At 42.5% G+C, this 71,122-nt stretch overlaps 1 long non-coding RNA gene and 16 other non-coding genes across 17 annotated transcripts; 16 read left to right on the forward strand and 1 right to left on the reverse strand.

The window, feature by feature from the left end:
- Nucleotides 1-22,085: 22,085 nt before the first annotated feature.
- On the reverse strand, nucleotides 22,086-25,440 carry LOC115380670 (uncharacterized). The gene is made up of 3 exons (XR_003930358.1): nucleotides 25,379-25,440; nucleotides 22,464-22,548; nucleotides 22,086-22,179 (listed from the first exon to the last, which is right to left on the reverse strand). It is a non-coding gene; the product is annotated as an uncharacterized LOC115380670 (long non-coding RNA).
- A 5,864-nt stretch (nucleotides 25,441-31,304) lies between these two features.
- On the forward strand, nucleotides 31,305-31,377 carry trnak-cuu (transfer RNA lysine (anticodon CUU)). The gene has a single exon. It is a non-coding gene; the product is annotated as a tRNA-Lys (tRNA).
- A 1,362-nt stretch (nucleotides 31,378-32,739) lies between these two features.
- On the forward strand, nucleotides 32,740-32,880 carry LOC115354809 (U4 spliceosomal RNA). The gene has a single exon (XR_003927811.1). It is a non-coding gene; the product is annotated as a U4 spliceosomal RNA (small nuclear RNA).
- Nucleotides 32,881-33,186: 306 nt separating this feature from the next.
- On the forward strand, nucleotides 33,187-33,260 carry trnat-ugu (transfer RNA threonine (anticodon UGU)). The gene has a single exon. It is a non-coding gene; the product is annotated as a tRNA-Thr (tRNA).
- Nucleotides 33,261-33,884: 624 nt separating this feature from the next.
- Nucleotides 33,885-33,957, forward strand: trnak-cuu (transfer RNA lysine (anticodon CUU)). The gene has a single exon. It is a non-coding gene; the product is annotated as a tRNA-Lys (tRNA).
- Nucleotides 33,958-35,333: 1,376 nt separating this feature from the next.
- LOC115354812 (U4 spliceosomal RNA) lies at nucleotides 35,334-35,474 on the forward strand. Its single transcript, XR_003927814.1, has one exon. It is a non-coding gene; the product is annotated as a U4 spliceosomal RNA (small nuclear RNA).
- Nucleotides 35,475-35,778: 304 nt separating this feature from the next.
- On the forward strand, nucleotides 35,779-35,852 carry trnat-ugu (transfer RNA threonine (anticodon UGU)). The gene has a single exon. It is a non-coding gene; the product is annotated as a tRNA-Thr (tRNA).
- Nucleotides 35,853-36,476: 624 nt separating this feature from the next.
- Nucleotides 36,477-36,549, forward strand: trnak-cuu (transfer RNA lysine (anticodon CUU)). Its single transcript has one exon. It is a non-coding gene; the product is annotated as a tRNA-Lys (tRNA).
- Nucleotides 36,550-37,935: 1,386 nt separating this feature from the next.
- Nucleotides 37,936-38,076, forward strand: LOC115354813 (U4 spliceosomal RNA). Its single transcript, XR_003927815.1, has one exon. It is a non-coding gene; the product is annotated as a U4 spliceosomal RNA (small nuclear RNA).
- A 304-nt stretch (nucleotides 38,077-38,380) lies between these two features.
- Nucleotides 38,381-38,454, forward strand: trnat-ugu (transfer RNA threonine (anticodon UGU)). The gene has a single exon. It is a non-coding gene; the product is annotated as a tRNA-Thr (tRNA).
- Nucleotides 38,455-39,078: 624 nt separating this feature from the next.
- trnak-cuu (transfer RNA lysine (anticodon CUU)) lies at nucleotides 39,079-39,151 on the forward strand. Its single transcript has one exon. It is a non-coding gene; the product is annotated as a tRNA-Lys (tRNA).
- A 1,377-nt stretch (nucleotides 39,152-40,528) lies between these two features.
- On the forward strand, nucleotides 40,529-40,669 carry LOC115354814 (U4 spliceosomal RNA). The gene has a single exon (XR_003927816.1). It is a non-coding gene; the product is annotated as a U4 spliceosomal RNA (small nuclear RNA).
- Nucleotides 40,670-40,974: 305 nt separating this feature from the next.
- Nucleotides 40,975-41,048, forward strand: trnat-ugu (transfer RNA threonine (anticodon UGU)). The gene has a single exon. It is a non-coding gene; the product is annotated as a tRNA-Thr (tRNA).
- Nucleotides 41,049-41,672: 624 nt separating this feature from the next.
- trnak-cuu (transfer RNA lysine (anticodon CUU)) lies at nucleotides 41,673-41,745 on the forward strand. The gene has a single exon. It is a non-coding gene; the product is annotated as a tRNA-Lys (tRNA).
- Nucleotides 41,746-43,124: 1,379 nt separating this feature from the next.
- On the forward strand, nucleotides 43,125-43,265 carry LOC115354799 (U4 spliceosomal RNA). Its single transcript, XR_003927801.1, has one exon. It is a non-coding gene; the product is annotated as a U4 spliceosomal RNA (small nuclear RNA).
- Nucleotides 43,266-43,569: 304 nt separating this feature from the next.
- trnat-ugu (transfer RNA threonine (anticodon UGU)) lies at nucleotides 43,570-43,643 on the forward strand. The gene has a single exon. It is a non-coding gene; the product is annotated as a tRNA-Thr (tRNA).
- Nucleotides 43,644-44,267: 624 nt separating this feature from the next.
- On the forward strand, nucleotides 44,268-44,340 carry trnak-cuu (transfer RNA lysine (anticodon CUU)). Its single transcript has one exon. It is a non-coding gene; the product is annotated as a tRNA-Lys (tRNA).
- Nucleotides 44,341-71,122: the final 26,782 nt, after the last annotated feature.

A 71,122-nucleotide genomic window follows, 5' to 3' on the forward strand; every position in this document is an offset into this window, starting at 1 on the left:
TATATATATACACACATAATATAAAGCTTAATTTGTAATATTTATACTACTACTATATTTATTTTTTTATGAACTACCATGAGAAAGTGTCAGACTCTCAGTGCATGCAGCCAAAATAATATAAGAACAATAATGTACTTTGTGTGTTAAGCTAATGTATGTGTGTACAGGGACGGTTTTTGCTATGGACAATGTGGGTAACTGCCCAGGGCGCAATCTACTTGGGGGCGCACGAGCGCCCTCCAAAAAAAAAAAAAAAAAATCGCCAGTTTTCGAGACTAGCCTACCATATTGGCCCGCATAAAAGACGACCCTGATTTTAAGATGACCCCTCTTTTTCAAGACCCTTTTTTGGAAAAATGGGATACTTTTTATATGGACAAAATCTTGTTTTAATAAAAAAAGCCACCAGCCGGCATCAGGCGAGCCGGCCGCGGCACCGGCCGGCATCAGGCAGGCCGGTGTCCTGACAAATAGAGCTACCCCTCGGAATGACCTACCAACACGATGTGCGCACGTGCAGAGCGAAAAAAAAAAATTCAGAGGACACGCCCATAATTTTGAGCTACCCGTGATCTGGTTGTAAGTAGAGTAGCACATTCTGTCAGGTAGCAAATATCTATCAGAATGACCTACTGCCTCTATAAATGTGGTTATAAGTAGCCCATTCTGTCAGGGTACTATAATCATGTTCAAAGTAGGAAATCTGTTCCTGCATGAATGCAAAGAATAAATAAATAAAAAAAAAAAAGTTCTTGAGGAAAATTGGTGTGCTTGTGATATAGCAAATAATAATGAAATGAGTAAAGCTGATAAATGTGCTGGTTGCTCATTACAAACTAGTCTACTTTGAACATGATTATAGTACCCTGACAGAATGTGCTACTTTACTTATAACCACATTTATAGAGGTAGTAGTCCATTCTGATAGACATTTCCTACCTGACACAATGTGCAGTCGGCCAACATAGGCGAGGGGCAACGACAGACATGGCCGTCGTGGCCGTGGTATTATTCCCACCCTGATTGGCACCCTTTTAAAACTGGGTAAATCATTTTATTTCAAGCATGTGATGCTCGTTTAAACTCACCTGTGGCAAGTAACAGGTGCTGGCAATATAGAAATCACACCTGAAGCCAACACTAGCTGGGTTTCCATCCACCTATTTTTATTCGCATTTTCAGAAATTGCGGGAAAAAAAAAAAAAAAAAATGGATGGAAACGCCAGAAATTCGAAAAATGGCCAAAAATTCGCAAAAAAGTTTTTATGCTTGGAGGGGGTGGATTTCTCAGAGTGTCGATAAAAGAAAATGAGACTTTTTGCTGTGGAAACAGGTTTTGCGAATAAACGATGACTGGACCGGATACCACGTCACACTTCTATGCTACAGTCTTATTATTAGTTATTATTATTATTATCATTAGTCTCTTATTCCTTATTTAGGATGGTTCGGTACGAAGTTAGCGCTGCCAAAATAGTAAGCAGACTTCTCCCAAGAGCCGACAAGTTCAGCAGGAATCTATCCCTGATCAGCTGTTGAGTGTCAGCTGAGTGTTGGTTGTTGTTCAGTGGACACAGACACTATCTTATGGCGTCATCTCACGGTGCACTCTCCTCTTAATAATCGCAAAACAAAACTAATGGAAACAGGCATAAATTCGCATTTTCTTTTGCGCATTTTGACAAAATTCGCTCAAAAATTTCGATATATTTGGATGGAAACCCAGCTACTGATTACAAACCGAGGGAAGAGCGAGCTGGAAAAAACCTGACCGCTACTGAAGAGAGACGCGACGTGAGCTGTCACACCTGAGTGAGTGACAGAGAGAGCTTGACGCTAGGTTGGTTTCCATCCAAATATATCGACGTTTTTGAGCGAATTTTGTCAAAATGCGCAAAAGAAAATGTGAATTTATGCCTTTGGAATGTGATTTACAATTTTTTGGAACATAATGAAATACAAACTGATGTCTGGAATGATGAACTGATCTGATCATTAAAAGCTGTTTTTTTTCTGTTGTGTTTTGTTCTTGTCATTTATATGTTTTAATAATTTATTTATTCATTTATTCACCAATATTTTTTTATTGCTGTTTTGTATTTGTCACTAGTGTTTCCTCTTTTGTATTTCATTGTAAAAGACAATAAAGAGATGTTTAAAAAAAAAAGAAAAGAAAAGAAAGCAGTAACCAGAAGAGAGGTCAGGCAGCCAGTTGACAGAGGGAAAAGGGATACGACAGAAGAATTCCAGAATGAGATAGAACAGTTAAAAACCCCTCAGTGGGAATCCAACCTGTTCTACAAAAGGTTGGAATTCTCAGCCAAACAGGTAAGTCAGGAAGCTTGCATAGCATGTTACAACACCAAGAAACATCCCTAAATTTGGCCAATTCTGGGAGGCAAAATAGGAAGGAGTGTTTTGCACAGTGTGCTATGCAGATGGCAGGAGAATAGGAAGGCTGGACAGATAATGCACTAATATGTCCCAGAAGGTTGAATGCAATACAGATAAGAGGTAATTCTGCACTTTACAGTGCAGGCGTTAGATGCCATCAAAGACAGCATGCCACATCCACCATGGCTCTACAAAATAGGTTCGTTATAGAGACTTTATTGGCAGCAGACCAAGGAGTCTGTGAGGTAATAGGCGATGAATGTTGTACAGTGATCCCCATGCACACAGATAAAGAAGGGAACCTCACAAAAGCACTGAAAGGTTTAAAAAAAAAAAAGTTGAGGGAAACTGTATTTTTGTCTCCAGGCCTCTAGAGGGCGTAGTTGTTACATTTATCATTTTTCCATTTAATGGATTCAAGGATTCAAGGTTTATTCATCACATGCATGAATGTACAGGTACAGCAGCAGTGAAATGTAATTGCAACAACTCCGGCACTGTGCAAGTAAAAAAAAAAAAAAAAAAATACAAATACAAATAATAATAATAACGATAATAATAATAAAAAATAAAAGAAATTAAAAATAAAAATAAAGATAAGATAGAAAGAATAAATGACATTCCTATATACAATGAACGACTATATACAATATGCAACAATATACAAAAAGTACAAAAAGTACAAAAAGTACAAATAAGTAGAGGGTAAGTACAAATGAGTAGAGGAACTGAGTTGCAAAACCCTGAAGAACAACACGCTCCGCCGGAGGTTCAGGGTTACTGTGAAACCGTGAGACCAAGTGACAGAACCTGATGCCCGGGACTGGGATACAGGAGCTGTCAGACTTGATCCAGCCTTGTGGAGTCACCCCTTCCCCTCCAGTCTTTACGTGTTGCAATCTGCCAGTAATGTAGGGTGTAGTGTAGTGTAGTTGTTGGGGGGGGGGCAGTGAGTATCAGACAACAGGGGATAGTAAGGTGCTGAGCTGTCTGACACTGCATGCAGGTGGTGTTGTGGACTGATATACAGAGTTTGTGTTATGAGTTCAGAATCCGTGTGGCCTGGGGAAAGAAGCTCCTTCTCAGCCTCTCAGTCCGGGCTTTGATGGAGCGAAGCCGCTTGCCTGAGGGCAGCCACTCGAACAGTCTATGGTTGGGATGATGAGTGTCTTTTAAAATCCGACTTGCCCTGGACCTGCACCGCTGGGTGTAGATGTCCTGGAGGCAGGGCAGTGCTGTGCGGGTGATGCGCTCAGCACATCGGATCACTCTGTGCAGGGCCTTCCTGTCCTGGGAGCTGCAGCTGCCGTACCAGGCAGTGATGCTCACAGAAAGCACAGACCCCACTGTGGCGGCGTAGAAGGTTTTCAGCAGCGTGGTGGAGATCTTAAATTTCCTCAGCCGCCTGAGGTGGTACAACCGCTGCCGAGCCTTCTTCACCAGGGTGTTGGTGTGTGTAGTCCATGTCAGGTCCTCAGAGATGTGAACCCCAAGGTACCTGTAATTGCTTACTCTCTCCACCGGGGTCCCATAGATCCTTAGCGGTGCATAATGGATCCTCTGCTTCTCTCGCCTGAAGTCGACCACCACCTCCTTGGTCTTGTCAACATTCAGGTCAAGGTTGTTGTCCTTACACCAAGAAGACAGCAGCTCCACCTCCTCCAGATAGGCCGTCTCGTTGTTGTTGGAGATCAGGCCTACCACCACTGTGTCATCCGCGAATTTCACAATGATGTTGGATTGGTGTGTAGCTGTGCAGTCATAGGTGTACAGGGAGTATAGCAGAGGGCTCAGTACGCAGCCTTGGGGGGCACCAGTGTTGAGGGTACGGGAGCTGGAGGTGTGGGCTCCAACCTTCACCACCTGTGGTCTGCCAGTCAGGAAGCTCTGAACCCAGGAGCAGAGTGAGGGACTCAGCCCCAGGTCCCTGAGCTTGGTGACCAGTCTGTGGGGAACTATGGTGTTAAATGCTGAGCTGTAATCAATAAACAGCAGACGCACATAATTCCCCTTACCGGTGTCCAGGTGGGAGAGGGTGGAGTGGAGGACATGGGTGATGGCGTCGTCAGTACTCCTATTGGGGCGATAGGCGAACTGAAGGGGGTCCAGGGAGTCCGGCAGTGATGAGCAGATGAAGTCTTTGATGAGTCTCTCAAAGCACTTCATCACCACGGAGGTCAGAGCTACAGGGCGGAAGTCATTTAGACCGGCTGGGTTGGTCTTTTTAGGCACAGGGATAATGGTGGACTTTTTTAGACAGGTGGGGACGACAGAGTGGGCCAGGGACAGATTGAAGATGGTTGTGAACACCGGAGCTAGCTGGTTAGCGCAGGATTTTAGCAGCCGCCCGGGGATGCCGTCTGGGCCGGCTGCCTTCCTGCTGTTCACTCGCCTCAGAGCTCTCCTCACGTCGTGCTCCGAGAGCGAGAGTGGGCGGTCCTCCTCACCGGTCGGGCCACCTGCTTCGATTGCGTTAGCCACAGCGCTAGCGCCGTCAGCCTCAAAGCGAGCGAAGAAGGTATTAAGCTCTTCCGCCAGTGAGGAGTCCACCACAGCCGAGGTGTTCACTCGTCCTGTATAGTCCGTAATCGTCCGCAGTCCTTGCCACATGCGTCTGCTGTCGCGGTCGCACAGTTGTTCCTCCACCTTATCCCTGTATCGCCTCTTAGCCGCTTTCACCGCTTTCCTGAGCTTGTAGGCTGCCGCTTTGTACGGTGACATATCTCCGGTGATGAGTCCCTCGTTATAGGCAGCGGTACGTGCATTCAGAGCCCCGCGGATAGACTTATCCACCCACGGTTTCTGATTAGGAAAAACCTTCACAGTCACCATAGGTGAGGCAGGATTGCAGCCTCAGCCAATAGTAAGCTACAGGAAGTGATGTAACAGGAATTTTCTCTTAAGACCTCTTTTTGTATTCAACCCATCTCTGAACTAAAAACTAAGGCGATAATTAATTCTCTTAAAACTTCAACAGCCAAAGATATATACAGGATGGATTCAGCAATGCTCAAATCTCTAAAAGACAATATAGCCTGTCCTATTTCACAAATCATAAATCTATCAGTATTGCAGGGAGCATTTCCAAGTGCCTGGAAGACTGCAATTCTGTCTCCTATTTTCTGTTTAAGAAAATTTAATTTTCTGTTAAAGCAATACAAAACTGGAAGTCACCTCCCATCCATATTAAAGACATTCATACATACTGCACTTTTACAGCCAAATTAAAAACATGGTTTGCCAACAATTACACTTGCACACACTAACATATGGCTGTGTGTTATTTGCGTCATGATCATGCTGCCTGTCTATACGTGATGTCTGTCTGCATCCCTGAATGTGTTGTATGTGCTGATGTATTGTGTGATTACTGGTATGTTGTATGTGCTGCGTTTATATATTTTCATGTGCTGTCTCTGCATGTTTCACTGTTCTCTCTCATCTTTATTGATTTATCTTGTCTCTTAGCTGTCTTAATCCTCCCTTTTTAATCAATGTGTTGTAATATATTTTTGTTGTTTTTTAGGGTGCCTATTGTCATCTGGCCGGGGACTACAGCAGGATATTAGCCATGTTGGCTAAAGCTGCTCTTTTTACTGTCATTGATGCAGTTAATTAATTGGGATTGTCCGCGACATAATAAAGTAATAAACTAAACTAAACTCCTTGGGACTGCATGAGAATGTTGTGTCTTCAGCACAGAAATGTGAAATTGTCCACCATCTGTTTGTTTTAGCCCTTTGAGTGGCAATATAAGTAAGTGAATGTCATATATCATTGTTTGAGTGTATATTGTTAATTATTGTGATATATTTGCAATATTTTGAGTAACTTTGTTGGTATGCATGACTATACTTCATTGCTAACCTGATTAGTTCAGTCATATACAAAGTATTTACATAATTTGAACCCTACTTACCTGTGAATACTCACATGTAGATTGCAAATACTAGATATGTCATCTTAGTCATGATATGTTAGTTTGGATACGCGGCAAGCTATTTTGTATTGTTCATTAATCAATGCTTTTTTGTACCTTTATGTGCATTTCAGTTTAACACTTTCTTGTGTTAAATCCTGTTCAAATACAACACCTGCCTGTTCCTTGGAGGATGTGACGCAAGAGAGAGTTTATCTGGTATAGGACAGGAGTCACATTGGTTGCAACAATACAGGAACTCATGTAGAGCATTCAAATTGGAACACATGTCTGGAGTCAGTATGGGAATGGCTTAGCTCAATGTCATGGAAAAAGGTGCTTCAAGAAATTGGAATAATACTTGGAATGATACTGCTAATGGCAACAGTTATTCTGTGTTGTGCATTTCTTCAGCTTAATGATAAAAAAAAAAAAACACAATAGGATTAGTGGCTGGACAGTATCCTGTCCACACACAGGAGTTTAAACAGCCGTAGGGTGATCAAAAGGCTTTTGAGGTGTCTTCCACAGATGATAAATCAATGACACCCACAGATGATAAATCAGTGGAACATGTGTATATGAGTCCAATTGATACCCACTCTCATGAACAACTGGTTGATATTCCACTGACAGACAGTTCAATGAAGGATAACTATGAAGAGATGCATGGGGCTACGTGTGAATATATGGCTAAAGGACACCTGGCATAATTGCAAGACCTGGCTAACAGCAGTGTTTTGCCTTTGATGTGGATCTCCTAAGCATGAGACGCATAATGTAAACTGTCCAGCTAGAAAGAAGAGATGTAGAGAGTGTGTGGTCATTTTATGTGGATGTGTTTAACAGTACGGAAATGACAAGAGCCAGGTAAGGAAGAACCATGGAAAATGGCTGAGGCCTGTCAGTCATGACCACGGAAGTGATTCTACCGAATACCAATACCGAATCCCTACACCTTTCCCCACACAGCAAATTCCGGCCTTTGGAATAAACTCTCTGGGAGTTTATATCAGCCACATTTTAGTGTACATGTGAGACTGTCGAATGTACTCCTGAGAAAAGTTAAAGTAACTCTTTTCTGGGAGTTGATTTTTTTTTTTTTTTTTTTTCATTTTAATTATGTTTTTATTGAGCATTTGCCACAATATCATATACTCACAATGAAATACCTCACATTTATGATGCAATATACCCATTTTTTTTCCCCATCACCCCCCACCCCCCACCCCTTCCCTTTGGTGCGGCAAAACCCAAGATAAACAAAAATTACATATCATCTGAGTAATCATACTTTACACTTCCAAAGTATAAACAAATAAAGAAAAACATGCAAAACAATTTGAGAAGGGAAAAAAAAAAAAAAAAAAAACAGCAGCAGCATAATATAGTCGACAATCTTGAGTGGTATCTTGTCACTCTGTAGTTATTGCACATTACACATTACATTACAGTGCCATATAAACGCCCACTCCACCATCCCACCCCAACAGTGACAGGTCTGGGTCATATAGCTCCGTCCCAGGCACAGCCCTGTGGAGTGAACTTCGGAAGCCATGCATGAGTAGCCAGGCGCCTATGCAACCCCTATCTGGATGCTCTCCCCCTGCCCACAACAATCCAACAATCAGGTCTTGCAGATCTTTGAGATCTGTTCCAAAAATCAAGTACCCTACAAATGCGTTACATTAATGTTGTTGTTATATTATTAAGTTGTCCTTTTTGACATATAATCTAAGTGGGGTTGCCAAACTTCTAAAAAATCCTGACTCTGGCATCTTAAATTATAGTATATTTTATCTAATGGAATATAACTAGAGATTTCATTCAGCCAGTGAGTTAATGTAGGGGGGTAGTCAGATTTCCAATTAATTGTAATACACTTCTTCGCAGCAATCAATGCAAGGTCGATATATTTTTTTTGAAATTCGTTCCAAGGGTCCATATAACCTGTGCCAAGGAGACACAGGCGAGGTGATAAGATAATTTGAATATTTAAACATGTTGATAGAATATCTATTACAGATTTCCAAAATGTTGTGAGCAGACTGCAGGATCAAAACATATGAAAAAAATTGCCTCTTTGTTTTTTACAACGCCAGCAAAGGAAGGACATTTCATTATTAATTCTATGCAATTTATCTGGTGTATAATAAATTCTATGTAGGATTTTAAATAGAGAAAGTTTATGCCTCATGTTATAGGAACATCTGTGAACTTTTGAACAGAAGAAAGACCAGTCTTCTTTGGATATGTTGGTCTCCAAATCCTTTTCCCATTTAACTCTAGTGATGTCTGTGCTTATAGTCAGGCTTTCCAATAGGGATTTGTACATTTTAGACATACATTTTGGGGATTTCCCATCCCTAATAATAATCCCTTCTATTTTCGAAGGCTCTGGTTCTCTGAGAGCGCCTAGACATGTCTCAATCACATGACGAATCTGAAGAAATCTAAATAAATGATTTGCTGGTAAGTTGTATTTTAATTGTAACTGAGTAAAGGAAACAAGTGAACCAGCATCAAAAAGATGTGTAATTTCCCTTATCCCTTTATCATACCATGGTCTAAAAGTATCATCCCTGCAGGGCTCAAAATTGGGGTTTCTCCATATGGGGGTATGGGGTGAGAGACGTTCCTTATAGTTAATGAATTTATGGGCGGTCTTCCATATCTGTAGGCTATTAATGATTATCGGATTTTTGGTAATTTTTTTAAATTTTTTGTAAACCTATGTAAGGCAAATATTTTAGTTCATAACGATGGCTATCATAAGACTCCACTCTTGTCCATGCACTTACTGAATTACTAAACCATTGCTTAATCTGGGTGAGCTGAGCTGAAAGAAAATAGAGTTTGAGATTTGGTAAATTAAGACCACCAGCATTATGTGGGAGCTGTAAAACCCATGAATTAATCCTTGGTTGTTTATTTTCCCAAATAAAGGAGGAAATAATACTCTGCATATTCTTAAAGAAAACTGGTGGGGGAGAATATGGAAGATTTTGGAACAAGAAGAGAAGTTTTGGTAAAATGGACATCTTAATGATGTTAGTTCTGCCCATAAGGGAAATAGGAAGTAGATTCATTCTCTTCAAGTCACTTGTAATTTTATCAATAAGTGGGGGGTAATTAACTCTGTAAGCATCCTCCATATTGCTAGGAATATATATGCCCAAATATTTAATATGTTCTGGAGACCATTTCAAATCAAACGCACCTTTTAAGGAGTCCGAATCAAATTTAGAGATTGGCATAACCTCTGTTTTAGACGGATTGATCTTGTAACCCGACAGGCTTCCGAACTGGTCTAATAGAGTAAAAAGTATTGGGATTGACTCTAATGGGTCCTGTAAATAAAGTAAAATATCATCAGCATAAAGAGAGATCACATGATTCTCGCTTCCAATTTTAATACCACGTATTTGGTTGTGTGATCTTATTGTTGCCGCCAGGGGCTCAATAGCCAAAGCAAATAATAATGGGGACAGTAGGCAACCTTGTCTTGTTCCTCGAGATAATTTAAAGGGGGTGGAGTATTGAGCGTTTGTCTTAATGATAGCCATAGGGGAACTGTAAATAATACGAATCCAAGAGATAAAAATTGGGCCAAAATTAAATCTTAATAAAACAGCTAGTAAATATTCCCATTCTAATCTATCAAACGCTTTTTCAGCATCAATAGAAATGGCCACCATAGGGGTGGTGCAATCTTTGGTGTGAAAGAGGATATCAAAATACATACGTATATTATCTGACAGTAAACGACCCTGGACAAAACCTGTTTGGTCTGGGTGTATAAGGCTAGGGACCACTGATTCAAGGCGTAAAGTCAGGATTTTAGTAATGATCTTGTAATCAACATTTAGAAGTGAGACTGGTCTATAAGAGGCACACAGCAAAGGATCTTTATCTTTCTTTCGAAGTAAGGTGATAACTGCTGTATAGAGGGACTGAGGAAGTGACTGTTTCTCTAGACAGGTTGAGATCATAGAAAGAAGAAAAGGCATTAACTGTTGTGAAAACTGTGTATAGAATTCTACTGGAATACCATCCAGGCCCAGTGCTTTACCACTTTGGAGAGAATGCATAGCCTTCAAGAGCTCCTCTGAGGTTGGAACTCTGTCTAAATATAACCTATTTTCTGTTGTCAGAGTGGGTAAAAAAGTATCTTTCAGAAAGGAGTTAAGAATTACCCCACTATAATGACAGTTAGATTTGTATAGTTCACTATAAAACCCTTTGAATGTCTCATTAATTTGAGCTGGATCCGTTGTTATACAGCCATCGGTTCCTTCAATCTGCAAAATGGCCCGATCTTCCTTTTCTTTCTTTATTTGCCATGCTAATAACTTTCCTGCCATTTCGCCTTGCTCTACAAATTTTTGCTTTGTTTTCAAAATAGTCAATTCGATAGAGTGGGTGTTTATATTATTATATTTCATTTTTAGGTTGTCCAGCTGACAAAGTATGGCCGGGTATTTGGATAGATAATGCATTTTCTCCAAGTTTTTAATTTCCTGTTCGATATGCTTTAGTTCATCTTTGGCTTTTCTATTGAGAGAGGATGAAAAAGATATAATATTCCCTCTGATGTAGGCTTTTAATGTATCCCACACTATTAAGGGACATAGGGCCCTATCTTGTGCCACCCGCTATCCGCTGCCACTACCCGCTACCCGCAAATTGCGGATTTAGGAGCTTCCGCTATCCCTAAACAGTATCTTGCGCCACCCGCTACCCGCTATCCTTATGCCGACTCCGTCATTTGCGCCTGGAGGTGTGTTCGTGGGCGTGTTTCATGCGCTTTCCCTAAAGTTGCTATCTTGTGCACACACTTTAGGGATAGCGGATAGCGGGTGGTCCTGACCACCCGCTATCTGCTATCTCTAAAGTTTGGGCTGTTACGAGAGCGCGCCCAGGCGGCTTCAATGCGCGCCCCGACGGAGCCTCGCCACGCACACGGTCGGACTGATACCGGGACGCCGCCGGAATGGACTGAGTATATTACTCATATAGACTGTTTAGAGGAAAGACTGTTTTAATTGGACACTTACGCCAGCACGTTTTATTGTTTTATCATAAGCCAGCAGCTGTGCTATATTTTTATTTTTAATATTTTATTTGCCCAATCTACCTTGTCAATAAATTAGTTTACACATAGTTCCACCTCTGCCTCTTGTGTGTGTGTGGTGTGGCCGGGGATTTTACTCAATCAGTACAACCTTGTGACACGTCCACCTGGACACATGTGGCCCCACCTCCCGAATTAGCTCGCCTATAATATAATATATCATATGTATATATATATATATATATAAAGCCAACTTGCTTTAGCCTCAGTAGAAGCCCTGAGAAAATCTACCTCCCTCTCTCCATCGTGGGTTTAGGATTTAGGATTTAGGATAGCGCAGCCTGCCCTTAAAGGCAATGGCACCTGGCACACTGATTGGTTTAACTGGCGTAATGCCCAAAACACGCCTATTCATAATATAGCGGGTAGCGGAGGTGTTTTGCGGATAGCGGGAGGTGCACAAGATAGCAACTTTTACGGGGGAACGCCTCTTCCTAAATCCTAAATCCGCAAATAGCGGGTTTAGGGAGTCTGGCGCAAGATAGGGCCCATACTGTCGAATTCTGATGCACAATAGCAAAAGTATCTAATTGAGCATTCATAAATTCAATGAACTGACGGTTGGCCAACAGCATTGTATTGAGCCTCCAGCTTTTAAATAATGTTGGAGGTCCCTCAAAGTCAATTGAAAATATTAACACAGAATGGTCTGATAATATCCTTGCTAAATATGCACACTTCGATATCTTGGGAATAAAAAATGATGAAATGAAGAAAAAATCAATCCTCGTATAAGTTTTGTGCACAGGGGAGTAGAATGAGAAGTCCTTCTCATTGGGATGAGAAGTTCTCCAAATCTCATGAAGGCCCAAATCTTGAGTGTTGTGAAACAATGCAACCGACATATTAGGTAAAGAATAATTAGTAGTTGAGGATCTGTCCAAAGTAGCATCCAAAATACAATTGAAATTGGGGAGGATCCTAAATTCAGTGAGCATCAATGTTAAATCATTGATAAATTTGGGATCATCGTGGTTGGGGCAGTAACAATTTAGTAAAATGATTTCAACTTGGTCAAGAAGGCCTCTAACAAAAATAAATCTACCATTTTTATCAGATCTAACTTCTATAGGTAAAAATGGTACCTTCTGCCTAATAACAATCGCGACCCCTCTCGAGTTAGATGTGAAGGAGGAGTGAAAGACATTGCCGGCCCATCCGGATTTGAGCTGTTCATGAGATGAGGATAGAAGATGTGTTTCTTGCAAAAATGCTACATCCACTCGTTGTTTATTCAAGTAAGACAGAATTTTTTTCCTTTTCACCAAACCCCCCATGCCTTTAACATTGTAAGTTATAAAGTTATATCTAGGCATTTATTAGTTTGGGAAATAAACTGATACAAGATTGTGATAATGTGTAATAAAGAAAAAAGGTAAAAAAAAAAAATAAAAAAATAAAAAATAAATAAAAAATAAAAAATTTATAATAATAATAAAAAAAAGAAGGAAAAGCCCCGCACCCCCCTTTGATGCTTCCTGAGTACATCCTGCCCTGTACATTACAGGGGTGTAGCATATCTCAAGCAACAACCTTCTCCCCAATTAAATAGCTTTAGAGAGGCAAAATGCTCTTGCTGACCTCACATTTAAGAAGACTATATGGCCCTAGTTAAGTATAGGCCTAAAATTATTTATCTAACCAATCATAGTCTCTATAACTAAAAAGAAACAATAAAGAAGATTTAAAAAAAAAAAAGGAATCATGTACAAAATAAAAATAGAGGCTTATATATAGAAAAAATATTCGTTAACTAACCGGGCCAGTTTTCGTTTCCCATACAGCATTGAATCAGGTTGGCAAGTATATAATTAAACACTTTAATTCACCCATGAAATTAAAATAAAATTTTAAATACATCAATCAAAACAGATATTCCAGTTGGAAGCAAACTGTAGCCTAACCATTTTCTTAAATCACATAATATCTCAGACAATTGAAAACAGCGGGAATAATAGCCCATACCTCACGTCTGCCTCACGCAGTCGCACCCGCAGGTCGTTGAACTGTGCTCTTCTTTTAACCAAATCCGCTGTGAGGTCCGGGTAGATATGTATCCTCTTGCCATGAAACATCAGGTTACCCGAGGCTCCTGCCAAGCGTATGATGAGCCGTTTCGTCTCCAAGCTGAAGAGTCTCACAATCATACACCGCGACTTGCCTCCCTCCGGTCGGGGACCCGTGCAGTGGGCGATGTTGATAAGGGGTTGTGGTCCGAGCTTGTCCGTACCAAACACCTCATGTAACAAGGAGTTCATAAAGGCAGTGGGGTTACCTTTCTCGCTGTCCTCAGGTAGCCCCAGCACTCGGATGTTAAATTTGCGGCTGTGCGCTTCAATCTGCTCAATTTTCGGTTTCAGTGACTCATTGTCCGACTCTAATTGATCCATTTTCTTGATTTTGGTCTCAATTTCAGTAAGTCGGCACTCGGTCTCGTTAGCTGCTGTCTCCAGGGCATTTACTTTTATTGTGTTGGAGGCCATGTCACTGCAGAGTGAATCCAAGGAGTCTTGAATTGGCTTCAATCTCAAGTCTAATGCGGAGCCGATTCCATCACGTATGACCTCTCTGACAATGTCTGCAATTTCTTGGCGGTCAAGTGTGGTTGTCATTTTTAAATTACTTCTTAAATTTCGTAATTCTCTGGAAGTCTTCTGATCGCCCATCAGACGATAATAGGCTATCAATCACGTCTGTAGACCGCAAGCGCGTGGGCAGGTGCGGAAAAGAGAGACAACGAGAAAAAAAAATCCCAAGTAGGTTTGAGTTCAATATTCCTGCAAGTTCGCACAGGTTCTGGAAAAAGTGAGTCTTTCTTAAATTCAGCTGTTTGAGGTGTTCGGAGTCCTCCTTATTATAAAAAAAAAGTGTAATTATTTGGGGCGGACGTCTTGCCAACACGTTCAATCCATGCTACCGGAACCGGAAAAGGCATGGAGTTGATTTTTAACTCTTTTCTGGAGTTAAAACTGAAAACTTGTGGGAGTTAAAAAACTACTCCCATGTGGGGTTAAATACAACTCTCACCTGGAGTTAATTTTAATGTGAACTCTTTTATGGTGTTAACAGTCAAAATTTAAATATGTTAAAAAAAAAAATACTACAAAACCGACAACAAAAACCATTGATTGTTACACATTTTTATTTTAAATGCATTAAATGCATGCTGACAATTTGAATAATAAACTGTGTAAACATGTTACACCAAACTACATAAAAGAAAATGCAAACACTGTATAAAATGCACAAATGTCTGACAAGAGGTAGACTTTAACCCTGCAATTTAAGTCTGGCAAAACAACAAATACCATATAGCTTATATTAAGCCAACGATTTTGACACCTTAAATAATACAACCCTCTGACACAATATACATCTCTGAGTCACAGCCATAGGACATTTGAGCATCAAAAGATTTTAAATGTCTAAATCTATCCATTTCCAGAACCAATATCTTTCTTGGGATGTTTTCACTTATTTGAAAAGCATGGAAATGATCATGGAAACAAGTTTCATGCTCAACCGAAACAAAAACAACTTTACCATCATGCAAAATGATAGAGATTATTTTGCTGAACACTGGCATGTTTTCATCAGTGCCTGTGCAAACGAAGAGGCCAACACGATATTCAACTCCACACCTTACCCAGTTTGTGTGTGTGACAGTGGCTTGTGAATCAATGTCAAGATATGCAGCTATATCTTCTGCATAATCCAGTGTTTCAAGTAAACACTGTTTGACTGGACCAGACTCAACTGCTTTTGAAGAGAAGCATTCCCAATGATAAGCGACAGCAAACTGGTGCTTCTTTGCAAGTGATACTGTCAAATTCTTGAAATTTTTTACACAGTCTTTGAAAAATTTATGTTTTCCTTCAAACCTCATGGTCCAGATATGAATGAGTGGTCCAATTTTTTGAATGCACCTCGGATAGTGCACCATAAAATGATGCTTTGGAATCAAGTTTTTTGATGGGTACAGATCTTTGAAGAGTTGGTGATGTTCAATAATCAGGTGCTTCAAATACACAGTCATACCTTCTGTGATGGAGTATGAGAACACAATATTTATAATGTTTAGCAACAAAAGCAACAAGTGCCAGTGCAAGTCATCATCTGGTACCAGGTCACCAAATATCAAAGGTAGGTTTGTGACCAAACACAGTGTTTGTGATGCATTTAACCCTAATCCATTTCCTCCACAGTCAAGGTTTATATTTGTCGGTTTGTTTTTCTTTTCCAGATAGCCATAATCAAAAGCATACAGTCTGTTTAACAAGCTCTCTTTGGAGATGAAATGATTAATCAAATACAGAAATAGTAGTTTCACCTCATATTGACCAACCCCTTCCAAAATATCGTGCATGATATCTACAGCATAATTTTCAGCAATATTGAAATATTGCAATGTATTAAGTATGCTCTTTCTCTTGATGCCAAATGAAGAGGCTAATGTAGGATCATCTACCAAATTTGTATAATGCTGATCATTCAGAACTGGTGATCTTAAAGTCACACGTGGGTCATCTTCTGAGAAAACTGACTGAGCTGAAGATTTATCAGTTAAGCAAAATCTACAGAAATAATTTGCACTAAATGACTCCAAGAACCCAAGAATGCCATGTATACCCAAGTTATCACCAGTAATTTGTGCAAGTGTACCATATACAGGAACATCAGCAAATGGAACAGCAACCCCAGAAGTCTCTAATATTTTCAAGTCTTTTACTAAGGGTTGCAGTATTTCATCAATCCCGTATTTCTTAACCTCTTGTGCATGAAACAGTGACACCAGATGAATGTTCATTAAGGCCGAATTTACCCTGGGCGTAAGATTTAGAAGGATGAAGTAAAGGCAACCCACTTTATGTATACCTTTTTTTGAGCCAAGCGGATTTGCACACTCAAATTCATCACAATACAACTCAATTTGGAGGGCAAACTTACTACTTGAAAACAAAGGATGATTTTTGAAGTAGCTTCCATCACAGAAGTCCTCATATTTGTCACTCTGTGCACATGTTTGCATCATCTCACAAATATTTTTATTCTTGAATATGAACTGGAGTGTTTTCAATATTGGAACATATATGAACTTGTCATTAACCGGAACTTGCTCATAGTTTCCAGTTTTGTTATTCCTTCTGGAATCATACCTTACTCCTAGGCGCAGTTCAACTGGCTGTACTATATCCCATTTTTCCCTGAAATATTTCTTCCATTTGCTATCAGAATTCAGTTGGCTAAAAGGGTTGTCCATACTTTTAAATAAGTCTTCTATGGCTGATCTGGAGGGGTTGTCAGCTGGGATTAAGTTCAACACTTGTTCCTGAATGTTACACTGCAAATCTCCAACAAATTCCTCTAAATTCTCAATGGTAGAAAGAACTACAGCATTTGATACTCCACTTCCCAAAAGTTTGGCTAAAATGGAGGCACACATATCTTTGTTGTGAGTTGACACTGAAGGGCCTGTTTCAATAATTTGGGATGAAGTAGAGGGTGCTTCATCATTTAGGCACTGATAATTATTGTGCTCTTGGCTGTCAAAGCTAGAGGGGGTCTCAGGAGGCACACAGGTGTTATCACACGAAGCATGTATATTTATCAAGTGTCTTCTAAATCCAGAATAACTTGAAAATTGCAAGCAACATCCTACTTGACCACATTTTAGTCTCAAATTTTTCCTAGGGTACATCCCATGAATTAGTTTGAGGTGCCTGAACAAAAGTAAAGCTGTACCAAAGGATGAAGCACAAAGGTAACATCTGAGCATTTTTGCTGGATAAGCTAATTACTGCTTGTTCATCAGCTTTGCTCTCAGCTCTTTGACTCTTGGGGTTTCTTCAGTTGTACCAGTGTCAATGTTGTAGAGGGTCGTTTGTAAAAACGTGTAAAGACTGGCCAGAGCATCATCATACTTCACTCTGAAAACAAAGTGGGACTGGAACAATTCGTCAAATGCACCCAAGGATGTACAAGACTGGCACGGTATAAGCTTCCCATCCAAGACTACGTAGAAGCTAGAAACCTGTGCCTTTGAAGTCCCTGCGGCCAGAAGATAGGGCTGACGGTTTCCTTCTGTGCTCATTAGGAAATCCTCCAGGCTCTGGCAGGACTGAAATTCATAGACAAACATCTACATATAAGCTATCACTTTAAAAAAAAAATGTTGCATGAGCAATATTTGGAATTATATTGTACTGTCTTCACAAATCTTTTGAAATTTCACCAGATGATCTGCTGCCTCACCAACACTGATCTTTTTCGGCCTCTTCCTTCCAGCTGGTTGTGGTGTTAAAAGATGCAAGAGGACGAGGAGGGAGGCCATATCACTGTCCCACTCTGCAGACAGTGTAAATAACACAGTTAACTTAAGAATGTAGATTATACTGTCAGACAGGATTGTAAGTTGTATGTTGAGGTCCAGCTGAAGTTACATTTAGTTATCCCTTTTTGAAATAAAATGTCAATGTGTAGTTTAAATGTAATGTTAATAGATGTTTACTATTAAAAATGCAGAACAAAGGTGCAAGCTGTTTTTTTTTTTACTGTTGCAATACTACCTGGCTCATCTGCAGTGTCAGGTTTTTCATTCAGGGCAGATGTTAGCAGTTTTTTCAGCAGAGCCGTCTCTCTGAGCTTCTTGGCCTCTTGGATGACTTTATCTTTAAAACCGGTTTCCCATTTTTCAAGGAACCTGGTCGCAGTCTCTGCTCCAAACATCAACAAGAAGTCTTGCAAAATCTAATACAAAAAAGGAAGGACTACTGTTACAATCACAGAAAGTAAAATCACGTATTTTCACAAATGTTTGTTTAAATTCATATTTTTTGCCTACCAGTCCCTTCATGTCCAAGAAACGAGGAAACATTTGAAGAATATCTGCTGATTGCTGTGGATCATGGAGCATCTGTTGACAATATTGGAATGTCTCCTTCATCTTTTGGAAGACTAAGTCACAATCAGTGGTGTGGTGAAGAAGTGACATGGCCTCCCTCACTTCATCTCCCATTTGCTGGTCATCTATTGAGCCAAATGTTCTTGGTGATGTGGGACCCCCTTTTAGCTCCACTCTGTTATGGGATGTAGATGTGGTTCTGGACTGACGTTGCACAGTCTTGACACGCCACTCAAGGAAGCCTTTGTTGCTCTGAATGTCATAGAAATGTTCCTGAAAGTAAAAGAGTACTTCTGGTTAGAGTTACAGTTTTGACAGCCTTAGTGCATGTATGCTGCTTCGACACCAAAGATCAACAAACCAAAACAGCCTTCATCATTTCACACCATGGTTACATTTCAAACTCACATATCCCTTTTTTGAGTATGGGTCCTTCAAAGATGGGAAGAGTGACACAATCCCAAGAGCATGAAACTCCTTTGTCGTCTTGTTTACAAATCTCCTGCAAAAGTATTGTTTATGATAATATTCTTGCCCAATTTACAAATGTGAATTTGACATCACTGACATCTAGTGTCTTACCCTTCCTTTTCACGCATGTGAGCCACAATGATGTTCACCATTAAACGCCTGGTGGAATCTTTCAAACTCCCGGTTTCTTCATACTCTTTGATCACAGTCATGCCTGCAGGCTTAGAAATGAGAATTTGCTCCACTGCCTAAAATACAAAACAATTAACAACAAAATGAATACATTAATTAAGCTGGACTTTGAAGAAAAGCCAACTTAAAAACAAAGTATGCAAGTTATAAGCGCAGGTGCTGTCCTTGTCAGGCTGAATCATTTGAGACCCAGCATCATTTGCTGGACTGCTCAGACTGCTTGAGAGGGACAACGAATCTGTTAGACTTAGGGAGGAAGACCCTTCACCACCTTGCTGCAGTAGTGTCAAATCTGAGGACAACAAATACAATAACAACATTAGATTACAGGGCACATACAATCAAAAATTAACAAATAAATAACTGCCATATATAGTAAGGTGCCATGGAGGATCAAGAACTAGCACATTTTCATTCCAAAAGATCACTGGTTTACTTTATTTAAATCACAACTTGCCCCATTAGATGAGAGGACCATTTTGTATTTCATAATAAACATTATAAGCCTGCCTACCACACCTACCGAGTGGCACAAATTCTGTCAGGTTGGAGCCATCTGCAAATTCTGTTGAGTCTGAGCAGTCAGCCATGTTCTTGGATGACTCTGCAAGTGGGATGACTGAAATGAACATGATAAAGGAGAGTCAAAATACATATTTTATTGCTCAGGAGGATATCAATCTGCAAGTTGCTGAGACTTTTTGAAAAAACATTACCACAACTCTGTAAAAGTTTTTTCTGCAAAAAACAAACAAGCCCAGAAATGTGCAATCCCCTTACCATCATCAATGGAGATGACAAAACACATTGATTCTGCTGCAAGTTCTGGAAAGACATCCTCATCCACCTCTATGCCCTGTTCATCTGTGACTTTTAGCACTTTATCTTCTGGTATGAGGAACTTCTGCTGCACTGAAGCACAATATTTAACACATTATTAAAAGATTATTTCCCCTTTAATGACATGAGATAACACATAGATACATCACCTACCTGCACTGATAAAATCCGAGAACCTGACCTCTTCCAGTTTCACGTATTTCTTTGTTCTCTGATGTTGTACCTTCAACAACATCTTGACCACTTGAGGGAAAAACAATAATTTTAATAAAACTACTTTAAAAAAAAAATGTCGCGGGGGCATACTGCCCAGCTGCTCTCGTTATTTTTGATTTGTTGTCTATACCGGTATATAAAGCCTTACCGTGATGTCATTTCTCGCACATCCCGTTCCTCGTGTCCGTTATGGCCCTTTCTGTGCCGAGTCAACGAAGCAAACAACAACATTGCGTGTTCAGTAACGTTACACGTTGATAGAACAAGAAAAAGAGTAGGCTAATGTTAACCCCAAACACACAAAGACATCCCTGCTGGTGACCAGCTTAATTCCAGCTGGTCTATGGTATAGCTGGTCTAAGGTGTGTTTTGGACACACTTTAGCTGGTCAAGCTGGAGAGGGCCAGCCTATGATGGTGGTTTTAGCTGGTCAAGCTGGAGAGGGCCAGCCTATGATGGTGGTTTTAGCTGGTCAAGCTGGAGAGGGCCAGCCTATGCTGGTTTTAGCTGGTCAAGCTGGAGAGGGCCAGCCTATGCTGGTGGTTTTAGCTGGTCAAGCTGGAGAGGGCCATCTTATGCTGATGTTTTAGCTGTTTTATACTGGTTTAAGGTGGTACACTACCTTGTTTCCTGAATAGAATATATGATGGTGAATTTCAGCCAGTTGCAAACAGCAGGAGATATATAAAAAAGGTATGTATTAACAAAATCCATTAAAATATGAGAAAGTTGAGTGTCAGTTTCATATTTACTGCAAACAACAACGTACCATCATTTATGAAGTAATTTTCATCATAACATTTAGAACATTGGAACAGTTAACAGAATCAGACGGTTGGTTGAGCTGGTCATGAAAATTTACCTAAATGGAGGCTATTTAAAGTCTATTTGTAAACATAAACAAAATAAAATAACACATTAAGTGAACTGAAGCAGAAAACTTTATTTAAATAAATTACCCTGTTAAAAAAAAACAGCATAGACCAGCAAGGCTGGTCACCAGCAAAACCAGCATGGGGTATGCTGGTTATACCAGCAAAACCAGCATATGTTGTGTTTTGATGCTGGTGACCAGCATCCTGTGCTGGTTATGCTGGTGACCAGCATTCCATGCTGGTTATGCTGGTCCAGCATCCCATGCTGGTTATGCTGGTCCAGCATCCCATGCTGGTGACCAGCATCCCATGCTGGTTATGCTGGTCCAGCATGGGATGAGCCCTCAATGAGCCCATTGAGCCCTCAGCCCTCATTAAGGAAGCCTGCACTGGCCCTGTATGGGCCCACTTAGGGCTGGCTAGAGGGTGCACAGCAGGCAGGCTTTACCTAGCCTTCAGGAAGCCCTCGCTAGGCCCACACTGATTTTGCAGTTAAATCCCCCTATTAATCTAAAACAATAAATCAGTTCCACACATAAATGTATTTCAGCTAGAAGTGTAGTTTCCTTTGGGAGTTCCATACATCTGAAATGGATGTGGTCATTGATGTATGCATTGTCAAAAATGTACAATAGTCAAAAGGATTCCAATCAATTCATTTATTAAATACAAACACATTACACTGAATGAAAAATGTTCTACTCTGCACATTACAGCCTTATTAATTTAAGACAGGGTTGTCAAACTGGTGCCATGGAGAGCCAAGAGGCTGCAGGTTTTCATTCCAACCGAAACCTCCACCAGGTGATTTCACTGATTGGTTCCTCCTTTCTGATACAAGGTGAGGTAATCAGTGAAATCACCTGGTGATCTATTGATATCTATTGTTCGTGACCCCCTAACTCTTCCTACTAAACATGGTCAACGGAACATGAGAGGAACTGCAGTCAAAATTCAAATATGAATGATTCAAATTCAGTTACTAGTGGCACATTTTTCAGCCCATACTTCAAACAAAGAAAAAGCAAAAACTCTGACCTCTCACCACCAATTGAGGTGATGTATTGATTGGCAAAGCTCACTCTTCCCCCAAAGTCTCTTGGGTAGTCAGCCGACGATGGTAGCGCTCCATTCGTCCACCCGCTGTCTCTTGAATTCCGTAGCCACACCTTAATCTCATCCTCAACTTCAGACTCCTGAGGACTTGGCTGGAGGGAGCATTTTCTTACAGCCTCTGAAACATAAAAGTAAAGGGGCCTATATAAAATACTGTGTGTAGTGAGCAGTATCTATATGCTATTTCTAATACCAGTGTTATCAAACAGTCATTTATTTTTGGCGGGCCGCCACAATATCAACACTGTCCTCCACATATTAATTTTCTATTTCCAGAGTTGCCACCATGTTCAATCACTTAGACAGCGTAGCAGTGAATAATATGTTAAATATGCCGACAGAGTGGATGTATTCCTTCTTTGTGTGTGTGTGTGTGTGTGCTTGAGTGAGACAGAGATATACCTTAATCTCTCTACTCTGTGTCACGAACCAGGAAGTCAAGATCAACTCCTCTTCTGTCTGTACTTCTTGGTTTTCTGTCTCTGTTCTGGAAGAGAGAGTAGGGTGGGAACAAAGATGGAGAGAAACAGAGGGATGGAGTGAGAGAGAAGGAGAGTAGAGAAAGAAGGCCAAGACGTGGGTAATTTTCCTTGTGAAAGACAAGAAAAGCACGTTACAGTATCTGTTTATTCTAGAATTCACACTGTTTGTTTGAAGATAACATTTGACATTATGAGCATATTTGGGTGTGTCATTTGTTGTCATTTGTTGTACAGGGCTCCAGACTGCGACCAAATGGTCACTTTTTGCAGGGACCCTTGAGACAGCGCAAGCATATTTGGCAACCACTTGCACGTGTGCAACTTGTAAATTTGCCGACATTTTTTTATGTCTAAAAATGTCCAGGAACTAGCGGTTATGAAGGGAAGGAGTTTTAGGGAGGTGTCGTTCAGACCTGATCACATCTGGATCAGCTGTCAGTCAGTTCAATAGCTGTTTGTGTCTGAGCACATCAGTGCTGTAATATTAGGCTCACAGCCATATGAGTTTCTCTCTCTGTACTGTTACCTGATCAACAAACATCTGCACTGAATAAAAACCTGCATGCAGTATTTAAACTGTGCACTGTGTCAGGCAGCGGCACACAAATAAGTTTTACTGAAAAGAAACGTTAATATTTTTGATTATTAGTATTGTCTGTTTTCACTGATGTCCTGATTTTAAAGTCACGGTTTAATAACCCAGAATTTTATAAAAGTGTCTTTTGTTCATCACACTTTATTGAGGCTAAGAGGCCACTCACACTGGCAAGTTTGATCCGCGCCCAAGCACGATTGCCCTTAAAATCCGGATTCTTTGACCAGTGTGATCGCTCCGTATCGTGCTTGAATACAGTACACTTCCCCCTCTCTGGCACGGTTGGAAGGGGTGTGCTTCTGCACGGTACGGGCGCGTACATGAGCACATGCACGGTCACGCACGCAGTGCGCGGACGTAAATCATGCAACTTTCCTCCTGCCTCTGCAAAACTGTTTAATGTGCGCAGCGCGATTACCGGCGAATGGCCGCGTTGCGCAATCAATAATCAACCATGTTGTCTGTGTCATTGTCCGTTGTGCTGCTGCAACCGCATATAAACAAAAGTCGGTTTATAATGAAAGTACAGCAGTCTGTGTGCGGCGATCCGGCAGACCTGGTGCTGGCCGGCGCAGCGTCGGCACCGGCCGGCACTGGCCGCGGCACCGCGCGGTGTGCGGTCACCCGGTCGCCCGGTCTGCCGGTTCTGCCAGGTGCCGCTCCGGCTGTCAGTTGGACCTTTCTGAAGAAGGAGGAAGTTACCTCCGAAACTGTCAAGGTAAATAAACATCCCATGTCTGATTAAAATGACCAAAAACGTTTTTTAGTTAAAAGGAAGACATGATGTATTTGAACTACATTTCTTTATAATGACATCGGGCCATGCCTGTTGTTGTCGTATTTCAACGTGATGACGTGCACACCGGGGGCAATCGTGCTTGGGCACGTTTGGGAAAAAGGTAATGTGAGTGCAGGCCAGCCGCTGACTGGGGAGGGGGGGATTTTGGCTTTAGGATGATACGGGCTCAAACTTGCCAATGTGAGTGGGTTATAAATGCTTGAGGAAAAAATTTCTTTTATCACTTTTAGCAGCGCTCAATGGTCAGCCTGAGAAGTGTTTTTTTTTCCCCTAGCAAACAGACTCATCTACTCTCTCTGACTTAAGTCCATAAAAATAATCCAAATCCATAACAGTTCACATGGGAAGTAGCTACTGATGAAAAGAAAACTATTTCTGATTAATGCAGTCATTTAAAAACTGACTGGGAGTTCTGGAATAAAAACAGCTGCTTGGTAATATTATCTCTGCTAATACTGACCACCATGCTGCCCATTACAAGTCACTTACACGCATCAGACACCGGCCTCCAAGTACCACTTCATTTTTAGCCAGAAAAAAAGCTGTGTACGTTAAGCCCTGACTGCTAATAGTCTATTTTAACGTACAGTAGCCTTTAAAACTTGGTACACAATACATTTCTCTCGCTGTGTTTCTCCACTGTGCTTGCCTCCTCACTCTTACACGTACTGAACTCCGTTTTACACTGTGGATCCTCCACGACTAGCATGAGTAAACCGTGAAGTGCCGTGAGGATGCGCAAACCGGCGCAAACAAAGTGGACTTGAGTAAGTAGAGGGTGTAAGGCCATGTTTAACAAATGCCCCCTCTGTCTCCTGTCCGCAAAAACATAGTACATACGGAGAGACTGTGACGTTAGCTGAAAAAGGCACAGACCCACACCGAGGAGTGTAGGTGGTGTGACCCACGCAGCTGGACCCTCAGCCTTCCTCACGCACACACTCAGACAGGTGAACTCACCCCCCCCCCCCCCTCAACATGGATTATTAAAATTATAGTAAAAGAAAAACGTCGGCAAATTCGACGCACAACGACGTGCGTGCTTTGCGAGAGTAGCTGTGAAAATATTGGCGCTGTCTCAAAAACGGCAAAATGCCACGATCTGATCTCAGTTTGGAGCCCCGACTGTTGTCAGAAAATTAAATACTCTCGCAGGCCACTGTGGTAATCGGACATGAGGAATATGAGAAACAGCATGATAGGGACCACTAGCCCAACCTTATATTTATTTTTCGCTGAGTGAAGTTTAAGCTAAGCCAACCGTCAACGTCAAGGTTTGCTAGCTGACAAAGATAGCTAACATTCGTCAACGTTCGAAAAAATGGCTAATGGTCTGAATTAACTAAAACCATACTCAAATACAATCCCAGCAGAACACACACTATTACAATATTTGCTGTAACATTAAACTTTAAGATGAAACATTACAATTAAAACTCACCTCGGGAAAATACCACCTTCAGCCAGAAGAAGTAACGGTCGCGCTCTGTTCCGGTGGGGATGTGAAGAGGTGAAGAGAAGTGTGTAGTGATATATGGCACCTCTTCAGCAGAAAATAGTTCCAAGCACGGACGTAATTTGGGAGGGCAGGGAGGACATATCCCCTCCACTTTTTCAAAAGGCAATTTTGGTCCCCTGCAGTTTTTACTGTCCAAAAACAATGTTACGCTATATTAAATGGAGACAGGTCAAGCACTGGGACCCAGCGGAAAACGGCCGCTCAAGGTGAAGCCTATTTCCTTTGAGACCGCCCACAAGCTCTTCGATTGGCTCTGCCGTTTCTTGCTAATGTGTGATTGGCCGTGCCCGCTGCCACTCACTGGTTGTAAACAGCGCCTGGACTTGCTCTCCGGTGGAAAAAGGGGAAAAAAGCGACGCGCATCACCGGTGTTTAGCTCGTTAGCCAGGAGTCCGTCTTCATCTGCCACTGTAGGTCCAATGATCGACGACACCATGTGTTTGGAAGCTTTGGCTAAGTTGATTATGTTAAATGTTAATAGTTAACTATTCTGTGGTCTTTGAGTCAAACTGACCCGTGTTCACTTTTCTTTTATATTTAAAATTATATTTTCTTCCATATAACTGCCTGAAAATGGCAGATGGTTCTCTGTTACACTCACTTCAAATAAAATTGATGATCACTACTTGCATTGAAATATATATATATATATATATATATATATATATATATATATATATATTTTTTTTTTTTTTTTTTTTTTTTTTTTTTTTTTTTCAGTTTCTCCCCTCCTGTGATATTCCCTGGTCAATTTGATCCGCTCACCGCTCACGCTGGGTGGTGGTCCAAACACTTGAAATGATTTCATTTCATTTTCACATATACCAGTCTGCGATAATCCATCCATTTATATGCCTGAGTTTAACTATTGTCAAAATAATTCAGAATTTCTCCTTATTTTTTTTTTAACTAAAAAAATGAGGTATAATTTTATGTAAATGAGGTCTATTGACCAAAAAAATGGTAAACTGTTAATTCTGAACCCTGCTAAACCTTTTAAAACGTCAATTATCTATTAAAAATTATAGGCTTTTCTTGTTAAAAACAAAAAGTAATATTTGTTCATGAGTTTTTAAGTGATCATGTGTAGACACAATCCAATTCAAATAATGGATTTTTTATGCATTCTGTGCAGAGGCTATAAATGCAGTCTCTCTCTGAATTTCAAATTACATTAAAAAAAAAAAAAAAAAACGCCAAAGTGTGGGAAATGACTTTGGGCTGCCTGCACAAAACCAGCATGGGCCCAAAGGTACAAAAGTTGCTCTGGACCCAAATGGGCTGGCCCACACTGGGCCAACATGGGCTTTCTGTGGGCAATCCACTATTATGGGCTGCTTACGGAGAGCCCGTGGTGAGCTCAGAGCTTTGGGCCTTGCCTGGGCAAGCCAGCACTGGGCCTGTGTAGGTTTGGTCTGGGCTGGCCCTAGCCCACAGTGCCCACAAAAAGCCTGCGTGGGCCCCACTGGGGCATGTTTGCTGGGGGATGCTGGTCCAACAACATCCCATGCTGGTCCAACAACATCCCATGCTGGTCCACCAGCATCCACCAGCATTCCCATGCTGGTCCACCAGCTACACCAGCATCAGACCAGCACTAACCAGCATTAACCAGCAAAGAATCCATGCTGGTCTATGCTGTTTTTTTCTTGCTGGCCATCCAGCTGGTCCAGCTCGACCACCAGCTTTGGTGACCAGCTAACCAAGCTGGCCACCTGTACTGATGGACCAGCAACACCAGCCTGACCAGCTTGTCCAGCCTGGTAAACCAGCTAAACTTGCCTAAAACCAGCTAAGACCAGCCTGGACCTGCTACCAGCTTTAGCTGGTTTAAGCTGTTTTTTTCAGCAGGGATGTCATGAGTATGGTGTTAATTCCACACGGAAAGTGCAAAAAAGTGGGGAAAAAAATGCAGAGCCAGAGTCAATATTAAGCATAGTCGGACATGTTCGGCGTTAGCTTCATCGGCTAACAGTTAGCTACGTTAGCTGTTGAATTTAACGTTTGCCACGAACGCTAGTTCGCTAGCTAACGTTAGCGAGTCTGGCCTGACAAAACATACAAATGTGTCGATATTATATTGGTCGAAGCCAACTATAATGTTAGTTTGAGGAATAAAGTGGCACTTTTACCTGCCTCATGTGTCCCGACACGTTTGGGGCAAACCTCAGCAGCTGACATTAGCTGCTAGAAAGTTCGGGCGTCAAAGTCTAAGACAAAATATACAAATTAACGTTTTTATACGGCTTCTTGTTGTCTTAAAGTCCTGCACAGCCTGATATATCGTACGTTTGATGAGTAAAAACTTTTACCTGGCTCGAGAGTCACGATGAAGTCCAAGTGAAGTCGACTGAGTGGAGCTCGGCGACGACGCTGCACGTTGACTCAGGTGTAATGTTGAAATAGGCTCCTCAACACTCAGTGAATGAACTCCGACATATCACTCTGCCAAAGAGTTACCCTGAACACAAGCCGTAGTTGAAGGTAGAGAATAAACTCCCAAAATCTAACACTTTAACACTTTTTTGTTTAACTCCAGATTTTTGAACTCGTAACTTGGGCCTGTGGTGTCATCATATGTACCTAATTCGACGCTTTTGTGAAATGGCTGCTGCCTCAAATAGCTGACAACATGTTTCATATGATAGCTAAAGCAAAGAAGCATATGAGTGCCAAGAGATTCTCTCAATGCTGTACATGGCTGCTCCGCAAGCTGCAATATGCTCAGCTGGCTAAGGAGAATACTGCCTTGATGCAGGAGACTGGAATGATTCTGGACGCCTGAAAGCAGTCGGCATCGAGTACTGGGGGAAAATGGAGGGGGGCCACCAGATGGAAGTGTTACAAGTCAGGCCAAGACTCTGACGCACCACCTGCTGTAGTATCAACGATTGATACTAGAGCTTACCTGATGCTACTTATGTGGATTGTGCCATTCAAACCCATGAGTAACACCCCTACACCTTCTAAGGTATGGACTAGTCATCATATAATGGACCCTTGTTTAATCCTGCAACACTACATGTTATGACACTTTACACGATGGATGTTACTGTTATGCACTGTTTTGTTCTGTGGGTTTGATGAGCATGAGTTTATAACACTGAGTGATACAATGGGAAATGATTATCTATGTTACGTTATATGATTGTGATTATAGCTCATGACTGGTTCCATGCTTATGTTTACTTTACTCCTGTGTGATGTGTGTGATGTATTATGACAGTCTCACTAACAATGACAAATATATACACTGGATCACTCTAATCAGATTAATTGGTTGTTTTTGGATTGTGTTTATTAACATGATTGCATCTCAGGTTGTGTGACTTGCAGTCACAAAGAGGGGAAATGTGGAAGCTATTTAAAGACAAAAAACACAGTAAACAGTAACAATGTATAATCTAAATAATTTATGGTTCACTAACTTAACAGTTAAGTTTTGTGTAAGTAAAACAAACTTTTTAAAAATTGAGCAGGAACCAGGCCTGAATAGAATTGTGTCAGGGAATCCCTGGACTTGCCTGGGCAAGATGCAGTGGTTTCAAAGGAAAGTACCTTTGACACAATTATTTTTAGGTCGGAAAAAGGCGTCAAATAAGGAAAGAAAAAGGGCTGTCCCTCAGATCCATTGTAAAAGCTGGGAGGCAACAACCAAGAATTTTTATTATTTGTCAAAAAATTAAAATAATAATAATAATAATAATAATTATTATTATTATTATTATTATTATTATTATTGTGAAAATAAATAACAATAATAATAACAACAACAACAACAATAATAATAATAATAATAATAATAATAATAATAATACACCAGAGGCCTGTATCACGAAGCAAGCTCAGTTTTCCCTGGATTTCTCAGAGGTATCCAGCTGCACTAATCGAGACCATGGTCATCAGGGATAACCGGTATCGCGACGCTTGTCATCAACTCGCTCACTCGATCCACGTTTGTCTTATCAAGAGCCGTGAACGCGCACGTATAAGAGTCCGGTTCCGAGGCAGCAAACCAATCACAAACATGAGCGACAAGGAAGAATGCACAGCGTATTTCACGGTGGAGGACCAGCGTATTATACTGGAAAAGTATGAGGAGGAAAAACAACATATTAAATCGAACACCGTGGCTCCCGCGAAGAGAAATCAGAATGCTTGGCAACGAGTTGCCGACTGCATAAATGCGAAAGTTACACATCAATGGCTCAAGTCCATATCTGACGCTGAAACCTATGAATTTACTGCACTGCACAGATGTGTTGTGTATATGACAAGCATTGTTGAATTCCTGCAGGTGTAACCCCTCAGGGATTAAAAGAATATGGGCGCAAGTAAAAATTAAACACACGAACATCACTGCATCTGGTAAGTTTGCCTTTTTATTATAGCCTGTTGTAGGAGCATGGATGTGTTTCTCACTTTCTCACCTTGGGTAATGTGTGTTAGAGGGTATGTCTTATGAAGGTGTGTCTTGTGAGTGTGTGGCTGGGTGTGTCACTGGAGCTGATTGATTGCCTGAGTAATATCGCCTGCACTTCCACCTGTCTGTGAATCAAGTTTGGTACAGAGAGAGGGTGAGGCAGGGTGCCAATATTTTCTGTTGACCGCTGAAGTGTTAAAGTAAAAAAAAAAAAACCTTTTACCATCCAGGTCGACAAGTCCATCTGCAAATGTATGTATGTTTCACTGAAAGGGTTAAAATACACCCTCAAACTGCAGGAATGGCTTCATTCTTCCTCTTTTGGCACGTCAGACAGATCCCAGCTTTCTCCTCTCACTGACTAATTTAAGTTTTTGATAGTCACCACACCTGTTATACAGGCTATAGTAAAGCTATAAGCTGACGCCACAATTCAATCACGTCAGTACATCAAGTTGATAGCCTGAATAAAATCATATACTAAGCTGCGTTAGAACTTAGCATGAACTAAAGGCAAATATAAAGGCCTACTCGCCCTCTTGAATGAAGGGTACAAATGATCCTTTTTCACATTTGCATCAGCAAGCTGTCAATTAGGCCCATTCTCTCACCCAGGAACAATTTGTCCCCCCCCCCCCAAAATATTTAGAGGTAATGAATTGTGCCATTTTAAATGTCCCTAAAATGTTGTGAAATGCCTCTGAAAATACTTTTAATTGTCAAATTTCCTTTAATGATCTCTCATTTCTGTTTTACTCTCCTACAGAATGTCAGCTCTGTATATCAGGCAGCTTTTAGCCAGACTGAAATGCTGCTTCAAATTATTATTACATCCTTTCTCTCATACGGATAGTCGGTAGCAAAATGTAACGGATTTGATTGGTCCAGGAAAATACTTTCACGCTGTAATATTCTCCTCACTATTTGAGCTCCTTCTTCAATGGGATTCTCAATGAATGGGCAGGCAATGTCTTTGCAAACAGATGATTGGCCAGGGGGTGGTACTTTATATAGGATTTGATCCTATTCTGAAAGCTAGCCTGCCTTGAAGCAGGCAGATATTTAGATATTTACTTCTGCTTCACTGACCTGCCTAATGAAATCCTTTGAAAATGGATTCGCTAATGAGAAGCAGCAATCGGTTTTCGTTGCCAGTTTGCTGTAAAAGGCTCCTTCCCTCCTCCGTAGCACTGTGAAATGCTGGGTGTTGGAACTTCTGTGGTGAAAGTGCCTGTCTTGTGAACAGGCTGCCATGGGTTCACATCCCAGCAGTATCTCAAGTTGTGTGTTTGATGTGAAATGCTTGTATCAAATGTTCCAATACAGGCTCGTTTCCAACATGGAAACCTTTACTTGAGTGCAAATCAACAGTATAAGTCATATTCGATTTTCGCCAGGCCTGAGAGAAGCGCCAGCGCTGGAGAAGCCTGGTTAGCTCAGTCGGTAGAGCATGAGACTCTTAATCTCAGGGTCGTGGGTTCGAGCCCCACATCGGGCGTGAGGCCACGCTGCTGATGCTTCACAAATGGTTTCTGGGGTTGTCGTTGCGACTTTACCTGCACGTGTAGAAGGCGCACAGCAACTTCTGTCACCATAAGGGAGATGGTGGAAGGATATGATGTCTGCCTGAATCTTTAGGATTGTAGCACAGACCAAAGATTACTGACCAAAAGTCCATGTTTCTAACCTCACCATACTGGTCCAGTTCATGTCTGTTTAGAAAATGACCAATTAGCATTGGGTTACCATGCACCTAAGGCGTTAAGGCCGGATTATGCTTCTGCCTTGCCGCGCACCTCCGAAAAATTGAAACTACGCGGACCCCACGTGGCCCCCAACGCAGGCCCCCCACTGACAACAAGAGCTATGACTGGTCTGCCCAACTACATCATTTCCGGCATTTCGCCCCTCCGGAGTCACGTCCTGTTGTTGTGCCGGCAGCGTCATTTTTAAAAGAACTGCTGTTGTGATGGCATCTCGACTCGTCGGTTGATTTCAAATTGTTTGGAAAGTTTGGATCATGCTGGATCTGGATCTCCTGCTGCTCCTTTTAAAAGTGCCGCTGCCGGCACAACAACGGGCGACCATACAACGTGGCGACCATACGCCACAGGGTCTGCAGGGAAAAAAAAAAAAAAGAAAAAAAAAAGCGCCCCATAGCGTTGTGGCGGAGGATTGCTTAGCGTTTAACGCAGAGGTATGTTGGGCGCACACCATCTGCGTGGCAACTGCGTGCGCGTTGCGTCGAGCGTCCGCAGAACCATAATCCGGCCTTTACTGTTAAAAGCCGCCAGCACTTTGGCCACCGTCCGCCCACGCGGTCAAGTTTAGTGTTATGGTTGGGTGAGGGGTCTCTTGGACACGCCCACTTTGTTGAGGTTACGGTTGGATGAGGGTTTACGTCAAAGCCTGTTTGAGCAATTGGCCAACCTATTTTATGGCAAGTCAGGGAGCTGGTGGGCGTGTCTTGCCAGAAATCCAGCGGGATCCCTAGCGGTGCGTTCGTAACAGGGTGGTCCTTTGGAATGCATGAGGTTTCCTTGTGAAATGCAAATTGCGGGTGTATGTGTTGTGATTTCCCAGGCAACGCAATACCCAGAATCCTTTTCGGCTAGTTTTTTTTTTGTTTGTTTGTTTTTTTCTGCCTTCATTGTAAAGATCCACTTTATTATTTTCAACTACATTTGACTCACTGATTTAATTTGGAAGTTGTTTTACAAGCCATCATATTTGTTGATCATGTGTGTATGCGAAAATGTCATACAGGAACACAAAGTCCACGCAGGAAGGCTACAGAAAGACACCGTGTATGATGTGGCTTTCCCAAAAGCCCTGATCAGATTTGCACCCGCTGAGCACCGTTCTTGCGCAGAGGCAATATCATAGTCTATGAAGGTCTACTGAGACGTGATTATTGCTGGTTGAAAACTTTACCCAATACCCCGCCAGGATGGCTTGAGATATAGCCAGCCTTGGCAATTTTTGATAGTCTCCAAGGAGGCTAACTGAAGTGTTAACAAAAACAGCATGCTAGTCCAACCTCAAGTTGCGCTGCAACTCCCACTTGTAGGTTTGAACAGACATACCGTAGCTTGTATCTACCAATCTCTGTATCATTTTTCTCTTGCATGGCAGCGCAGTTACGAAGTGTGTTTAGAAAATGACCAATTACCTTTGGGCAACTGTGTGCCTAACGTGTTATGACAAAAAAAAAAAAAAAAAAAAAAGAAGAGAAAGAGAACGCCAATAATAATAATGCGCCAGGTTCCCGCTCTCGCCAGTTGTTTCCAGCACCAAGGAGGACCCGGGTGCTGTGGCTTAGCCGGTCAAAGCGCCTGTCTTGTAAACAGGAGACCCTGGGTTCAAATCCCAGCAGTACCTTAACAAATGAGTTTGGGCTTGAGGAAAATTCGCAAGCTTTCACAGCTGCTTCTTTGAGTAGCCTTATGAAGTCTTCACAAAATCAAAATGCTAATGAGAAGTAGGAAAAATCTGTGTTTTTTCATATGAAAACTGTGATGTTGTCATCTGTTGCTAAACCAAGAAACTGTGCTTCCTGTGGCTTCCCTGGTCAATGCGCCTTGCCTATAAAAAAGGAAACCTCTGGTTCAAACCCTGGCACTTACCTGAAGATGTAACCATGGCTTTTGAGCTGTCAGATATTTACTTCTGCTTCACTGACCTGCCAAATGAAGTCTTTTGAAAATGGATCCGCTAGTGAGAAGCAGCAATGCGTTTTCGTTGCCAGTTTCAACATTTGCTGTAAAAGGCTCCTTCCCTCCTCCATAGCACTGTGAAATGCCGGGTGTTAGAACTTCTGTGGTTAGGGTTAGGGTTACTTCTGTGGTGAAAGCGCCTGTCTTGTGTGTTTGATGTGAAATGCTCGTATCAAATGTTCCAATACAGGCTCGTTTCCAACATGGAAACCTTTACTTGAGTGCAAATCAACAGTATAAGTCATATTCGATTTTCGCCAGGCCTGAGAGAAGCGCCAGCGCTGGAGAAGCCTGGTTAGCTCAGTCGGTAGAGCATGAGACTCTTAATCTCAGGGTCGTGGGTTCGAGCCCCACATCGGGCGTGAGGCCACGCTGCTGATGCTTCACAAATGGTTTCTGGGGTTGTCGTTGCGACTTTACCTGCACGTGTAGAAGGCGCACAGCAACTTCTGTCACCATAAGGGAGATGGTGGAAGGATATGATGTCTGCCTGAATCTTTAGGATTGTAGCACAGACCAAAGATTACTGTTTGTAACCTCACCATACTGGTCCAGTTCATGTCTGTTTAGAAAATGACCAATTAGCATTGGGTTACCATGCACCTAAGGCGTTAAGGCCGGATTATGCTTCTGCGTAAGCGGAGCGTACGGGGGTTGTGCGACCGCCGCAGAGCCTTGCCGCGCACCTCCGAAAAATTGAAACTACGAGGACCCCACGTGGCCCCCAACGCAGGCCCCCCACTGACAACAAGAGCTATGACTGGTCCGCCCAACTACATCATTTCCGGCATTTCGCCCCTCCGGAGTCACGTCCTGTTGTTGTGCCGGCAGCGTCATTTTTAAAAGAACTGCTGTTGTGATGGCATCTCGACTCGTCGGTTGATTTCAAATTGTTTGGAAAGTTTGGATCATGCCGGATCTGGATCTCCTGCTGCTCCTTTTAAAAGTGCCGCTGCCGGCACAACAACGGGAGGAGCGGCGACCATACGCCACAGGGTCTGCAGGGAAAAAAAAAAAAAAAAAAAAACGCCCCATAGCGTTGTGGCGGAGGATTGCTTAGCGTTTAACGCAGAGGTATGTTGGGCGCACACCATCTGCGTGGCAACTGCGTGCGCGTTGCGTCGAGCGTCCGCAGAACCATAATCCGGCCTTTACTGTTAAAAGCCGCCAGCACTTTGGCCACCGTCCGCCCACGCGGTCAAGTTTAGTGTTATGGTTGGGTGAGGGGTCTCTTGGACACGCCCACTTTGTTGAGGTTACGGTTGGATGAGGGTTTACGTCAAAGCCTGTTTGAGCAATTGGCCAACCTATTTTATGGCAAGTCAGGGAGCTGGTGGGCGTGTCTTGCCAGAAATCCAGCGGGATCCCTAGCGGTGCGTTCGTAACAGGGTGGTCCTTTGGAATGCATGAGGTTTCCTTGTGAAATGCAAATTGCGGGTGTATGTGTTGTGATTTCCCAGGCAACGCAATACCCAGAATCCTTTTCGGCTAGTTTTTTTTTTTGTTTGTTTGTTTTTTTCTGCCTTCATTGTAAAGATCCACTTTATTATTTTCAACTACATTTGACTCACTGATTTAATTTGGAAGTTGTTTTACAAGCCATCATATTTGTTGATCATGTGTGTATGCGAAAATGTCATACAGGAACACAAAGTCCACGCAGGAAGGCTACAGAAAGACACCGTGTATGATGTGGCTTTCCCAAAAGCCCTGATCAGATTTGCACCCGCTGAGCACCGTTCTTGCGCAGAGGCAATATCATAGTCTATGAAGGTCTACTGAGACGTGATTATTGCTGGTTGAAAACTTTACCCAATACCCCGCCAGGATGGCTTGAGATATAGCCAGCCTTGGCAATTTTTGATAGTCTCCAAGGAGGCTAACTGAAGTGTTAACAAAAACAGCATGCTAGTCCAACCTCAAGTTGCGCTGCAACTCCCACTTGTAGGTTTGAACAGACATACCGTAGCTTGTATCTACCAATCTCTGTATCATTTTTCTCTTGCATGGCAGCGCAGTTACGAAGTGTGTTTAGAAAATGACCAATTACCTTTGGGCAACTGTGTGCCTAACGTGTTATGACAAAAAAAAAAAAAAAAAAAAGAAGAGAAAGAGAACGCCAATAATAATAATGCGCCAGGTTCCCGCTCTCGCCAGTTGTTTCCAGCACCAAGGAGGACCCGGGTGCTGTGGCTTAGCCGGTCAAAGCGCCTGTCTTGTAAACAGGAGACCCTGGGTTCAAATCCCAGCAGTACCTTAACAAATGAGTTTGGGCTTGAGGAAAATTCGCAAGCTTTCACAGCTGCTTCTTTGAGTAGCCTTATGAAGTCTTCACAAAATCAAAATGCTAATGAGAAGTAGGAAAAATCTGTGTTTTTTCATATGAAAACTGTGATGTTGTCATCTGTTGCTAAACCAAGAAACTGTGCTTCCTGTGGCTTCCCTGGTCAATGCGCCTTGCCTATAAAAAAGGAAACCTCTGGTTCAAACCCTGGCACTTACCTGAAGATGTAACCATGGCTTTTGAGCTGTCAGATATTTACTTCTGCTTCACTGACCTGCCAAATGAAGTCTTTTGAAAATGGATCCGCTAGTGAGAAGCAGCAATGCGTTTTCGTTGCCAGTTTCAACATTTGCTGTAAAAGGCTCCTTCCCTCCTCCATAGCACTGTGAAATGCCGGGTGTTAGAACTTCTGTGGTTAGGGTTAGGGTTACTTCTGTGGTGAAAGCGCCTGTCTTGTGTGTTTGATGTGAAATGCTCGTATCAAATGTTCCAATACAGGCTCGTTTCCAACATGGAAACCTTTACTTGAGTGCAAATCAACAGTATAAGTCATATTCGATTTTCGCCAGGCCTGAGAGAAGCGCCAGCGCTGGAGAAGCCTGGTTAGCTCAGTCGGTAGAGCATGAGACTCTTAATCTCAGGGTCGTGGGTTCGAGCCCCACATCGGGCGTGAGGCCACGCTGCTGATGCTTCACAAATGGTTTCTGGGGTTGTCGTTGCGACTTCACCTGCACGTGTAGAAGGCGCACAGCAACTTCTGTCACCATAAGGGAGATGGTGGAAGGATATGATGTCTGCCTGAATCTTTAGGATTGTAGCACAGACCAAAGATTACTGTTTGTAACCTCACCATACTGGTCCAGTTCATGTCTGTTTAGAAAATGACCAATTAGCATTGGGTTACCATGCACCTAAGGCGTTAAGGCCGGATTATGCTTCTGCGTAAGCGGAGCGTACGGGGGTTGTGCGACCGCCGCAGAGCCTTGCCGCGCACCTCCGAAAAATTGAAACTACGAGGACCCCACGTGGCCCCCAACGCAGGCCCCCCACTGACAACAAGAGCTATGACTGGTCCGCCCAACTACATCATTTCCGGCATTTCGCCCCTCCGGAGTCACGTCCTGTTGTTGTGCCGGCAGCGTCATTTTTAAAAGAACTGCTGTTGTGATGGCATCTCGACTCGTCGGTTGATTTCAAATTGTTTGGAAAGTTTGGATCATGCCGGATCTGGATCTCCTGCTGCTCCTTTTAAAAGTGCCGCTGCCGGCACAACAACGGGCGACCATACAACGTGGCGACCATACGCCACAGGGTCTGCAGGGAAAAAAAAAAAAAAAAAAAAAAGCGCCCCATAGCGTTGTGGCGGAGGATTGCTTAGCGTTTAACGCAGAGGTATGTTGGGCGCACACCATCTGCGTGGCAACTGCGTGCGCGTTGCGTCGAGCGTCCGCAGAACCATAATCCGGCCTTTACTGTTAAAAGCCGCCAGCACTTTGGCCACCGTCCGCCCACGCGGTCAAGTTTAGTGTTATGGTTGGGTGAGGGGTCTCTTGGACACGCCCACTTTGTTGAGGTTACGGTTGGATGAGGGTTTACGTCAAAGCCTGTTTGAGCAATTGGCCAACCTATTTTATGGCAAGTCAGGGAGCTGGTGGGCGTGTCTTGCCAGAAATCCAGCGGGATCCCTAGCGGTGCGTTCGTAACAGGGTGGTCCTTTGGAATGCATGAGGTTTCCTTGTGAAATGCAAATTGCGGGTGTATGTGTTGTGATTTCCCAGGCAACGCAATACCCAGAATCCTTTTCGGCTAGTTTTTTTTTTTGTTTGTTTGTTTTTTTCTGCCTTCATTGTAAAGATCCACTTTATTATTTTCAACTACATTTGACTCACTGATTTAATTTGGAAGTTGTTTTACAAGCCATCATATTTGTTGATCATGTGTGTATGCGAAAATGTCATACAGGAACACAAAGTCCACACAGGAAGGCTACAGAAAGACACCGTGTATGATGTGGCTTTCCCAAAAGCCCTGATCAGATTTGCACCCGCTGAGCACCGTTCTTGCGCAGAGGCAATATCATAGTCTATGAAGGTCTACTGAGACGTGATTATTGCTGGTTGAAAACTTTACCCAATACCCCGCCAGGATGGCTTGAGATATAGCCAGCCTTGGCAATTTTTGATAGTCTCCAAGGAGGCTAACTGAAGTGTTAACAAAAACAGCATGCTAGTCCAACCTCAAGTTGCGCTGCAACTCCCACTTGTAGGTTTGAACAGACATACCGTAGCTTGTATCTACCAATCTCTGTACCATTTTTCTCTTGCATGGCAGCGCAGTTACGAAGTGTGTTTAGAAAATGACCAATTACCTTTGGGCAACTGTGTGCCTAACGTGTTATGACAAAAAAAAAAAAAAAAAAAAGAAGAGAAAAAGAACGCCAATAATAATAATGCGCCAGGTTCCCGCTCTCGCCAGTTGTTTCCAGCACCAAGGAGGACCCGGGTGCTGTGGCTTAGCCGGTCAAAGCGCCTGTCTTGTAAACAGGAGACCCTGGGTTCAAATCCCAGCAGTACCTTAACAAATGAGTTTGGGCTTGAGGAAAATTCGCAAGCTTTCACAGCTGCTTCTTTGAGTAGCCTTATGAAGTCTTCACAAAATCAAAATGCTAATGAGAAGTAGGAAAAATCTGTGTTTTTTCATATGAAAACTGTGATGTTGTCATCTGTTGCTAAACCAAGAAACTGTGCTTCCTGTGGCTTCCCTGGTCAATGCGCCTTGCCTATAAAAAAGGAAACCTCTGGTTCAAACCCTGGCACTTACCTGAAGATGTAACCATGGCTTTTGAGCTGTCAGATATTTACTTCTGCTTCACTGACCTGCCAAATGAAGTCTTTTGAAAATGGATCCGCTAGTGAGAAGCAGCAATGCGTTTTCGTTGCCAGTTTCAACATTTGCTGTAAAAGGCTCCTTCCCTCCTCCATAGCACTGTGAAATGCCGGGTGTTAGAACTTCTGTGGTTAGGGTTAGGGTTACTTCTGTGGTGAAAGCGCCTGTCTTGTGTGTTTGATGTGAAATGCTCGTATCAAATGTTCCAATACAGGCTCGTTTCCAACATGGAAACCTTTACTTGAGTGCAAATCAACAGTATAAGTCATATTCGATTTTCGCCAGGCCTGAGAGAAGCGCCAGCGCTGGAGAAGCCTGGTTAGCTCAGTCGGTAGAGCATGAGACTCTTAATCTCAGGGTCGTGGGTTCGAGCCCCACATCGGGCGTGAGGCCACGCTGCTGATGCTTCACAAATGGTTTCTGGGGTTGTCGTTGCGACTTTACCTGCACGTGTAGAAGGCGCACAGCAACTTCTGTCACCATAAGGGAGATGGTGGAAGGATATGATGTCTGCCTGAATCTTTAGGATTGTAGCACAGACCAAAGATTACTGTTTGTAACCTCACCATACTGGTCCAGTTCATGTCTGTTTAGAAAATGACCAATTAGCATTGGGTTACCATGCACCTAAGGCGTTAAGGCCGGATTATGCTTCTGCGTAAGCGGAGCGTACGGGGGTTGTGCGACCGCCGCAGAGCCTTGCCGCGCACCTCCGAAAAATTGAAACTACGAGGACCCCACGTGGCCCCCAACGCAGGCCCCCCACTGACAACAAGAGCTATGACTGGTCCGCCCAACTACATCATTTCCGGCATTTCGCCCCTCCGGAGTCACGTCCTGTTGTTGTGCCGGCAGCGTCATTTTTAAAAGAACTGCTGTTGTGATGGCATCTCGACTCGTCGGTTGATTTCAAATTGTTTGGAAAGTTTGGATCATGCCGGATCTGGATCTCCTGCTGCTCCTTTTAAAAGTGCCGCTGCCGGCACAACAACGGGAGGAGCGGCGACCATACGCCACAGGGTCTGCAGGGAAAAAAAAAAAAAAAAAAAAAACGCCCCATAGCGTTGTGGCGGAGGATTGCTTAGCGTTTAACGCAGAGGTATGTTGGGCGCACACCATCTGCGTGGCAACTGCGTGCGCGTTGCGTCGAGCGTCCGCAGAACCATAATCCGGCCTTTACTGTTAAAAGCCGCCAGCACTTTGGCCACCGTCCGCCCACGCGGTCAAGTTTAGTGTTATGGTTGGGTGAGGGGTCTCTTGGACACGCCCACTTTGTTGAGGTTACGGTTGGATGAGGGTTTACGTCAAAGCCTGTTTGAGCAATTGGCCAACCTATTTTATGGCAAGTCAGGGAGCTGGTGGGCGTGTCTTGCCAGAAATCCAGCGGGATCCCTAGCGGTGCGTTCGTAACAGGGTGGTCCTTTGGAATGCATGAGGTTTCCTTGTGAAATGCAAATTGCGGGTGTATGTGTTGTGATTTCCCAGGCAACGCAATACCCAGAATCCTTTTCGGCTAGTTTTTTTTTTTGTTTGTTTGTTTTTTTCTGCCTTCATTGTAAAGATCCACTTTATTATTTTCAACTACATTTGACTCACTGATTTAATTTGGAAGTTGTTTTACAAGCCATCATATTTGTTGATCATGTGTGTATGCGAAAATGTCATACAGGAACACAAAGTCCACGCAGGAAGGCTACAGAAAGACACCGTGTATGATGTGGCTTTCCCAAAAGCCCTGATCAGATTTGCACCCGCTGAGCACCGTTCTTGCGCAGAGGCAATATCATAGTCTATGAAGGTCTACTGAGACGTGATTATTGCTGGTTGAAAACTTTACCCAATACCCCGCCAGGATGGCTTGAGATATAGCCAGCCTTGGCAATTTTTGATAGTCTCCAAGGAGGCTAACTGAAGTGTTAACAAAAACAGCATGCTAGTCCAACCTCAAGTTGCGCTGCAACTCCCACTTGTAGGTTTGAACAGACATACCGTAGCTTGTATCTACCAATCTCTGTATCATTTTTCTCTTGCATGGCAGCGCAGTTACGAAGTGTGTTTAGAAAATGACCAATTACCTTTGGGCAACTGTGTGCCTAACGTGTTATGACAAAAAAAAAAAAAAAAAAAAAGAAGAGAAAGAGAACGCCAATAATAATAATGCGCCAGGTTCCCGCTCTCGCCAGTTGTTTCCAGCACCAAGGAGGACCCGGGTGCTGTGGCTTAGCCGGTCAAAGCGCCTGTCTTGTAAACAGGAGACCCTGGGTTCAAATCCCAGCAGTACCTTAACAAATGAGTTTGGGCTTGAGGAAAATTCGCAAGCTTTCACAGCTGCTTCTTTGAGTAGCCTTATGAAGTCTTCACAAAATCAAAATGCTAATGAGAAGTAGGAAAAATCTGTGTTTTTTCATATGAAAACTGTGATGTTGTCATCTGTTGCTAAACCAAGAAACTGTGCTTCCTGTGGCTTCCCTGGTCAATGCGCCTTGCCTATAAAAAAGGAAACCTCTGGTTCAAACCCTGGCACTTACCTGAAGATGTAACCATGGCTTTTGAGCTGTCAGATATTTACTTCTGCTTCACTGACCTGCCAAATGAAGTCTTTTGAAAATGGATCCGCTAGTGAGAAGCAGCAATGCGTTTTCGTTGCCAGTTTCAACATTTGCTGTAAAAGGCTCCTTCCCTCCTCCATAGCACTGTGAAATGCCGGGTGTTAGAACTTCTGTGGTTAGGGTTAGGGTTACTTCTGTGGTGAAAGCGCCTGTCTTGTGTGTTTGATGTGAAATGCTCGTATCAAATGTTCCAATACAGGCTCGTTTCCAACATGGAAACCTTTACTTGAGTGCAAATCAACAGTATAAGTCATATTCGATTTTCGCCAGGCCTGAGAGAAGCGCCAGCGCTGGAGAAGCCTGGTTAGCTCAGTCGGTAGAGCATGAGACTCTTAATCTCAGGGTCGTGGGTTCGAGCCCCACATCGGGCGTGAGGCCACGCTGCTGATGCTTCACAAATGGTTTCTGGGGTTGTCGTTGCGACTTCACCTGCACGTGTAGAAGGCGCACAGCAACTTCTGTCACCATAAGGGAGATGGTGGAAGGATATGATGTCTGCCTGAATCTTTAGGATTGTAGCACAGACCAAAGATTACTGTTTGTAACCTCACCATACTGGTCCAGTTCATGTCTGTTTAGAAAATGACCAATTAGCATTGGGTTACCATGCACCTAAGGCGTTAAGGCCGGATTATGCTTCTGCGTAAGCGGAGCGTACGGGGGTTGTGCGACCGCCGCAGAGCCTTGCCGCGCACCTCCGAAAAATTGAAACTACGAGGACCCCACGTGGCCCCCAACGCAGGCCCCCCACTGACAACAAGAGCTATGACTGGTCCGCCCAACTACATCATTTCCGGCATTTCGCCCCTCCGGAGTCACGTCCTGTTGTTGTGCCGGCAGCGTCATTTTTAAAAGAACTGCTGTTGTGATGGCATCTCGACTCGTCGGTTGATTTCAAATTGTTTGGAAAGTTTGGATCATGCCGGATCTGGATCTCCTGCTGCTCCTTTTAAAAGTGCCGCTGCCGGCACAACAACGGGAGGAGCGGCGACCATACGCCACAGGGTCTGCAGGGAAAAAAAAAAAAAAAAAAAAAAAGCGCCCCATAGCGTTGTGGCGGAGGATTGCTTAGCGTTTAACGCAGAGGTATGTTGGGCGCACACCATCTGCGTGGCAACTGCGTGCGCGTTGCGTCGAGCGTCCGCAGAACCATAATCCGGCCTTTACTGTTAAAAGCCGCCAGCACTTTGGCCACCGTCCGCCCACGCGGTCAAGTTTAGTGTTATGGTTGGGTGAGGGGTCTCTTGGACACGCCCACTTTGTTGAGGTTACGGTTGGATGAGGGTTTACGTCAAAGCCTGTTTGAGCAATTGGCCAACCTATTTTATGGCAAGTCAGGGAGCTGGTGGGCGTGTCTTGCCAGAAATCCAGCGGGATCCCTAGCGGTGCGTTCGTAACAGGGTGGTCCTTTGGAATGCATGAGGTTTCCTTGTGAAATGCAAATTGCGGGTGTATGTGTTGTGATTTCCCAGGCAACGCAATACCCAGAATCCTTTTCGGCTAGTTTTTTTTTTTGTTTGTTTGTTTTTTTCTGCCTTCATTGTAAAGATCCACTTTATTATTTTCAACTACATTTGACTCACTGATTTAATTTGGAAGTTGTTTTACAAGCCATCATATTTGTTGATCATGTGTGTATGCGAAAATGTCATACAGGAACACAAAGTCCACACAGGAAGGCTACAGAAAGACACCGTGTATGATGTGGCTTTCCCAAAAGCCCTGATCAGATTTGCACCCGCTGAGCACCGTTCTTGCGCAGAGGCAATATCATAGTCTATGAAGGTCTACTGAGACGTGATTATTGCTGGTTGAAAACTTTACCCAATACCCCGCCAGGATGGCTTGAGATATAGCCAGCCTTGGCAATTTTTGATAGTCTCCAAGGAGGCTAACTGAAGTGTTAACAAAAACAGCATGCTAGTCCAACCTCAAGTTGCGCTGCAACTCCCACTTGTAGGTTTGAACAGACATACCGTAGCTTGTATCTACCAATCTCTGTATCATTTTTCTCTTGCATGGCAGCGCAGTTACGAAGTGTGTTTAGAAAATGACCAATTACCTTTGGGCAACTGTGTGCCTAACGTGTTATGACAAAAAAAAAAAAAAAAAAAAGAAGAGAAAAAGAACGCCAATAATAATAATGCGCCAGGTTCCCGCTCTCGCCAGTTGTTTCCAGCACCAAGGAGGACCCGGGTGCTGTGGCTTAGCCGGTCAAAGCGCCTGTCTTGTAAACAGGAGACCCTGGGTTCAAATCCCAGCAGTACCTTAACAAATGAGTTTGGGCTTGAGGAAAATTCGCAAGCTTTCACAGCTGCTTCTTTGAGTAGCCTTATGAAGTCTTCACAAAATCAAAATGCTAATGAGAAGTAGGAAAAATCTGTGTTTTTTCATATGAAAACTGTGATGTTGTCATCTGTTGCTAAACCAAGAAACTGTGCTTCCTGTGGCTTCCCTGGTCAATGCGCCTTGCCTATAAAAAAGGAAACCTCTGGTTCAAACCCTGGCACTTACCTGAAGATGTAACCATGGCTTTTGAGCTGTCAGATATTTACTTCTGCTTCACTGACCTGCCAAATGAAGTCTTTTGAAAATGGATCCGCTAGTGAGAAGCAGCAATGCGTTTTCGTTGCCAGTTTCAACATTTGCTGTAAAAGGCTCCTTCCCTCCTCCATAGCACTGTGAAATGCCGGGTGTTAGAACTTCTGTGGTTAGGGTTAGGGTTACTTCTGTGGTGAAAGCGCCTGTCTTGTGTGTTTGATGTGAAATGCTCGTATCAAATGTTCCAATACAGGCTCGTTTCCAACATGGAAACCTTTACTTGAGTGCAAATCAACAGTATAAGTCATATTCGATTTTCGCCAGGCCTGAGAGAAGCGCCAGCGCTGGAGAAGCCTGGTTAGCTCAGTCGGTAGAGCATGAGACTCTTAATCTCAGGGTCGTGGGTTCGAGCCCCACATCGGGCGTGAGGCCACGCTGCTGATGCTTCACAAATGGTTTCTGGGGTTGTCGTTGCGACTTCACCTGCACGTGTAGAAGGCGCACAGCAACTTCTGTCACCATAAGGGAGATGGTGGAAGGATATGATGTCTGCCTGAATCTTTAGGATTGTAGCACAGACCAAAGATTACTGTTTGTAACCTCACCATACTGGTCCAGTTCATGTCTGTTTAGAAAATGACCAATTAGCATTGGGTTACCATGCACCTAAGGCGTTAAGGCCGGATTATGCTTCTGCGTAAGCGGAGCGTACGGGGGTTGTGCGACCGCCGCAGAGCCTTGCCGCGCACCTCCGAAAAATTGAAACTACGAGGACCCCACGTGGCCCCCAACGCAGGCCCCCCACTGACAACAAGAGCTATGACTGGTCCGCCCAACTACATCATTTCCGGCATTTCGCCCCTCCGGAGTCACGTCCTGTTGTTGTGCCGGCAGCGTCATTTTTAAAAGAACTGCTGTTGTGATGGCATCTCGACTCGTCGGTTGATTTCAAATTGTTTGGAAAGTTTGGATCATGCCGGATCTGGATCTCCTGCTGCTCCTTTTAAAAGTGCCGCTGCCGGCACAACAACGGGAGGAGCGGCGACCATACGCCACAGGGTCTGCAGGGAAAAAAAAAAAAAAAAAAAAAAAAGCGCCCCATAGCGTTGTGGCGGAGGATTGCTTAGCGTTTAACGCAGAGGTATGTTGGGCGCACACCATCTGCGTGGCAACTGCGTGCGCGTTGCGTCGAGCGTCCGCAGAACCATAATCCGGCCTTTACTGTTAAAAGCCGCCAGCACTTTGGCCACCGTCCGCCCACGCGGTCAAGTTTAGTGTTATGGTTGGGTGAGGGGTCTCTTGGACACGCCCACTTTGTTGAGGTTACGGTTGGATGAGGGTTTACGTCAAAGCCTGTTTGAGCAATTGGCCAACCTATTTTATGGCAAGTCAGGGAGCTGGTGGGCGTGTCTTGCCAGAAATCCAGCGGGATCCCTAGCGGTGCGTTCGTAACAGGGTGGTCGTTTAGAATGCATGAGGTCTCCATATGCAATGCAAACTGCAGCTGCTGGGTCAGCAGATCTGATTTACACCCTTTGAAAACCATACACTGCTTAGATAAGAGTTGAACCATAATAAAGCATGCCGTGAAAGATCAACAGCATAAAGTTTGTCTAGATATAGATAATGATCAACAAGATCAAAGATTTTTGTGAGATCAATAAATGTTGTTCCAGTGAGATTACCACAATCAAGATGCAGAAAAAAACATCATTTTTAAAGAGCAGTGGTGTTGGAGAAACTGGGTCTAAAATCAAATTGATATTGAGAGCATTATTTTTTTCAATTAGGTACTGAGGTAATTGATTATAAATATTTTTTCAAATATTTTGGCATTGGAACAGATGATTGAAATGGTTCTACAATAATCGGGATCCAATGTGTCAGCTCCCTTGTGAAGGAGGGCACTACCATTTCCAGTGCACTGGTATTTCACAGAGTGAGATGTTAAACAAATCAGCAGCAATACATATCAGTACGAGATGCTAATTCAGTGAACCTAGTTTCGCTGCCTTCAAATCCAGGACCACTGCTCTCCTTAAGATCACAGATGGCCTTACAAACATCAGTGGGAGTTATTGTGTCAAAATTAAAAGTACTTTGACAAACTAAATTGGAGTCAGAGGTCATATGCACCCTTTTGGTAATTAAGTCAGTACCGAGTGAGGAAAAGTGCTGATTGAAGGCATATGCAATAAGGACAGGATCACTCAGTATTATATCAGCAACTCTGAATTGATTGGGAGAACAGGATCACTCAATATTATATCAGCAACTCTGAATTCATTGGGAGAACATTCATCTCATTTGTTAAGAATGTCTTTGATTTTAGACCAGAATTGTTTAGGATTTTTAAAATTGTTGCTGAGACAGTCTTTATAGAAATTAGATTTGGCATTCTTAACTTGAGCCCATGCTTTATCCCTCTGCCTCAACAGAGATATGAGTTCAGAATTAATCCAGGATAGATGTCTCGCTTTACTTTTAGACATTTCCAAGGAGAATGTTTGTTAACCACCTTGAGGAATTCTGATTGAAAGAAATCCCAGGCATGGTGAGCATCAGGTATTAAATGAAGTCTATCCCAATACCAGATAGTTCATTAATAAACATTTCAGGGTCTATTTTTTTTTGGGCTGTATAATTTTAATTGATTTTGGTGAAGCTTTATCTTCCACACACAATAAACCACCGAATGGTCATTGAAACAATCTGACAAACTAACAGTTTTTGAGATTCTATCTGGATGTGAGACAAGTATCCAGTTGAGCAGTGACTGCAAGGTGGGGATATCTCTAGTGGGTTCAGTAATTAGTTGTGTTAAATTCAGATTAGAGAAAACAGTTTTATCTTTACAAGAAGACCTATCTAGCCATTTTTTGTTAAAACTGCCTAAAATTATCATTTCATTACTACAGTCAATAGAGTTGATAGTAATATTCAGGCAACTAGATGATTCAGCAGGTGCAGCTGGGGGTCTGTACACATTTCTTTTTTGATATATTTATTGGCATGCAGAATTACTTTAACCAAGAGACACTCAAAATATTTTTGTTCTTCACAAGGTATTACTAGTTCAGAGGCCCATTTTGATTAAATATATATAGCCACTCCACCACCTCTGGTGCTTTGGTTACATGACTTCCCAGTCTGAAATTTTACTACACAAGTGTGTTTCAGAGAGCATAATGATACCTGGTTTGTGAGAGGCAACCCATACTCTGAGTAAATCAGTTTTTTATACAAGGTTCCTGACATACATGTGTGTAATTTTTAATCCTTTCGTATTATCCACTTTACAATCAAACAATGGTTGGCTCTATCACTGTTCAGACATAAACTAGAGAGATCATTTGTCCAAATATAAGTTAAAAGGTTATACAAACAGAATACATTAATAACAAATATGCAAGAAAAAACAGAATAAAACACAATCAAAATTAAATTAGATTGTAGTCCAAACACAGACCCAAAACACATAGGCCAGGGCATCTCAATAGGTCTCAAGAAGAGCACCAGAAAGCACAGTCTGTATAAGAGGAGGGAATAGCTGAAACTAAAATTAAGTCACTACTGATTGATCATTTATTTTGAATATGAAATAACAGAACAGCAAAGAGTTTAAGATAAACATAAAAAAGTGCATATTCGAAAAGGAGTGAGAAGAAGTATAACTTATGTGCTCCCACCCCTTTTCACAATTATTCAGTTAATGCGCAGCCACAATATAGGGATACGTGAGGGATGCATACAGAGCCACGCCCCTTCCTCCTCTTGGGAAGTCTGATCACAACCTACAGCCTACAGCCACAGTACACTCCCCTAGTGCAAAGACAGTCTATTACAACACGCTCCATCAGGAAGTCGTCGCCTGAAGTGGAGGACGCCCTGAGAGACTGCTTTGAGGCCACAGATTGGGATGTACTGTTGAAATCACACAGTGGGGACATAGAGGAGCAGACACACTGTCTGACAGATTATTTAAATTTCTGTTTGGATGTTGTCACCCCTGCCAAGACTGTACACTGCTACTCAAACAACAAACCCTGGGTGACTCAAGAGGTCAAAGCTGTTCTTAACAGGAAGAAGGTAGCTTTCAGGAGCAAAAACAGGGAGGCAATGAAATCAGCACAGCGGGAGGTGAAACAATGCCTAAAAGAGGCAAAGGACATCTACAGGAGGAAGGTGGAACAGAAGCTGAGTGGGGGTCACATGAGCGAGGTCTGGGATGGTGTTAATACCATCACAGGCCATAAAACAAAGCCCGTACCGACAGCAAGGGGGACAGTGGAGGAGGAAAATAGGTTTAACAACTTTTTTTAACTGGTTTGATCAGCCCAAGACACTGGAGCGGCTCTTCCTCAGTCTCCTCAGGCCCCAAGTGCAGCATGCCCAGGACCCACTACAGTTTGCCTACCGGACAGCTGTTGGTGTGGAGGACGCCATTCTCCATCTTCTACATCGCACCTACTCCCACCTGGATAAGGGAAGTGGCTCAGCGAGGATCCTATTCCTGGATTTCTCGAGTGTTTTTAATACCATCCAGCCCCTTATACTGCAGGACAAACTGATGAGGATGCAGGTGGACCCCTGTTTGGTGTCCTGGATCTCTGACTATCTCACCATTAGACCACAGTATGTCAGGCTGAGGGACATCACATCTGACACTGTGGTCAGCAGCACGGGAGCACCTCAGGGGACGGTGCTGGCCCCCCTTCTCTTCACCCTATATACATCAGACTTCCGTTACAGCTCAGAGCTGTGTCACATCCAGAAGTTCGCCGATGACACGGCCATTGTGGGATGTATTGGGGGTGACAGTGAGGATGAGTACAGGAGCCTGACCCTAACCTCAAAAACTAAGGAGCTTGTCGCCCAGTGTCGATCAAGAGTGACGAAGTCGAGATTGTAGGCAGCTACAAGTACCTCGGGGTGTGGCTGGACAATAAACTGGACTGGTCATGCAACACAGACCACCTGTACAAGAGGGTCCAGAGTAAGCTGTACTTTCTGAGGAGGCTGCGGTCTTTCAACATCTGCAGTAAACTCCTTTGCATGTTTTATCAGTCTGTGGCCGCCAGTGTCCTCTTTTATGCTGTGATATGCTGGGGAGGAAATGTGTCAAAGAAAAACTCCAACAGGCTAGACAAATTGATCAGGCGAGCCGGCTCTGTGGTCGGCAGGAAGCTGGACTCCCTGGTGACAGTTGCAGAGAGGAGATCCTTGAACAAACTACTGGCTATCATGGATGATGCCAGCCATCCCCTGCATACTGTCATCAGTGCACAGAGAAGCCGGGTCAGTGGTAGACTGATTCTGCCCAGAAGCAAGACCAACAGACTCAAGGACTCCTTTGTCCCTCGTGCCATTAAACTGTATAACTCTGCACTTGGGAGGGAGAGAGCAGACTGGGGGAGGAGAGGGGATGAAGGGGATGATGAGCATTCCTGAGAAAACAAATGAGCTGAATGGGTGCAATGGTCTTATGGTGTGCAATATATTTTAATTCCAGTTTTTAGTAATATATTACTGTTCTTTATTACTGCAATTATTTTTATTTTTATATTGAACAGTGCTTACTGTTTATTGTTATACTGTCGATACTGCGCTGCCATTGGAACTCCAATTTCCCGAGGGAATTCCCAAGGGATTAATAAAGTACTATCTATCTATCTATCTATCTATCTATATACATAATCCATATCCGTGTCCATACACATAGAATATATACACTTTTTTTTTTTTTGGTATGCATCTTTATACACATAATAATAATACCCCCCCCCCCCCCCCCCCCCCCCCCCCCCACACACACACACACACACACACACATCAACACACTCACGCATGCATGCAGTGCATGCAAAAGCACCAAAAACAAAGAAAATGAGAGAAAACATATATACATGTGTGATGACCCCTCCCCCCTGCCTAGGTTGGGCCATGTCAAGTTGTTGGGGCATTACTTGGTGGTGGGATATTTTGGTTTGATGATTTGGGGTTGACATGATTAGTTTTGGTTTACCCTGTTAAATTAAATTTATTCTATTTAAGCCTGTAAGAATCTGTGTGGTCTCCCCTATTTTTTGTCTGAACTCTGAGCTGGTTCATGACAAAGTGGGGGCTTGTTATTCTTAGATTTGTTAACTTGTTTTGTCTTGATTAGTTGTGGCAATTGTTTGGATTTTTCCCGTAAGTAATACTGGGGAAACTGTTTTTTGGTGCCACATTGGATGGTGAAAATATTCTCCTATGTAACATTTACAGGAGATTCACACAGATTTTGGTTTGGTTGTCTGGGGAGAGAGCTTATTTTTTCCCTGGTATAAAGTGTTTGCTGGTTCAAATGAAATGGTTTTGTTTTGGATTTCTTTTCCCCTGTTAGGCTTTAGACAGCGGGTTCTGGTTGGGGAATCCGTTGTTCTCAACTGTAGTGTGGTGGTGAACGTGGGTAGAGCATTCTGCTCTGGAACACCTTCAGTGGCTTCTGGGTGGTCGCTAGTCTAACCAGTTGCTTTCCCACCCCACTGAGTTTGAGTGTATAAGTGTATAACTGCTCGAAGACTAGGGTTGAGTTAGTTAGTATTTGGTGAGATAGGCTGGGGGACTGAATTCCATTGTTTTGTCATTTTTGTTTGTGTATGAACCAGCATTGGTGAGTATTGTCTACTGGTCAGTAAGTGTTTTGAAAATGGCTTCTATGGTGGAGGATTTCATTCAAACTCTTTCCATGGAATTGTTGGATGTGTGTAAACCTTATGTGTGTTCTCCTGCAGTGACCCCTACAAGCTTAACATTTGAGCTGCAGAAGGAATTGTTAATGCTCAATTGGAACATGAGGAAATGATCGAGCAGAAACTATTAGAAGTGGAAGTGATGAAGCAGAGAAATGAGCAGATGAGGTTGGATCTTGAACATTATAAACTTGACTTGATAAATGAGGGGAACCTGTCTACTGAGGATGCAGTGCAGGAGGAATCTGTGTTTGAGGTTGGTGTCATTCCAGTACCAGTGCAAAAAAATGGAGCTTGTCTGTGGTTTGGTCACTGGAGAGGTGGCAGTTGGGATGCAGCTGGCATTGCCTGCTGATGGGGTCAACATAATGCTGGGCAAATGCCTGACAGAAGACAAAGTTTGGACAGACGCTCCACCACCTAATGTGATCACCCAGGTGCCTGTGTCTATGCCTTCAGAGCCAGAGGTTAGGACAGTTGAGTCTGATCCTGGATTGGAGTTGTTTCCTGCTTGCGCAATAACCAGTGCTATGTGTCCTGCAAGAGATGAGGCTGATCAGCTGGTTATAGGGGAGGTGCAAGTTGTTGCAAAACCAGTGCCCCTTGAGTCCATTTCTCATAGTGAGCTAGTGCAAGAACAAGAAGCTGGTTTGTCTTTGACGGCCCTGTTTGAGCTGGCTTCTCCTGAGGAGGATAGGGTAACGGCAGCTCAGGGGCATTTTGTACAGGGTGATGTCCTTGTGCATAAATGGTGTGCACAAGAAGCCAATTGTGTGGGTGAACCAACTGTGGAAAGTGATTGTAAGGTCATTCCACTTTTTAAAGCAGGAGATAAACACAGCTTTAACAATTATAGACCAGTATCATTGCTTTCACAATTTTCAAAAGTGCTAGAAAAATTGTTTGTTCAGAAATTAGATAGCTTTATTGAAAACAATAATTTATTGAGTGAGAGCCAATATGGTTTTCGGACAAACCGGTCTACAGGTTTAGCAATAATGAAAATCATAGAGGACATAACAACAGCAATTGACAGAAAGAAGACTGGCATGGGATGTGCACGGCCCAGGACAGGAAGACTGCAACGAGTGATTAAAACTGCCCAAAACATCATTGGCACCCATCTACCAAGCATCAGTGATATCGGGGAGGTGAGGTGCCTGCGCAGAGCCAAAAGGATCCTAAAAGACAACACCCACCCCAGCCACAGCCTGTTCACCCTGCTGCCGTCAGGCAAAAGATACAGAAGTATTCGCTGCCGTACAACCAGACTACAGAGCAGCTTCTTCCCTCAGGCTGTGAGACTACTAAATGCACCATCTGAACTCCTCCAGGCTTAATAATTCTATTTTCTACACAATCAATCAATTAATCAATCAAGAGGGAACCACACTTTAATTTCATTATTCAACCTGTTGTATAATGACAAATACACTTCCTTGTATCCTTGTATCCTTAAATAAATTTACAATAGGGGTATTCATTGATTTAAAGAAAGCATTCGATACAATACATCATTCAGTTTTAATTTCTAAGCTGAATACATATGGGGTGAGAGGAGTTGCTCTAAACTGGTTAACGAGCTATCTACACAACAGACAACAATATGTCCAATTTGCTGGTAATACATCAGAATATCTGAAAATTGAATGTGGGGTCCCGCAAGGCTCGGTTTTGGGGCCTAAACTTTTTATTTTATATATTAATGACATTTGTGAAGTCTCAAAATTATTGCAGTTTGTTTTGTTTGCCGATGACACAAATTTCTTCTGCTCTGGAGATAATTTAAAAACTTTATCAGAAAACATTGAAAATGAAATGGTTAAGCTTAAATCTTGGTTTGATGAAAATAAGTTATCATTAAATTTGAAAAAACTAAGTTTATGGTTCTTGCTATTAAAAGAAAGGATGATGTCACATTATCCATTGATGGAGTTAATATTGACAAAGGTATCTGAGTTTAGGTTTTTGGGCGTCAGATGAAAATTTGACATGGAAATCTCATATATCATATGTTAAAACAAAGGTGTCTAAGAATATTTCCATTTTGAACAAAGCTAAGTATGTTTTGGATTGTAACACAATGAGAATACTGTATTGCGCACTTATACTGCCTTATTTTAGTTATTGTGTAGAAGTATGGGGAAACACGTATACAAGTAATATAATGCCATTATTTTTAGTACAGAAAAGAGCTGTTAGAACAATTCACAAAGCTGAATTTAGAGAACATACCAATAGATTATTTGCCAAGTCAGGATTATTGAAACTTAACGAGATAATAGAACTGCAGACATTATTAGTTATGTTTAAAGCCAAAAATAGAGTATTGCCAGAGAACATGGAAAATCTTTTTGTGTTTACCTCAGAAGATGAAAATCACAGAAGGAGATTTGATTTTAAGCATCAAGTTACTCGGACCACTTTAAAACAAATGTGTGTTTCTGTTGCCAGTGTAAAACTTTGGAACTCTCAACAGAATGACTTAAAGGGTTGTACAGATATTGTGCAGTTTAAAAAAATGTATAAAGACAGACAAATTAGGAAATATGCTTCTGAAATTTAATTGGATGTTCATTTTTATTTGTTTTGAGATTGTACATTTTTACTTAATGGGTTATTTTGCTTCAAGTTGTTGTAATCAAGGGTGCAGTCAATGATGAGCAAAGGGTAGGTAACTGGAGACGACAGCCCATCTAGGATTTCTTGTGTTCAAGTAAGGGGCAGACAAAAATAAGAATTATATTCTTCTCTCTGCTCCTTTCTAATCATGAAAAGCATCAATCTGAAATATGTGATGTAAATTTTTTTGTACTAATTTCATTACTGTGCATTTTCATGAACGGAATAAATAACAATGAATGAATGAATGAATGAGTTGTCAGCAGTCTGAGCCTTTACAGAACTTGTTTCGTTATGTAAATGGTTTTGGGCACAGACTCTATGGCACGGCGAATGACAAAACACAGGTTAAAGAAGTCACAAAACACAATAAAATCCTTTTTTGACCGTAAAGCAAAACAGCAGCAGTGCAGTCCTGAGGCCTGTACCATAAAGCTGGATTAACATAGTCAGGCTTTCTCTTACTTATCTGGCTTCACTCAACGAGACATTAGCACTCAGGATTTTCGGTACCATAAAGCCGGCTATCAACTCACTAATTCAACCCAGGCTTTCCAATCTAGATCTGTGCGCGCTCACATAAAAAGGGCGGAGTTTGCTGCAGGCGACCAATCGCAGACATGGAAAAATCTATCCGAGACGCATACGTCACAACCGAGGAGTAGACAATAATCATTAATAAATACGAGGAATATAAATCAATAATCTAGGCAAAAAGCAACACAGTTGCAGCTGCTAAAAGCCGCAAGGAATGGTGGCAAAAAATCGCCGACTGTGTCAATGCGTAAATTAGTGGGATTATAATATTACTTCCCCACCATGACGGCACGAGTAGAACTGACTACAGTAACATGTGTGTTCAATAAATGAATGTGTCTCCCACTCAGCCATACACTCCCGCAGAGGAACTGGCCCTCTCTCACAGTGAGGGTCGACCCTCGCTGGACCGCAGCCTTCAGTTTGAGTTTCGTCAGAATCGTCACTTTGATTCAACTGGTTTTGATGTTTCATTTTATAAAGCATCTGACGCCTCGTGATTATTCTGCTGGTTAAAAATATTATTTCACCGTCACTTAAAGACAGTAAAACATTTAGCATCAACTCCCATGTGGACTTTTCAGGGCAGACTCCCTAAATACTAAATATGAGCAAACTAATGGAAACCTAAAGGAGCCCAGAGGCTGGCGTGTATTTTATCAGACTTTTATTTAACCCTCTGAATTAAATTCCCATAATTTATTTTAATAAACATTAAAAAAAAAAAAAAAAAAAAAAAAATCATTAGGCTACATCAGTCTACAAGATAATTTTTTGGTTGGACAGTGCAGTCGTGAGTAACAAAAAAAAAAAAAAAAATACAAGAAGAATTGTAAAATGTATTAATTTTAATTTTATAAAAGAAGAAGAAAGGGAAAATTGGCAGGCCATTTTCCAAGAGAGCTGATTGGTCAGTAGGTGGGGCTTTTCTACCTGCTGAGCTCTTATCCTGAACTTAACCTGCTCCGGAGCAGGTTAGGTGTTCAGCATACGTTACCACGGCAACGTAGCCCGATAAAAAGTAAGCCACCTTTATGGTACAGAAAAGCCAGGGTTAAGCCTGAAGTTAGCTCGCTAAGCCCAAATCCAGCTTTATGGTACAGGCCTCTGGAGATCATGGGCTCTAGTTTTGCAGACCTGGCGAGGCGGGGGCGTAGCGCAGATGCGCTTCGCCAACTGGGTGTGGCCAGGCGGATTTTCCAAGTTTGGCACGCCGTTCTCGGTGGCGCAAGTACTCCGCCTTTTTTGTTTGATGATTTGGGACTGACATCCTGATTAGTTTTGTTTACACTGTTAAATTAAATCTATTTCCTTTAAACCAGTAAGCATCTGTGTGGTTTCCCCTATCTTTTGTCTGGACTTTGAGCCGGTTCATGACACATGTACACACACACACACACACACACACACACACACACACACATATATATATATATATATATATATACACTATATTACCAAAAGTATTCGCTCACCTGCCTTTACTCATACTATGAACTGAAGTGCCATCCCATTCCTAACCCATAGAGTTCAATATGATGTCGGTCCACCTTTTGCAGCTATTACAGCTTCAACTCTTCTGGGAAGACTGTCCACAAGGTTGAGGAGAGTGTTTATAGGAATTTTTGACCATTCTTCCAAAAGCGCATTGGTGAGGTCACACACTGATGTTGGTCGAGAAGGCCTGGCTCTCAGTCTCCGCTCTAATTCATCCCAAAGGTGTTCTATCGGGTTCAGGTCAGGACTCTGTGCAGGCCAGTCAAGTTCATCCACACCAGACTCTGTCATCCATGTCTTTATGGACCTTGCTTTGTGCACTGGTGCACAGTCATGTTGGAAGAGGAAGGGGCCCGCTCCAAACTGTTCCCACAAGGTTGGGAGCATGGAATTGTCCAAAATGTTTTGGTATCCTGAAGCATTCAAAGTTCCTTTCACTGGAACTAAGGGGCCAAGCCCAGCTCCTGAAAAACAACCCCACACCATAATTCCTCCTCCACCAAATTTCACAGTCGGCACAATGCAGTCTGAAATGTACCGTTCTCCTGGCAACCTCCAAACCCAGACTCGTCCATCAGATTGCCAGATGGAAAAGCGTGATTCATCACTCCAGAGAACGCGTCTCCACTGCTCTAGAGGCCAGTGGCGGCATGCTTTACACCATTGCATCCGACGCTTTGCATTGCACTTGGTGATGTGTGGCTTGGCTGCAGCTGCTCGGCCATGGAAACCCATTCCATGAAGCTCTCTGCGTACTGTACTTGGGCTAATCTGAAGGTCACATGAAGTTTGTAGCTCTGTAGCAATTGACTGTGCAGAAAGTCGGCGACCTCTTTGCACTATGCGCTTCAGCATCCGCTGACCCCTCTCCGTCACTTTACGTGGCCTACCACTTCGTGGCTGAGTTGCTGTTGTTCCCAAACGCTTCCATTTTGTTATAATAGAGCTGACAGTTGACTGTGGAATATTTAGGAGCGAGGAAATTTCACGACTGGATTTGTTGCACAGGTGGCATCCTATGACAGTTCCACGCTGGAATTCACTGAGCTCCTGAGAGCGGCCCATTCTTTCACAAATGTCTTGTTTCACAGTCTGCACGCCTGAGTGCTTGATTTTATACACCTGTGGCCAGGCCAAGTGATTAGGACACCTGATTCTGATCATTTGAATGGGTGAGCGAATACTTTTGGTAATATAGTGTATGTGTGTGTGTGTGTGTGTCAGAGTACATGAGCGGTGCGGAGCTGGAGCGAGCGAGGAGCGGTGCGTCGTTATTTAACGCGGTGCGGTGGTGCGGGTTTCTTTATTGCCGTTCCATCGCTCCGGTGCGGAGCGAGTGGTGAATTACCCCTGCTCCCTGCTTTTATATATATATATATATACAGTACAGGCCAAAAGTTTGGACACACCTCCTCATTCAATGCGTTTTCTTTATTTTCATGACTATTTTCATTGTAGATTCTAACTGAAGGAATCAAAACTATGAATGAACACATGTGGAGTTATGTACTTAACAAAAAAAGGTGAAATAACTGAAAACATGTTTTATATTCTAGTTTCTTCAAAATAGCCACCCTTTGCTCTGATTACTGGTTTGCACACTCTTGGCATTCTCTCCATGAGCTTCAAGAGGTAGTCACCTGAAATGGTTTTCCAACAGTCTTGAAGGAGTTCCCAGAGGTGTTTAGCACTTGTTGGCCCCTTTGCCTTCACTCTGCGGTCCAGCTCACCCCAAACCATCTCGACTGGGTTCAGGTCCGGTGACTGTGGAGGCCAGGTCATCTGCCGCAGCACTCCATCACTCTCCTTCTTGGTCAAATAGCCCTTACACAGCCTGGAGGTGTGTTTGGGGTCATTGTCCTGCTGAAAAATAAATGATGGTCCAACTAAACGCAAACCGGATGGGATGGCATGTCGCTGCAGGATGCTGTGGTAGCCATGCTGGTTCAGTGTGCCTTCAATTTTGAATAAATCCCCAACAGTGTCACCAGCAAAACACCCCCACACCATCACACCTCCTCCTCCATGCTTCACAGTGGGAACCAGGCATGTGGAATCCATCCGTTCACCTTTTCTGCGTCTCACAAAGACACGGCGGTTGGAACCAAAGATCTCAAATTTGGACTCATCAGACCAAAGCACAGATTTCCACTGGTCTAATGTCCATTCCTTGTGTTTCTTGGCCCAAACAAATCTCTTCTGCTTGTTGCCTCTCCTTAGCAGTGGTTTCCTAGCAGCTGTTTGACCATTAAGGCCTGATTGGCGCAGTCTCCTCTTAACAGTTGTTCTAGAGATGGGTCTGCTGCTAGAACTCTGTGTGGCATTTATCTGGTCTCTGATCTGAGCTTCTGTTAACTTGCGATTTCTGAGGCTGGTGACTCGGATGAACTTGTCCTCAGAAGCAGAGGTGACTCTTGGTCTTCCTTTCCTGGGTCGGTCCTCATGTGTGCCAGTTTCATTGTAGTGCTTGATGGTTTTTGCGACTCCACTTGGGGACACATTTAAAGTTTTTGCAATTTTCCGGACTGACTGACCTTCATTTCTTAAAGTAATGATGGCCACTCGTTTTTCTTTAGTTAGCTGATTGGTTCTTGCCATAATATGAATTTTAACAGTTGTCCAATAGGGCTGTCGGCTGTGTAGTAACCTGACTTCTGCACAACACAACTGATGGTCCCAACCCCATTGATAAAGCAAGAAATTCCACTAATTAACCCTGATAAGGCACACCTGTGAAGTGAAAACCATTTCAGGTGACTACCTCTTGAAGCTCATGGAGAGAATGCCAAGAGTGTGCAAAGCAGTAATCAGAGCAAAGGGTGGCTATTTTGAAGAAACTAGAATATAAAACATGTTTTCAGTTATTTCACCTTTTTTTGTTAAGTACATAACTCCACATGTGTTCATTCATAGTTTTGATGCCTTCAGTGAGAATCTACAATGTAAATAGTCATGAAAATAAAGAAAATGCATTGAATGAGAAGGTGTGTCCAAACTTTTGGCCTGTACTGTATATATAGAGGATGCCATCTCCACTGCTCTCCACTCAGTCTTCACTCACCTGGAGAAAAGCAGCACCTACATCAGAATGCTGTTTGTTGACTTCAGCTCAGCTTTCAACACAATCTCCCCCATGAAGCTGATTGGAAAACTGAACACACTGGGCATCAGTACCACTCTCTGCAACTGGATACTGGACTTCCTCACAAACAGACCCCAGTCAGTTCGGATTGGCAGTCTCTCCTCCTCCACTCTAGTGCTCAACACCGGAGCCCCCCAGGGCTGTGTGCTCAGCCCCCTCCTGTTCACACTGTACACCCACGACTGCAACCCCAGACATGGAGAGAACTCTATTGTGAAGTTCGCGGATGACACCACCATCATCGGCCGGATTTCCAACAATGATGAGTTTTCATATCGGGAGGAAATCAACCATCTTGCAAAATGGTGCACAGACAACAACCTTCTGCTCAACGTCAGCAAAACCAAAGAGCTGATAGTTGATTTTAGGAAAAAGGAGGCAAAGACACACAACCCTGTCTACATCAATGGAGCTGAGGTGGAGCAAGTGAGCAGTTTTAAGTTCCTGGGAATCAACATAACAGAGAACCTAACATGGACTTCACATATCTCTGTCCTTAAAAAAGCCCAGAAACGGCTGTATTTCTTAAGGAAACTTAAGAAAGCAAAATTCCCACGCCAAGTTCTTGTCAGCTTCTACAAAGGAGCGATTGAAAGCATCCTGACTGGAAACATCACAAACTGGCATGGGATGTGCACGGCCCAGGACAGGAAGACTCTGCAACGAGTGATTAAAACTGCCCAAAACATCATTGGCACCCATCTACCAAGCATCAGTGATATCGGGGAGGTGAGGTGCCTGCGCAGAGCCAAAAGGATCCTAAAAGACAACACCCACCCCAGCCACAGCCTGTTCACCCTGCTGCCATCAGGCAAAAGATACAGAAGTATCCGCTGCCGTACCACCAGACTACAGAGCAGCTTCTTCCCTCAGGCTGTGAGACTACTAAATGCACCATCTGAACTCCTCCATATTTAATAATTTTATTTTCTATTCAATCAATTAATCAATCAAGAGGGAACCACACTTTAATTTCATTATTCAACCTGTTGTATAATGACAAATAAACTTCCTTGTATCCTTGTATATATATATATATATATATATGCTGTGTTTTTCCTTGTTGCTCATGTTTGTGATTGGTCAGCTGCCTCAGACTCCGCCCCTTATACGTGCGCGTTCACGGCTCTTGATGAGGCAAACCTGGATCGACTGAGTGAGTTGATAACCAGCGTCGTGATACCGGTTATCCCCGATCACCATGATCTCCATTAGTGTAGCCGGTTAGGTCTGAGAGATCCAGGGAAAACTGAGCTTGCTTCGTGATACAGGCATCAGCTGTACTGCTACCGGTAGTACTAGCTAAGCTAGCTAATAAGTTGGGTGATTCAGGACTTCTCTCATAAGCGCTGGAGCTCGATGACTGAGTCAAGGTTTGTTTTATTAGTAGTGGACTGGACTGGACACAGCAATCCCGGATTATTAGTTAGACTTTTGTTTGTTAGCACCGAGGCGGGGACCTCGCAGAGCACAGATCACAGACACATCACAGATTTGCCTGCGGAACAGGTAAGTTATGTGTTGTCATGCTAACGTTATCTGATGGTCTTGTTGGAATACCGGTAACTGTTAGCCTTATTGTAACCATGGTAACGTTAGCTAACGTTAACGTAGACATCACTTGGTTTATGTTGTTGTGCAGCTTGTGTGGGCGGGCTAAGTTAGCTATGGTTTAGCCTATTGTTGACTGCCTGTTCACCTATTGTACTGTAACCCAGAATCATCATTAACAGTAATATGAGCGGAGCGATTGCGGAGCGGAGTGGAGCGGTGTTTAGAGGAATTGGGGTGAGCGATTCGGTGCGAGGTGCAGGCCGCAGGGATGGTTGGAGCGGGGCGGTGCGAGCGAATTGCCGTTACTGCGTGAGTTTGGTGCGACTATTTCTTCCGCTCTGAACCGCTCACGTACTCTGGTGTGTGTGTGTGTGTGTGTGTGTGTGTATACATATATATACATACACACACACACAATGTATATACATGTAGTAATAAAAGCGAAACCCAGAAAAAAATGATATTATTCATTAACCTCATACCTCATGAAGATTCTTTCTTTATATCTTGTTTTAAACTGGTTAATATTTTTACACTGCTGTAACTCCAAACCGAGACTGTTCCATAGCTTAAATAAATAAATAAATGAATAAATAAATACACATATAAATATATAAATGCATAAATAATTAAATTAATAAATATTTCTACATGTATTTATTCATTTATTTCTGTTATTTATTTATTAGGCTGTAGTGAAGCACCGACCAGGCGACCGGGGGATGAAGAGGCTGTAGTGAAGCGCCGACCGGGCGGTGAAGAGGCTGTAGTGAAGCGCTGACCGTGTGTGTGTGTGTGTGTGTGTGTGTGTGTGTGTGTTTCTTCGACTTTCGACGGGTCGACCTTTACGTTAATGCCCTACTAGCTACTGTGTAATACGCAATGGAAAGCGTTTTGAGAGCCATCGTCAGTGATATATGGTCACTGGTGAATGATGTAGTAAATCATGCACCCACCCACTACCTCCAGTTTCGCGTTCATCCATGCATGAATCATTTGCTTCTGTCTGATTGGCTCAGTTGACCAATCATGCTTAAGACTGCTTAAGGACCGCCCACCTTATTAACATAGGACACAGGAATACAGAAATAAATAAATGTGGAGAAGGAGAAATACAGAAATAAATGTAGGAATAAATAATAAATGTATAAATAAAATAAGGAATAAATAAATGAGTAAATGTATAAATACATAAAAGTATAAATAAATAAATAAATAAATGTAGAAATAAATAAATGTAGAAATACCCAAATAAATAAATAAATGCATGAATAAAAACAGAAATAAATAAATAAATACATGTAGAAATATTTATTAATTTAATTATTTATGCATTTATATATTTATATGCGTATTTGTTTATTTATTTATCTATTGTTTTGTCATTTTTTGTCCTCCATACCTCTCGATCACTGAATAATTTTTGAATATTTCCTGGCAATAATTTATTCCTAGCTTTGAACATTATCTGTGCTGTTTGGAATTCAACAATGTCCCCTGTCATGCAGCTTTAAAAATAAAAATAAATAAAAAATAAACCAATTTCATTAATGGCAGTATAGTGTAAATAACACAGGCCTGACTTAGACCAATACAGTTGATTATAATTGAGTTTGAGTGGATAAACAAAAGAAAGACACAGAGAGAGAAAATGAAAGAAAAAAAACAATATTAGCATACACTGTAAAATCCAATTAATTATCATTACTTACAAAAAGCATGCAAACCGATTGCACTTAAAAAAAATAAGTTAGGAGAACTAGGTATTTTAAGTTGTACTAACTAGCACTTCCTTTGTAGCATACACTTACAAATGAGTTTAAGCAACTAACACAATCAAGTTGAGTGTACTTGATAACTTATTTTAGATACACTCTTGACTTAAGACTACTCAGAATTACTATTTTAATCTACTAAATCATTGCATGTGAAATTTACTGTGTTCAGTCCATATAACACACTTATCTAAGTTGGACTAACTTAGCATTTCTAAGTTCTATATTTACTTGAATAGCAATCTGACTTACTTTGCTAAAACCATGCAAACTCGACTTCAGCAATGGTCAGTGGTTCAAATATCTATACAGGAATTAAAAATAGGTTCCAATCTCCTAAAATAATCTGAATTACAATTAAACATCATAAACAAAGGTAATAACACAGTTGAAAGTTCAAATATATAATTTTTTTTTATTATTTTTCTTCCATTTGTATAAACTTTTTTAAAAGATAGCCTTTAATTGTGGTTGCCATGGCGGCGCGCATAGACGCAGCGGCTACAGCTCTCCACTCTCGGTGCCGTATTATATGTTTTTGTATGTGTGAACGGTTGTGTTTTTAGCTTAAAACACCACTTTATGTTGGGCAATGTACGCGTACAGTCGTCAGCACCTTTTGAGCTTGGGATTGTGCTGCGAGGTATCAATTTCGCCGGACTTTCATCGCTACCAGGACATTCCGGAGGACGCCGTTAGAACACCGGGGTCTCCGTGGATAGTTCTTCCCAGTGACAAGTCCAGGAGGAAACGTAAACAAACAAGGAAACAACAGTTATCAGGACCTTTTGAGCTTGGGATTGCGCTGCGGGATGCCAATTTCACCGGACTTTCGTCGCTGCCAGGACATTCCGGAGGACGCCGAGGCTGCAGGGCCGGCGCGTTGACACGGCTGAAAGGACAGCCCTTTGGGCCGCCACCTCCCAGCATTTTCCAGCGCCAGGTCCATGGCGAATACGGGATGACGAACTGTGCTTGCACATCCAACAAGTGTTTCCGTGACTGTTGCATTTTTTCTGATATCAGAGACATGGCTGCAGCCATCTATTACTGGACTTGGCTATTCAACTAGCAAGATGCACGATGCTTTCTATTCTCCCCTGCACCAAAAGGACTGAGCCCTAATTTCGTTGCATTATTATACGTATATGATTGTGCAATGACAATAACAATCTATCTATCTATCTATCTATCTATCTATCTATCTATCTATCTAATTACATCCACAAACGCAGCTTTAATACTGTACAATCAATAATACAGTAAACACAGCTTTAAAACTGTAATAACACTTTATAGACCACCCTTGGTAAAGAACCAACATGCTGACAAGTGCACTTCAGTATTCCTGAATAATGTTACTCAAAAATCTAAATAAAAGTATTAAAAAAAAAAAACTCTCCTTCTCTTCTCCCCATCTCCTTCTCTCATCTACCACTCTCCTTCTCTCTCTATCTCCTTCTCCTCTCTCATCTCCTTCTCTCATCTACCCCTCTCCTTCTCTCTCTTTCTCCTTCTCCTCTCCCCCTCTCCTTCTCTCATCTACCCCACTCCTTCTCTCATCTACGCCGCTCCGTCTCCTCTCCCCCTTTTCTTCTCCTTACTAAAAAATATTTTTCAAAAAACATGCCGTCAATTGCAAAGTGGCTTCATTCAATGAGTGCAAAAACCTGAGAGGGTAATGACTGGCAGTGGATCTCACATATGTGGATGAATGTACGTATGTACCTCTAACTCGCTGATGAACCCATGCGCTGACAATTTGAGTGGTGTCTTATAGTGAACAATAAAAAACAACTGAATCCACTTGTACATTTGCATTCTAACTCAACAAGAGATTTTTAACACTTTGCAATTTTGGCAGAGGTTTGTTCTCTCCTAGGCCAAGCATCACTCTTTGAATGAATCCGAAAGTGTTTTCATGGCTTTTGGGTAGTCTAAATGTAAAGCGTATGACAATCCAAACAAAAGAAGTCACTGGGATCATCACCAAGTAGAACAGGGAGGCCTCGGAGTACAATGGTTCGCATTGCCGTCACATCTGGATTCTAGAAGTGGATGATGAACACATTAAGCTCTAGATAATGCAGCATTCAAAAGCTACAGTACAAAACAATTGTTGTTGCAAAAAAAAAAAAGCAGCAAAACAGCAATCACTATTTGAAATCACCTTACCATGAGAAATAAAGACAGACAAAGCCTTTCATAGACTGCATCAACTTGTTGCACCAACTCTGTCAGGGTCTGCCCCACACTTCCTTTCTTTGCATCAAAGCGTGGTGTGTGGCAGTCATGGGCCTCAAAAAAGTCCACCTGTAGGTTCTTGGTGACTACCCTATTGAACTCTGCATACACCTGCAACACACAGCAAAAAGCATGGTGAGTAAATAGGATTGGGCCAGTGTGGAAAAATACATTCACAACCGTTAATAGTTTAATTTTATTACAACAGTAATTGGCAGACTGTCATTTAGTATTCAGTCACAAGGCAGAATGACTGAATTACAGAAGATGAGAAGAGTATTAGAGCCACTGAAAAAAAAAAAAGTAACAATAATACAGGGGTGTAAAAAAAAAAAATGTTCAGGAAACAGTCAGAATTCTAAGGAAAAAAGTCAGAATTTCTCAGATGTCTGACTTTTTTATTTTTATTTATTGATTTTAAGTAAGAATAGTCTCTCAATTTAATCTAATTAAGGCGCAACACTTTGTCAAAAACATTTCTACTGCTGATGGCTATAACTCCTTAAAGGAATAGTTCACCCAAAAATCAAAATATAGTTATCATCTACTCATCACCTTGCAGGTAAGATGTCAGGGGAAGTTTTCTTTAGCCCTCTAGCACTGCTGGAGCTCCACGGGGAAACAGCTTCCTGTATTTTTTACAAACAATGGATGTCTGCGGTAAACACAGGCAAAATCGAATAAAAGTACCTCCAAAAAAGAGGGATAGTTTGTGAAAGAAGAGGGCAGCATCATGATGACAAGAAAGCAACTTCAGCCTCTATCAAAAAAAAAAAGGTTTGGTTTGCCACGAACAATCACACAGACAGTGCTAGACTAGCGGAGGGAGAACTTGAGGTCAAGTTCCCAAAGCTTTTTCTTGAGTGTGTTGAAGCAGTGGCTTGTCTTTATCAGTTCAACACTTACGTCTGGATAAATGAGAATGGGGGTGCTGTCATACAGCAGTTCCTTTTTTGTTCTGGCAAGGCATAGTATTTTCCAGTGGCGGCTGGTGAAAAAAATTCTTGGTGGGGCTGGTGTGCCAACACATTTCCCTGCCTAGTCTAGTATAACCATTCAAATGAACAGTGGGAAAATTACTAACAGTTCCACAGTAATATTTAATTTCCTTCTCAAAATCAACAGTTTCAAAGATAAAATAACAATATACAGCTATATTAGACTTTATGCTATCAAATACTATACAATACAATACAATAATGAGACAAATTTACAGAAAGGGATTTCAGCTGAATCTATACAAATCAACAGTGTGAGTGAGTGAGTGAGTGAGTGAGTTTACAGCAAAGTTCTTTTCAATAATTAAAACATAATCAGATGATTTACCCTATCTGATCAAGAAAAAATGCAACATTTGCTTGAAGAAAACAGCATCAGTGCCATAGAAGCAGCAAAATTTGTCAGTGCATGTCACAAACACAACAAAACAACAGGGGGTTACGGCGGATCTTTTGTAGCACAGAGGAGATATGTTGCTCAAACACTAGGTATGTAGTATTATGAGTTGTAGAACATAATAAATTAACTTTAAGGAGTAGATGTTTACCAGTAAGCGTGACTCCAATAATTTAACAATAAGTTAAATTTAACAATAAATAATTTAACAATAAGTTAAATTATTATTTGTTTTAAAAATGTAAATTACTTATCAAACAGACCTAACAATTCAACCACCAATGAATGAGCAGTAGTATGCATGTGATAACACAGATTGAATATGAAAAATAAGCCGAAGTGATACCTCTTCTCTAAATAGACAAGCTAAGCCAGTGTGCTGCTGTTAGCCAGTGAAAATAGAGGGGAGTGGCACCTCTTCGCTTTGTAACAATCTATGTCAGTGCGCTGCTGTAGCCTGGAAAGTTTCTTTGCCTTGTGGGTGCTGCCTTTTGGCTCGTGCGGTGCCGGTGCCGTTGTTATTATGTCAAATTCCGAGTTAAAAACAGTCACCCAGATGGCCACGAAAAAAGCGAGTTGCGCTTTTCAGCGTGTCGTTTGCATCCCTGGTGTGTGTCTGTCTCTCTCACTGGGTCTGTCTCGCTCTCTGTGTGTGTCTGTCTGTGTGTGTGTCCACACTGAATCATACCTGTCGTTTCTGAAAAGGATGCAGGGGAAGCAAAAAAACGCACTGGCTGCTCCACACCCTGTCAGCCACGGCTTGCTCTGAAACCAGCTCCGGCAAAAAGTCGTTATAGGATTTAGCTTTCTCCTTGGTTTTCTGTTGGATGTTGATTTCGGGCTTGTTGGGCCCCAGCTCCTTAACGCGGATTTTTTGCGCTATCGTCCTTCTCGCAAAAGGGTAATTTAATAAGGATCTCACCGAATTTGGTGGAAGCTGCTGCTCTTGAACTCCTGTCGTCGTCGCCGCCATTATCTCTCTCACTCACTCCTCGCGGTATTTTTTTTTTTCGTAGGGCAACATAAGTCTGGGAATCTCACTGCGAAAAACAATGATCGCTGGCTCCTCAAGTAGCTTTAGCAATCCGAAACCTTCACGCATTTTACGTGGACGTAGCGGCGACATTTCCAGCGCCCCTACGGCGTTAAATTTGGCGACGTTGATTGGCCAATTATTCATCATTTTCCCCTAGCAACCATAACCGGATTGGGTATTTAGCTGCAGGTCTGGGGCGCTTTGACGAGCACCCCTAAAGAGAAATGATACAGTATGTAGGAGGAAATTCACTATTGATTGAATGAGTCAGTTGGTGTAAATGTTGTTTAAATGATTCAGATTGCATGTAGGCACACACTATTAAGTAAAACTGACACTGATGATAAAATTTGTAAATATATACTTTAGAGATTTTTCCCCTCCACATCTGGAGGGGCGGCGCCACAGCGCCCCCTATGGGCCAGCCGCCACTGGTATTTTCACTTTGTCCTGGAAGTTGAGGAATTTGACCAGGATTGTTTGAGGAGAGGGTCTGTCATCATGCCGGGTAGTGGGACTATGCCCTTTCAATGACTGGTGGCTCAGGGAAGTTCTCTCATCCCAGAAGCTCGAGGATCAGCTGGGACATGAAGGTGAGGATATTGTGACTGTCCACCCAGTCAGGAACTCGTAGAAATGGAGATTTGAGGATCGACTTTGGTTCTCCAAATCCTCGACTTTGTCAGCAAGGTAAGCATTTTCTTTTTCAAGTTGCTGAACCCAGGTTTGAAGACCCAGAACATTTTCCTCATTTGAGCTAACATGTTGCTCTAGCTCTGAAACTTGATCGTGCAATGTACTCAGTGAAGACTGAATGTTACTTAAACTGCTGTGGATGGGATCCAACTTTTGGTTGAAGTGTCAAAATGTCAGTCTTAATGGTTTGGATGGGATCCCATAGTGTTTGTAGGAACATGTTACATTCCTCCATTGTCTATTAGTAGTTCAGCAAACACTGGAAATAAGGTGTATGTCACCAAATCACTAGATTCATTAGCATTGTCTATTTGGACTCACATAGTGCCATTTCATTTTAAACTACACTATGGTTTGCCATGCTACACCAGGCTGGCATAGTTTAGTCTCATTTTGGCTAGCATAGAGCCATTCCAATTAAAACAGTGCTAAGCTATTCTGTGCTACACTAGTATAGCATAGCTGAGTCTAGCATGGGCTAGTTTAGTGCTGTTTTGTTTAAAACTACACCAAGCTATACTAACCTAGCATAGCAAAGCTTTGTCTATTTTTGAGTATTGTGTTGCTAGTTCAGTATTGTCAAGTTCAATTTAGTGTTTTTGTCTAATTTCACACAGTCTAGTCCAGTGTAGTCTAGAATAAATTAGTGTAGTGTAGTTAGGGTTGCCAACTTTCAGGCAGACAAATAAGGAATGCCCCTCCTCCCAAAAAAAAAAAAAAAAAATCAGCTGTGCCCAATGGCCTGGAGCTACAAATGTCTGTCCTATTTTGGACATTTAAACAATAATTTTGTCACAGGCAACATGACTAGTCTAAAAATTACTGAAACATAAAATTACTGAAACATACAGACAGCTACATTTCCATCCAAGGCAAAACCTCACTGAATAAAAGACTGTCACGCAATGATTAATGATGAAATGATCAAGTTACAATAAAATGAGGCTTTATTCCCAAAATGTGAACAGAATGGGCAGCTTGCTGAGGTTAATAGCTACTAAAATGAGGCCATATCACACTCCTTTGGAACATTATAAAATAAACAGGCTTCATTTGCAAAATGTGAAAAGTGATATGCACTGACGGTAACACTGCAATTATTCATTATTCGTTATTCGTTTAACCTTCGTAAAGCCTTAAGGGTCAAAACGACCCGAGCGTCCGTGAGTCTTTTTTCCGGGGTCCGGGGGCATGCGGGAGCGCTGGAGACCGCGACCGCCGCCACAGAACCGAGGGCAAGGCGTGGGCTTTACGAGGGTTAAGGCTGAATTATCCTTAAGGGGCTTTCACATAGCGCGCGGTATGGGCCGCGCTCTGAGCTGAGTACAGCGCAGACGTGCGCAGAGCAGCACGCACGCGCATCGCGCACATATTTGGTATTTAATTGCAGAAAAAAATCTCGCCTATAGTGGAAAGCAAAAACATCATATATCTCTGCCAATTTTTAAACACACCTGGCTTTCCCAAACTGTTGGATCTCTCTCTCCATAACTGGGCTTTTGTAATGAGATCATGGTAGGACTGTAGGCTGCTGTCCCACAGCTCTGCACACACAGAGACAGCCAGAGTGAGGCTTTCCTCCATTGTTGTTTTGCTGTTCTGCCAAAATCCGCTAGATTTTTTTCTGATTCCACTATTCTCTCCTATTGGACTCGCCGAGGTGTCGTCACTGGGCGCTGCGCCCAATTAAAAAAAAAATTCAATTTGGGCACAGCACGCACGGGCACTGGCAGCAGCCTCGCGCTGCGCTCAGCTCGGCGCAGACTGCTGCGCCTTTGCATCCTGGCTTCTGGTTACCTGCTGCTGTTGGTATGGCGGGGCGGGCACAGTGTAGCTTAGCAACACTGAGTGACAGTGCTTTGACCAATGAGCGGAGTGCATACTCATTGACTCCGCTCATTGGTCAAACAGCGGGAGAGGGGGCAGACTCTCAAAAATACGGGACAAAGTGTGTCCCTTACTGGTTCAATACGGGACGTGTGTTTTTGGTCGATTCCGTGTTTCAAGGGACGGTTGGCAACTCTAAGTGTAGTCTAGTTTGGATTAGGCCCTCTACAGGGATCATAACCGTGACATGGTGGAAAGGCTTGTGTGATCCAGTGATATTCGGCTGTCCTAGCGTCCTTGTAAACAGATCTGAGGTCAGGATCCAAACAATGATCCACTTCTAGTTTACCCTGCTTGAATCAAATGAAAAGTTCAAATGAAGAAGTAAAACCCATCAAATGAAGAGGTGTAACTTGAACAGTCACTGTCAAGATGACTGTAATGAGTCACACCATTTCGTTTTTTGTCTAGACAACATACAGTGTATGATGTGTTGACAAATTTAAAAGTCAGTCACACACTGCAGTCACATTATCTTAATCTTACATGTATGAGTACATATACCGTATTTCACCAATTAATCGCCCGGCCGCAAATAGCCGCCGGGTTCTTATAAACGCCTGGGGTCTGCACGCATTTTGTGTATTAAACGCCCACCCGAATAACCGCCGGGGCGATTATTTGCATTATATTGAGGTAACCCAAAATAAGGCTATTCACCTTATTTTTGCAGAAGTAAACAGTTAGCCGCACAATAACTGTGCGGCGCTTCCGTTTTCTGTCAAAATAAGAGCGCTAGCTAACGTTAGAACAAAACGCTGTACCGTAATCTTAAATCGACAGACTGAAAATATGTTGGACAGTAGCTGTCATGACCTGGTGCAAAAATAAATAAAAGCCTGCAGCGAATAGCCGCCTGGTTCTTTTAAACGCCCGGGGTACAAGTCGATTTTGCATATTAAACGCCCGGGTGATTAATTGGTGAAATACCGTATTCACTGTCCAATCTGTGGATTTTTTGACCAATAAAGTGTTTCAGTAGAGTTTGAACACAGCACATTATATACATAGTGTCTGATTTTGAATTACAGCGTAGCAACATCGTGGTGGGAATAGAAGTGTTTGTGGGTGAGGGGGGTGCCCCTTATTTTCTTGAGCTTCTGACCCATAGTCTTAAAGGACCATAGGACCATTTCTTGTATTCTGGAGATGCCATCCCATGCATGTTTGGGCTCCCCAAGATTCAAAAGGACAGAGCTTCCCTCAGGCACATTATCAGCAGCATCAACTCAGTCATGTACAACATTGTCAAAAATATTGGTACCAACAGTACAAGAAAGAGTTTTACAAGCAATAGCATGGCTGTGCCTTGGGTTCACCAGTATCTCCTATTGTGGCGAACCTAAAGTTGGACATTGTCTTGGAAACATTTTTAAAATTCAAAAGTAAAACCATCCTCTAAGGTGTGTGTGCAAAGCAGCAAATGGATTAAACATGCTATGGTCCTTTGAGAACCATCAAACATCAAAGTTATAGCCTTTCATATGACAACTATACAATAAAATGCAGCCTAAAATTGATTGTCATTTTTTATTTTATACAACGGTGGCTCATTATAAAAGTACTCATGTACAAGTAGACAGCTTTAAGCCTCACTTCTTTTCATTTTGCTAGTGAGTCCTGTAGTTGGTAGAATCAGAATCAGATATAGTAATACTGCATGTCTGCAAGTTGGGAACAATAGAGTTTTTCACAGAGGCCAGTCTGATATGAAACAGCAGTAAACGCAGGTGTTACTTATGACATGACAAGGTTCTGTACTTTGAGTGTACCAGAGGCGTCTCATTTAGCCTGCAGAGTTTACAACACTAAAGAAACAACAACAAAAAAAGAATAGGAAGTCGACTTGCTGTGAAAAAGGTCTATTGGAAAATAGACATATTTTTCTACTTTTATTTAAAAACACTAATAAAAACTAAAACTGTTCTTATTCTACCAAAACTAAATGCCATGAAACATTATGGACCAAATCTTTGAAAATCCAACTGAATCTCAGATAACAGAAGTATTTTGCTGTATATAATAGGGATTTATACAAAGATGAAATCTTCAAAAAAAAAAAAAAAAAAAAAAGAAAAAAAAAAAAAA

This window comes from Myripristis murdjan, chromosome 22 (genome assembly GCF_902150065.1).
Source record: "Myripristis murdjan chromosome 22, fMyrMur1.1, whole genome shotgun sequence".
NCBI lineage: Eukaryota > Metazoa > Chordata > Actinopteri > Holocentriformes > Holocentridae > Myripristis > Myripristis murdjan.